Source organism: Lampris incognitus, chromosome 2 (assembly GCF_029633865.1).
Source record: "Lampris incognitus isolate fLamInc1 chromosome 2, fLamInc1.hap2, whole genome shotgun sequence".
Classification (NCBI taxonomy): Eukaryota; Metazoa; Chordata; class Actinopteri; order Lampriformes; family Lampridae; genus Lampris; species Lampris incognitus.
In genome coordinates this window covers 42688217-42755129 of record NC_079212.1, presented here as the reverse complement: position 1 = coordinate 42755129, position 66913 = coordinate 42688217, and the positions used below count along the sequence as shown (strand labels likewise).

The 66913-nt window shown below is 44.7% G+C and overlaps 3 protein-coding genes across 3 annotated transcripts; 1 reads left to right on the top strand and 2 right to left on the bottom strand.

Moving 5' to 3' along the window:
* Positions 1-6239: 6239 nt before the first annotated feature.
* On the top strand, positions 6240-15431 carry arhgef19 (Rho guanine nucleotide exchange factor (GEF) 19). Its single transcript, XM_056275016.1, has 15 exons — positions 6240-6918; positions 8036-8527; positions 8813-8945; positions 9120-9205; positions 11611-11867; positions 12579-12739; positions 12830-12982; positions 13298-13427; positions 13615-13689; positions 13785-13874; positions 13995-14158; positions 14353-14511; positions 14746-14825; positions 14910-15014; positions 15213-15431. Exons 1-15 carry the CDS (start codon positions 6240-6242, stop codon positions 15365-15367), a joined length of 2919 nt encoding a protein of 972 aa, XP_056130991.1. The 3' UTR covers positions 15368-15431.
* A 1964-nt stretch (positions 15432-17395) lies between these two features.
* On the bottom strand, positions 17396-29925 carry LOC130130057 (probable pleckstrin homology domain-containing family N member 1). Its single transcript, XM_056299791.1, has 11 exons — positions 29831-29925; positions 27838-27937; positions 22768-22914; positions 20821-20907; positions 20239-20326; positions 19995-20131; positions 19717-19863; positions 18773-18859; positions 18323-18398; positions 18135-18211; positions 17396-17866 (listed from the first exon to the last, which is right to left on the bottom strand). Exons 1-11 carry the CDS (start codon positions 29923-29925, stop codon positions 17735-17737), a joined length of 1173 nt encoding a protein of 390 aa, XP_056155766.1. The 3' UTR covers positions 17396-17734.
* A 5327-nt stretch (positions 29926-35252) lies between these two features.
* Positions 35253-52050, bottom strand: ttll10 (tubulin tyrosine ligase-like family, member 10). The gene is made up of 12 exons (XM_056302244.1): positions 51964-52050; positions 51112-51448; positions 45071-45221; positions 44646-44764; positions 43827-43947; positions 42790-42875; positions 39945-40131; positions 38785-38956; positions 37384-37524; positions 36391-36507; positions 36198-36291; positions 35253-35944 (listed from the first exon to the last, which is right to left on the bottom strand). Exons 2-12 carry the CDS (start codon positions 51440-51442, stop codon positions 35499-35501), a joined length of 1965 nt encoding a protein of 654 aa, XP_056158219.1. The 5' UTR covers positions 51443-51448; positions 51964-52050; the 3' UTR covers positions 35253-35498.
* Between the last annotated feature and the right edge of the window lie 14863 nt (positions 52051-66913).

The following is a 66913-nucleotide window of genomic DNA, read 5'->3' as shown; positions in this document are numbered from 1 at the left end:
TGCAGCCTCATCACACCGGGTCGTTTCCACGAGCCTTCCAGCGGGCCTGTTTGTGTTGTGTAAAAAGCTCCGAAACTCTTAGCGTTTACACACGAGATGGTCTGCATTTTTACAGGCTTTGAAATCAAACACTGCTGTTTGTCCGGTCCGTCCCTGCAGCCCGGCTCAGCGAGACGTGATCGGAGCGAGTCCGGAAAGTTCCTCTTTCTTTCCACACGTCTCGACTCTCCCAAGACAGACGGGTTGCAAAACACAAACGGAAACAGACGCGCCATTCAGGTGTGTGTCTGGCGGAGGGGCCGGCATGTGTCAGCGCTTTGTGCGATACAAATCCAGGTTGTCTGTCTGCGCCTTGGTGGTGTCTTGGTTGGACATGGGTAGTTGCCTGAGGCTGTAGAACAGGATTAGGAGGACCCACACCGTGTGTAAACATTTGGGTGGGTTGGAGGCCTACCCCCCCTCCACCCCACCCCACACACACCTCCTCAATAGCCTCTGGGAAGCCCACCTGTCTGCATGGGAGCACAGCAGAAGAGGGACAAAATACCCATGAACCCTCTGATCCGAATACATTCAGCCCACGAAATCGATTTTACCACACAAAAATGGTCACACGCCAGCCGTTTCGCCCCCCCCCCCCCGTTTCAGACATGACCCCACTTTGGCGTTTTGCCAGAGCATTCATGTTGGATTTGGATATGGGGGTTTATTATCAAGACCTCGCCGCCGGAACACATTACAAGCCAAGTTCTCGGGTCTCAAGTCGGGCAGAAATTTGCATTTCAAAGCTACATCAGCACCTCAGGCAGCACGCTGAACTACCCGGCTCCCCTCGTTACACTCGCAACCCTGAGAAACGTTTCCGAGCAAACTCACAGCGCAGGCCATGGTCTTCTTCACCGGTCCCAAATGCAAAACCGGCTCCAGAAAGCTAAAACCAGCTAATGGGAAACAAGGCCAATGGCAACGACCGCCATACGGGCTGTCTTTATAATATCTAACATTTCCACGGAGAATGATGGTGTGAGATTCCACATCCTCTATCTTGGTAAGGTAACAAGGACACATTGTTAGACAACATTACAAAAAAAATGTCCTCCCACAACTAAATCACAGGAAGAAACGTTTTTGGGGTTGTTGTTTTTTCCCCGGTTTTTTGTTTTGTTTTGTTTTTCTAGAGGTGAAAGTCGGTGATGTCATGTTTCCATGCGCCGCTCATCTAAGCAGACAGACAATCCTGGGCTCTTTAGTCTGCTGCTTGGCAATTAGTGGTCCGATGTGACAGAGCTGAACTGTGATCTCACACACACACATGAGCTGGTCACACCACACTGTCAGGACACTCCAGCCTGTCTGCCCAAACAGCAGGGACTCGACAGAAAGCATAAAAGCATGGATGGATGGATGGATGGATGGATGGATGGATGGATGGATGGATGGATGGATGGGTGGGTGGATGGATGGATGGGTGCATGATGAATGGATAGATAGATCTGTGGATTGATGGATGGATGATGGGTGGGTGGATGGATGGACGATAGATAGATAGATGGATGGATGGATAGATAGATGTACTATATATGGATGGATTGGATAGATGTATGATGGATGGATGGATTGGATAGATGTATGATGGATGCATGGATGGATGGATGGATGGATGGATGGATGGATGGATGGATGGATGGATAGATGGATGGATGGATGGATAGATTGGATAGATGGATGATAGATGGATGGATGGATAGATTGGATAGATGGATGATGGATGGATGGATAGATTGGATAGATGTATGATGGATGGATGGATAGATTGGATAGATGTATGGATGCATGGATGGATGGATGGATGGATAGATTGGATAGATGTATGGATGCATGGATGGATGGATGGATAGATTGGATAGATGTATGGATGCATGGATGGATAGATGTATGATGATGGATGGATGGATGGATGGATGGATGGATGGATGGATGGATGGGAAACGTGGTGCTGTTCTTGACAGGAATTTGCCAGCCTTGGTCTCTCAGAGCATGTGGAATAAGCATCACCGAGAGGATTGAACACCAGGGTTTAGAGTTTCCTCCTCCTTCTACCCTTCCAGAATATTGTGATCCCCCGCGTGACCCTTAAACCAGGGGAAAATTCCCAAAAACAGGCGTTAGCTAGCAAAGTCAACAGCGTAGGAGTGCGTCTTCCAAAGGTGTAGACCACAAAGCGGTCGTGACAATGAACACGTGTGTTGCAGCTCTCTTGGCAAACGTCAAACTTTAATTCTGCGATTTACAAAACAGCCCGGGCCGTCACTGCGCAGGATCAGGGTCGGATTCACGCTCATATTTACACGATGCAGTTCATTAAAGGACAGCTTTGAGCCTTTAAGATGAGAAAATTTTACAATTGAAAAAATAAAAGGGGGGGGCAGCTTTTATCGGCGCTGCGCCATGAAAGAGATGCCAGCGTGCTATTCATTAACTGCTGCACTCAGACACGCCGTCTTACTGCAGCCTGCAGAAATTACAGGGCAAACCCTGGCAGCGGAGTCCAAAACACCCCCAAATAACACCCTGCCCCTGACAAGGGAAATTATAAGCCTTTTGAATTGTAATTTTAATGACTGGATATAATTGTATCAGCCCGAGGAATACGCAATGCGTGTAATCGGACGCTTTTAAACTGGGTGAAAATGCGGCGAGTGGTTATTTTCGCGGAGGGAGTCTTGATCAAATCTACTGATAGCTAATTTTTTTACAGCAGGTATGTGATTAATGGGAACAGCCGGTTGATCATATTCAAAGATAAAATAATCTCAAAGAGGGGCCAATAAACAACGAACAAAGACTTCGTTGTGGGGAGGAAGTGGGGAAGTGAGCTCCGGTACAGTCTGGAGTTGCGGTGGGGCTGCACATGTGCCGCTGGAAGTGCAGAGCGGCGAGGTTTTGGCGTTGCGCAGCGTGGATCCCTGTGTGTTTATAGGGGCTCGGCATGTGTCTGTTCGATAGCCGCGTGAGCCGTTCCCACACCCTCCTGGGTATCCTGTGCTCGGGGCAGCTTGCTCCAGTCGTGCAGATAAAGGCTGCCTTTGTCTGAAACAGGGAACAGGTAAGCGTTTGTGTCTGCACCGGGGTATGTCAGGGTGTGTGTGCGTGCGCGCGCGCGCGTATGTGTGTTTGTCTGTGTGCGTGTGTTCATGCGTGCACGTTTGTGAGTTTTTGTGTGTGCACGCGCGCGTTTATATGTGCGCGCGTTTGTCTCCGTGTGGGCATGTGTGCACGCGTGCGAACATGCGCGCGCACGCGTGCATGTTTGTGTGGTTGTGTATGTGCACGCGCGCACGTGCATGCGCGCGCTTGGTTTTGTGCGTGTGTGTACAAACATTTGTGGGTTTTGAGAGAGGAGCAGAGGGAGAAGGAGAAAGACCAGGCTGCCTACACCTTTACATCTTTACACCTTTACACGGGGAGTGTCTGTGGTTGTTCAACGAGAGTGGTGCACACATACGTGTATGGATGGTTTGTGTGTGTTTATGCATTTCTGTGAACAGGTGTGTGTGTGCGTGTGTTTGTGTGTGTGTGTGTGTGTGTGTACTCGTTTTTCTAACCCAATGGGGCCCAAATGGCCCTGTGTGTGTGTGTGTGTGTGAAACATTCCATTTACCTGGTGTTTAAGTCAGAAGTTGAGGATTACCTGTTCAGGAAGCGGGAGGGACAGAATCAGACAGGGTTTCACCGGCCCTGTTTAAACAGCCTGTCAAACGGTTAAGTTAATGATGCGCTGGTAGTTTTCAGCAGACTCCTCACTGTAAATATTCAATCAGAGGAGGTGCCAGCTGACTCACACGGGCCAACAGGAAGGTGGACAAACAACTGGGGTGATAAATGAGTGTAAAGCTCATTTCAAAAGGTGAGAGTGGTGAGGATGTGCTCTCTTCCTCTGTCTGAGTAGCTTTTGTGGTATTCCGTCTGGGGCTTTCGTTTATATACATACGTGTGTGTGTGGGGGGGGGAGATAAGTACAGGGACTGAATGCCGCGTGTGGAGCACTCTTTAATTAGGCCAGGAAGACACGGCTCAGGAGACACATTACACCAGACTTGTGTATCTGTGTGCGCGCGCGCGTGCCCGAGCATATATAATGTGGATGAAGACGCATCCATCACATCTCAGTAGTTTCACTCAATAATTTCGCCAGCACAGGTGTCTGCTAGAAACAGATGTGAGTGAAGGGTCAACATGCCGGATGTTGATGGGTTCGAACATTTTACACACTAGTCGTGTTGGGATTCATTCATATACCCATTAGTTTGTCTACAAACGACCTAGAAGGTTTATGGGAACACATCTGACCTGTTCCAAGTTGATTGGTAGGGCGGGCTGCTGTGTTGTAACACGTCATCACTGTGAGCAACGACCAGTCATCCATTTCCTTATTGGTTGACGCTAGATCCAACGGGGTGTAGGCACGGAAGTAGCCGCGATTGGCTGTTGCGTCGGCCAATAGACGGCGCGGAACCTGGAGGCGCCAGCTAGTTTACAGCTGACCTTAACATTAACATGGCTTGCTAACAAGGGAAATGCAAAAAGCATTTAAACCCTAACCAACAACCGGTCACGTCTACTTCCGTGCCTACACCCCGTTGGATCTAGCAGCAACCTTCCTTATTTGAGGTATAGGTGTGTAGTGAATTCAGGGGGCAGCGGGGAACCGCCGCCGCAGCCGGGAAGCGAACCCGGGTCTGTGCTAACCAGTCAACCAAAGGGTCCGACCCGTTAGCCAACGGGCTAGCGGGTCTAGTCATCTGTGATCGTTACAGGTGGTTTGTTGCCTCTTACATTTGAAAAGCAAAAAGACCAACAACTATTGCTTTTGTAGCCGGTTATTTTCTTGCACCGGTGCGGGATTCGATACGAGGTGTACTGCACCACAAGGCGACCTCACTAACCGCTCGGCTAAAGGGTCAGACCCGTTAGCTAGGGGCTAACGTGTCTTATTAGTAGTTTACACTTAGTTTCTTGATGAAACGCTCGAGTTTTCTGACTTTGGCTCTTCCTGTTCGCTTGCAGGGAAACTTCCACCCAAAAGACAATCCAGGCTGTATTGCTGCTATGGTCCTAGACAGCCCTGCCTATGTACCGAACACATGATCAAGTCTCAGCTGCAGATCCGGGAGCCAGAGAGAAAGATCCAGTTTATGCGCCGCGCGACACTCTGGAGCACTTTCCGATAATGAACTGGCTCTAAACCAAAAGTAAACGAAACTAAGCTAAATGTTTGACCTTGAGTTTTCCAGCAGTGCGTCCTTATTTCCTTACAGTGCAGAAAGTTAAACATCAGAATACGAGGGCTCCCGGGTAGCATAGCGGTCTATTATTCCGTTGCCTACCAACACAGGGATCGCCGGTTCGAATCCCCGCGTTACCTCCGGCTTGGTCGGGGCGTCCCTACAGACACCATTGGCCGTGTCTGCGGGTGGGAAGCCGGATGTTGGTATGTGTCCTGGTCGCTGCACTAGCGCCTCCTCTGGTCAGTCAGTGCGCCTGTCAGGGGGGAGGGGGAACTGGGGGGAATAGCGTGATCCTCCCATGTGCTACGTCCCCCTGGCGAAACTCCTCACTGTCAGGTGAAAAGAAGCGGCTGGCGACGCCACACGTATCGGAGGAGGCATGTGGTAGTCTGCAGACCTCCCCGGATCGGCAGAAGGGGTGGAGCAGCGACCGGCACGGCTCAGAGGGCGGGGTGATTAGCCAGGTACAATTGGGGAGAAAAAGGGAGGTGGGGTCTGAATATGAACCTCTATCCTTTTAAAATCTCCCTTGGCTCTGTCACTGTGGCAACAAAGTTAGTCCACTAATCACACTTTGGGGCAGCCTCAGGATGTGCATAATTAATTTTGGTCTTTAGTATTATTAATGTTCTGTTTTCTCTTCACACATGAGAATGTCTGTTAAATCTGGTTTGGGACATAATTTAATTATAATCTAATCAAAGAAAATACAAGCCTGACACAAAGTGCAACATATTCAAACTGACAATGGGTGAGAAAGTGCATAGACTGTGTTGTTCATTGTTTTTAACCAGAGGTAAAATACACTGAGACAAGACTATGGACTTTTTATGATTAAACTGCTTTTTCATGTTTTACAATATCGAATACATCTTAAATTTGGGTTGTTTTGTTTGTTTGTTGTTGTTTTCCTTCTTTCAATGACTGCAGCTCCCATGCTTGCGTTCAGCCATGCTCCCTGGGTATGGATTCTCACCTCTCCCTGACTTTCAGCCCCACCTTAATGCTTTTGGCTGCCGAGGAAAAAATCCCAGCATGTGGATCCCTGGCTCAGGCGAGTCCCAGGCTCTGAGTGAGGCCCGAGACGACAGGCTCCCCCTAACATCGTGCCACCACAAGCACATTGCTGTGTGCCAGCAGGAGACATTAGCTTTTATCGAGCTACAGCCCCCAGTGACTCCTAAAATCAATGGTCTTGGCTCTCCGAGGGCGACTTTTCCTCTGGACACGCAGTGCACAATACATTCCCTCTCCCTAAACAGTTTCAGACAGACAGTGAATGAACTGAAAGAGGAAGCCAATGGGAGTAACCCTAACTTTTCCCCTGAAACAAACTTGAATTTGGACTCCAGGACATTGGTTGACGAGGACATGCCTGAAGGCCAGAATGGCATCGGGATTGATGTTTCCTCTCAGGAGCAGGCCAAGAGGCCACTTTCCGTAACAACAGTCTGTCGACCCCTCCACGCAGCCCTTAGCCTCCCCCTTACATTTCCCCTGTCCTCTCTCTACGCCGACAGAGACTCCTGGGATCGTCCGTCCTCCACCGAGAGTCCAGGGTTTCAGAGCCCGGACTCTTCCCAGCCACAGAGGAGAACATCGCAGAGTTCACTGAAGGAGAAATCAATCCGTAAGTGCAGTGTCCATTCTGATCTTCTGGTGGTAGAATTGCAAGTTGTAATAAACAGATTTAAAATCTGCGATTTCCCTGATCTGTCCTTCCACCGTGCAGCGAGAACCACAAATAAGGTGCAGCAGTAACCGTTCCCACCTTGGTAAAAATGGCATCCTGAGACCAAAGCTAACATGGGCAATCTAATGTATTACAAACTACATCAAAGGAAACACTGTTGTACTGTAATATTTACTGTAAATTAGTAGATGACCTGTCTAACAGAAGCATCGCCACATCATCATGTTTCAGTCCTTTTTCCTGTTTGAGATGACGTGTTTACTGCTGCACTAGTGTTCAAAATTTTGATGGCCGTCTGGGTAGCGTAGCGGTCTGTTCCGTTGCCTACTAACACAGGGATCGGTGGTTCGAATCCCCGTGTTACCTCTGGCTTGGTCGGGTGTCCCTACAGACACAACTGGCCGTGTCTGCGGGTGGGAATGTGGATGTGTCCTGGTCGCTGCACTAGCGCCTCCTCTGGTTGGTTGGGGCGTCTGTTCGGGGGGGAGGGGGAACTAGAGAGAATAGCGTGATCCTCCCACGCGCTAAGTCCCCCTGGTGAAACTCCTCACTGTCAGGTGAAAAGAAGCGGCTGGCGACTCCACACGTATCGGAGGAGGCATGTGGTAGTCTGGTAGTCTGCAGCCCTCCCCAGATCAGCAGAGGGGGTGAAGCAGGGCTCGGGACGGCTCGGAAGAGTGGGGTAATTGGCCGGATACAATTGGGGAGAAAAAGGGGGGAAAGGCAATGGTATATGGAAGGTATTTCCAGCCATGGTTGAAACCTGATTCCAGGGTCCTCATGGATAAAACAACTATCTATTAACGGGTCTGTGAATGTTCTCATTCATCCAGGTCATGGTTATCCAAAGGAGTTGAATCAAGTGCAACTGGACTTGGTATATATCCGTGACTTGGTATATATCTTCACGGATATATACCAAGTCCAGTTGCACTTGATTCAACTCCTTTGGATATCTATTAACAGAAAAATCCCAGATTTCAGTTGTAATTATTAAGTAGTTTCTATTAAATCAACAAAGTCCTTCCTTCCTTTCTTTCCTTTATTTTGCCAGGGCGAAAGATGCGAGTTTATTCCCCGGACAGCCTGAACAATGAATCTCTCAGCAGTCCGATTCTTGATGAGGACTGCATCTTCCCGGGACCTTTTTCATCCCTGCTGGTGGAGGACCTTGGTGGAATATCTTCCCTCGAGTTGGTAACAAGTCCTTCATCCATAGCAGGTGCTACAGGCCTGCCGAATCCCAGTCATCCTGACAATTTAAATTTGCCAGAGGAACCACTGCACATAACAGAAGACTCAATACCAGGGCTGGGAGAGGACTGTGGGAATGCAAACACTTTAAATGTCGCAGGGGGGAGCTCTTTTTCACGATCTCGAAATGGGGACCAAGAACGCCGGCGTTTCTCAGCTTCAGAGCTAATATCCAGACTGCAGCTGTCCCAGAGGAAGAGCTCCTTCACCCTGAAGTTGGGTAAATCGCTTTCTGCTCGGGTAACCTCGAGAGATCGCCAGAGCTCCTACAGCCTGAGTCCTAACCCCGACTGTGAGTAACTGCAAAGAATAGATCCTATATTGTTGTATCAATGTTTACCAAAAACCATTGGCAGCAACTGGAAGACGACCCAAACAGCTTCATCTAGTTCACAGAATATTAATCATCTGCATGCTTCAAGCATACCATGCTTAAAGTGTCCTTAAACTCAGTCGTAGTTAGCGATCCTGCAATGAAGTATGTCTGCTGGGTAATTCTCTTGTTTATGAATATTGTGTCTTGCTTCATATATGGGCCTACCAACTCCTAATCTGCCTTTTTTGTTTACTTTTGAAGATAAGTCTACCTCGAAGCATCGCAGCTCAGGCGGTTCTAGTGAGAGCGCCCCCAACAGTCCGGTAGGACCTCCTCCGTCACTGCCCAACAGTGAGAGTGGGATGCCTTTACATCGCTGGAGCACAAAGCTTGGGTGAGTAGGGACTCACTGGACGCAAATATTCAAATGCAAAACCTCTTAAAGCAAATGTTGATGTCATAAAATGCATGATATTTTTCAAAGACTTAGCTAAACTGTTTGTTTTTGTTTTGTTTTTTGTTTTTGTTCTTCTTTTTTTTTTATGCCAACAATTTCCCCCCCCAAAAGAATGCGAAAGAAATCCACAGAGGAAGACTGGGGCACTTCTCCTACTGTTCCCTGTTCAAATCGTCTGTCACGTTTTCTGCCAAATTGTAAGTTCTCCTTATTTTTGTTTGTACACACACACACACACACACACACACACACACACACACACACACACACACACACACACACACACACACACACACACACACACACACACACACACACACACACACATCTGCAGTGAATTCAAGGGGCAGCCGGGAACCGTCACGTGAACCTGGGTCTTCCGCACCACGGGCAACTACGTTAACCAGTCGAATAAAGGGTCTGACCCGTTAGTCAAGAGCTAGAGAGTCTACACATCCGTGGTTGTTACACTACCCCGCCCTCCTTCGGGAAGCGCGTCCCCGCTCTTCAGCATATCAGCTCCCTCACGCCTCTGGGCGCACACGTTTCCGATGGCTTCACGGTTTCACCATCCCTATTCTGACACCAATGTAGCGAATTTGGGGGGCAGCTGGTAACCGCCACAGCCAGGACGCGAACCCGGGTCTCCCGCACCTCGGGCGACCACATTAAGCAGACCCCCCTCAAATTGTGGGAGACCCGGGGTCACGTCCTGGCTGCACTGGTTCCTGGATGTCCCCTGAATCGCTATATATATATAGCATTTAAATTTATTTAAATTAATTGATATTACATTTAAGTTAAATAGGATTTAACTGAATCTAAATATAACATTCCTAAAGGGTAGTAGGATAAATTCTGAGTCTCATCACCAGCCAGTCAGACTAGTTTGGTCTAGTCAGAAAGGCACGAACTGAGGAAGCCTCTTGGATGAAAGGCGAAATGTCTTCACGGATATATACCAAGTCCAGTTGCACTTGATTCAACTCCTTTGGAATATTGACACTATAATTTACAATATGGTCAGATGCGGTAGTTGAAGAGGCGTTTGACCGCTCCAAATCCCAGAGATCGATTGGAAGTCAACAGTTATGTTATATCTGTGTCTTCCTCACCAAAAAAAAAAAAAAAACATGTTGAAGCTGGGTTATAGCTTACCATCCCTATGGCTCAACCAGTTAGGCTCATTTTGGCAGCGGACAAAAACGCAATGTCCTTAGTTCAAATAAAGCCTGGGAATATATCTTGTATATCAGTTGTCTTGATGCATGCTCAATAATCCAGGTAAGGAAATGACAGAAAGTTGAATCAGTTCATCTGGACACAACGTTTATTGAGAGAAACGTGTCATCACTCGTCTAAAGAGGGAACGACCATCCCAGAACTGGGGGGGGGGGGCTAAGAGTACATCTGTCACCAGCTTACAATGTTGCGATTGCAACTACAGGGCACGGTGGCCCAGTGGTTAGCACTGTTGCCTCACAGCAAGGAGGACCTGGGTTCAACTCCCAGGTCCTTTCTGTGGGGAGTTGGCATGTTCTTCCTGTGTCTGCGTGGGCTTCCTCCGGGTGCTCCAGTTTCCTTCCACCATCAAAGAGGGTTAATACTCCTGTCTGTGCCCCTGACTGAGGCAATAGGAAGAAATTACTGGAGTTGGTCCCCGGGTGCTGCACGGCAGCTGCCCACTGCTGTCCTAGCCACACAGCTAGGATGGATTAAATACAGAGATTGAATTTGATTGTATGTATATGTACAATGACAAATAAAGTGTATTCTATTCCCCAATCTTCTGTGAATAGTACACATGGCCATTGTAACTCTACTTAATGGTCACGGCAATTTGCATATGAAACGGATCGTTGGTTTTGGTGGTTATGCCGCTGTATTGTTTATAAAGGTGGGGATACCTGCAGTCAGCTGAGACTGAAGAGGTCACTTAGATGAGCAACGAAACATTTCTCTCAGTAAACGTTGTGTCCAGATGAACTGATTCAACTTTCTGTGATTGTATATCAGTTGTCAATGTTTTCCTCTCTCTACACTACTCTCCTGTCACACTCAACTTTCCTATCCTATAAGACCGAGAATTACCAAAAACATTTATGAGCCGGCTTTTGTATACTTTTAGGAGCTTGTTTTGCTGCAGCTGCTTGTTATCCACTACATCTTCGCTTCTTCTTAAAATTTGCTGCTACCTGTCTTCTTCTTCTGTTTATAGCGGCTACACTTAAAATATAAAAGGCAAAGCATCTTGTCATTTTTCCTGGGAAGGTCCCACCAGATAGTAACTTCTAAAATGGTCAGCTGCAAAAGCATTCATGTTTTGAATATCCTTAAATAAGCTATTGTTTTAAATTTGTCATAAATCTTGTAAGGATGGTTTCCTGGACACAGATTAAACCTAGTCCTGGACTAGATTGAATTTGGAGATTCTCCATACAAAACTCAGTTTAGTCCAGGACTTGTCTGGGAAACCAGCCCATCATCAACCAAGACAGTTAGAAAGCAGGTAAATCTTTGGGATTGTAGCTGTTAGGATACTTTGACTTTCTTTCCCACTCTTGACATTCCTCTCATTTGGCCCCGTTTCTTCAATCTCCAGCAATTCTGTACCAGGAATACAGTGATGTTGCCATCAACAGAGAGATCCAGAGGCAGCAAGGGAAGGAGCCAGGCACAGAGGAGGAGGGACTTAGGGAAGAAGGGTCAGATGATTCCCCCTCTCCATCTAATCTGTCTCCATCCAGCTCCTTTCGTTCTTCACGTGGCTCGGCTTTCGCCCTGTGGCAGGACATCCCTGATGTACGATGCAGCGGTCAACTTGACAATTTCAGCAACGAGGAAAGGAAGCTACAGGAGGTGAGCATGGGGGAAACTTAAAAAAATAAACAGTAAGGGCATCCGGGTGGCATAGTGGTCTATTCCGTTACCTACCAACACGGGGATCGCTGGTTCAAATCCCTGTGTTACCTCCAGCTTGGTCGGGCATCCCTACAGACACAATTGGCCATGTCTGCGGGTGGGAAGCCGGATGTGGGTATGTGTCCTGGTCGCTGCACTAGCGCCTCCTCTGGTCGGTTAGGGCGCCTGTTCGAGGGGGAGGGGGAACTACTAGGCAGATTAGCGTGATCCTCCCACGTGCTATGTCCCCCTGGTGAAACTCCTCACTGTCAGGTGAAAAGAAGCGGCTGGTGACTCCACATGTATCGGAGGAGGCAGGTGGTAGTCTGCAGCCCTCCCCGGATCGGCAGAGGAGGTGGAGCAGCGACCGGGACAGCTCAGAAGGGTGAGCTAATTGGCCAAGTACAATTGTGGACAAAAATGGGGGGGATAAACAAACAAACAAACAAACCAACAAACAAATAAATAAATAGACAGACAAACAAACAAACAGCATACTCCAGTAATTCATTTAGAGTTCTTGTATTGTTTTTATTTTTATTTTTTGCCTGACATGTTTGATTTATTGCCTCATTTTACTTTCAGATGGGCTGCCACAATGAGTACACTTTGTAGACTTTGTAGCTCTTGTAGTTGTACCTGGCGTATCATCTTTCCTCTTCAATTCAGGCAAAATTTGAGCTGGTGACCTCTGAAGCATCATACATTCGTAGCTTGGCTATCGCGGTGGACCACTTTATGTTGTCCCAGGAGCTCGGAGAGTGTCTGGGGGCTCAGGATAAGCAGTGGCTCTTTTCCAAGCTGCCTGAAGTCAAAGATGTCAGCGAGAGGTAAAGAAATATGACACTAATGGCTCCGCTACTTAATGCTTGCTTATTTTTTTTCTCTGTCACATATTGTCTTCTACTTGATTTCTCCAGATTCCTTCAGGACCTGGAGCGTCGACTGGAGGAGGACATTCTGCGATTTGACGTGTGTGACATTGTCTTGGACCACTGCCCGGCGTTGCGTAGGGTCTACTTACCCTATGTAACCAACCAGGCCTACCAGGAGCAGACATACCAACGCTTGCTGTGAGCCACTGCCTTCATAGTGTGTAGAAAACAGCACTGTTGAAGAATGCCTAACCATAGATGTGTGGGGTTTAATAACCCTGTTGGAAAATTGTGCACAATAACACAGCTGTAGTACAGGAGACATTCAAAATATTTTTTTTTCCCAGGATGTGTGAGGGTACTTGGATGTCCTGACACATATCTCCGTATTATTACTATACTCTCAGTAGCCTGGATGGTTTTGCTCAGCCGGTGTATTTCCATCTGTTCTCAGTTACTGCTCTATCTGCATTTTTTTGCCCGGCTCTAAATTGTCCTCCATTGTCCCCTCAGGCAGGAGAATCTGCGATTCCCCAGTATCCTGGCTCGCTTGGAGGAGTACCCAATCTGCCAGAGACTTCCTCTTACCTCCTTCCTAATCCTCCCATTCCAGCGGATCACACGGCTCAAGATGCTGGTAGAGGTACAAAAATGAAGTTTTACCGGTGAATTCATGTTTAGACTTGAATCAGTTATGTCTAACTGCAGTCTGTGCTGGCCAAAGACTCTTTAGTAGTTTCTTTTTCCCGGTTGACAAGGAAAAAGACAGGGCAAGAATAGGTAGTGTTTACTATATGGGACGGATTGAAAGAAGTTACTTTACTCCACAGAATATCCTGAAGAGAACTACACCTGGCTCGCGAGACGAGGACACTGCCACTAAAGCTTTTAATGAGCTTAAAAAGGTAGTCTTGACCGCTCACAATACCCATGTTGAATCCCCTTCACAGTTACCATTGTATTAAAACCCTAAAACCAACGTTGCTATATATGTTCGTAGATCATAAAAGAATGTAATTCAAGTGTGCAATCAATGAAAAGGATGGAGGAGCTTATTCACCTCAATAAGAAAATCAATTTTGAGGGCAAGGTAACTGAATGCCTTTTTTCCTTTTTTTTCTTGCTAAATATCAATTCTTCTGCCATCAGCATTATATTTTTTGCAGCGTTGCTTTCTCTGAGCTAAGCATTTGATTTCCCTGCTTCCTAGATATTCCCTCTGATCTCTCAGTCTCGCTGGCTGGTGAAGCACGGTGAGCTGCTGGAGGTGGACACTCAAACCATGAGTATTTCCGGGTCAAAGTTCAAGTTACCCACCAAGCCTGTGTACCTTCACCTGTTCAACGACTGTCTTCTATTGTCTAGAAGAAAAGAGTGAGTCATAGCGATATGAAATGACGGAAAACAATGGTGACTGATAAGAACACATTATGACATCAAGGGAGATTATTTCAGGGAGGTCACATTGCCTTTTTCCGTGGACTCGGTCATTGATATGAAACATTTGACCTGTGCTGCCGGCAGTTTACCGTGGCGCTGAAATAAGGTCATGTTCCATTCCCCTGCAGTACGTGGAAGTTCATGGTGTTTGTGCATGCCAAGATTGGAGAACTGAAAGTGAAGGACCTCAGTCAGAAGCTGCAGGGGATTTCGGGCTTCATCTTCCACCTGCAGCTGTGTGGAGGCCAGCAGCTCAAACACCAGATCCTGCTCAAAGCCCTCACCGAGTGAGTACAAGAACACCGCGCCAACAGTTTTCAGCCTGCCCAGCATTATAGATCCACCATGAATAGCTCATAATACGCAGTCGTCTTAGGACCATGAAAGAGATCAGGATGTGGTGGATGCCTTTCAACACAATTTTTCTGATTTGTCATTTGAGCTTGTATGAACTATTTGTTTAAGATATATGCTTCAGAAAAGGATGCTGTAATGGTCATTGTCATTTCTTCTGTATCAAGGAGTGAGAAGCAGAGGTGGATTACAGCTATGTTTCCATCCAACCCACTGGAGGACATTGAGCAGGCCGGCGAGAATGACGGTCAGTACAGAGATGGTGTAATTCAACAGGTGCGCCTTTTAAATCCCCAAAACTTCTGATTTATTTTTTATCATTTTGTTTTAGATCTATCTCAGGTTCAGTGTATCAAGAGTTATCAGAGCCAAGAGCATGATGAATTAACATTGGAAAAGGCTGACATTCTTCAAGCCAAGACCATTACAAGCGACGGTAAGAATCTCACACAATATTTCTGTTAGTGAGCACTTTAAACTGCGTCCAAACTTTGTGAATCTATTCTCTTGACCGTGAAAGACTTGCCTCTCAAGCTAAATTCATGTTTATTACTGGCTATGGCTATTTCAGACACTCTCAGGCCCTCTTTTATGATCATCTATTTGTTTGATAAGAGTTGTTGTGTTTCACCAGGCTGGGTTGAAGGGATCCGACTATCTGACGGGGAGCGGGGCTGGTTCCCCAAATCCTATGTGGAGGAAATCACAAGTCGCAGTGCGCGTCTCCGAAACCTCCGAGAAAATATCCGCATCAAGTGTGTCATGCAGAAACTGGAGGGGGAGCACTAAAGTTCTTTTTGTTTTTTTGTTTTTTATTTTCCCCCCTTTTTTCTCCCCAATTGTATCTGGCCAATTACCCCACTCTTCCGAGGCTTCCCGGTCACTGCTCCACCCCCTCTGCCGATCCGGGGAGGACTGCAGACTACCACATGCTTCCTCCAATACATCTGGAGTCGCTAGCCGCTTCTTTTCACCTGACAGTGAGGAGTTTCACCAGGGGGATGTAGCACGTGGGAGGATCATGTTATTCTCCCCAGTTCCCCCTCCCCCCCTAACAGGCTACCCGACCGACCAGAGGAGGCACTAGAGCAGCAACCCAGACACATACCCACATCCGGCTTCCCACCCGCAGACATGGCCAGTTGTGTCTGTAGGGATGCCCGACCAAACCGGAGGTAACACAGGGATTCGAACCGGCGATCCCCGTGTTGGTAGGCAATGGAATAGACTACTACGCCACCCGGACGCCCAACTTCCTTTTTTGACATGACTTGTCATTGGTACTGTATGAAGCTATGTGTATAGTGTCAACTACTGAATGAACATTTTAGTTGCTAATGCTTAGTATTTCTGAGCTTCTGGATGATGGTTTGGACTTTAGATGGCTGTGGGAACTTTATATATCATGCAGGTGTCAAACATGTCAATATTTCTCATCTTTTTTCTGCATTATGGTTAACAAATTGCAACAGTTTCCTTTTGCATGCCGGGTGTGAATGCGTTCAGTACTTTTTAAGAATTAGAGAGCACATTGCTGCCATCCTTGCCGTACACCTCATACATTTCTATCTTTACACTATCTTTTTTATCTTTTTTCTTTTTTATATTTTTCTTTATCTTTTATCTTTTTTCTTTTTTAAATCTTTTTTCTTTATCTTTTCTTTTTTATCGTTTCTTTATCGTTTATCTTTTTAAAATATTTTTTCTTTCTTTTTTTACTTTATCTTTTATCTTTTTATATCTTTTTTCTTTCTTTTTTTCTTCCCACTATCCATTAATCTGTTGATGAAAACTCAGTCGGTCTTTAGTCGCATAGATATTAAATGTGGCACAGCCAAATTCTTTTTTTTTAATCTGTACCCACATATTGTCACCTTTAAAAGGCATCTCTTCCTCATAAAAGGCACAATTTTATTGTATTGACTCAAGAAAAATTTGGCCAGTTCCACTTGGTGATATGATCCTTGTTATAAACACTAGTTTGGGTAGCGGGCAGGACCCAGGAGGATACGCAGAAACACAATTTGTTCAAGGGGATCACTTAACTTGCACAATTTCACATGGCACTAACCACTGTTAGGGATAGATATTTTCCATCCGATTAACTTTAGTTTGAGCTTTACCTGTAAAACTGCCCAAATGCCTTATTGTAAAATGTAAGAAAACAACTCTGGATGGAAACCCAGAAGGATTAATGACCAAGAACATGCTGTCTACATGTAAAACAACCGGTACAATCTGCATCAACATGTGAACTGCTCTATTCCAGCGGCACATGAGCTGTTCATAAACCTACGTACATCCACCCACATTGTTAGTTCTAATTTAAATGTTTGCTTTTGCAGCATATGTATTTAAACTCCTATAGCTGGATATTCTCTATGGAGACACTTGTGTAAATTTTGCATACTGTAGATGTACTTAGCTACATGTATAAAGGATAGAATATGCTCCATTTACTTTAATGATAATTTATGTGGGCAGCAAAGATTTGACAAAAAAACATGCCCTTCCACAACAGTACATTTGTTTGTCTTTGAGATGTCAGTATAAAATATCATTATGCACCTGATGTTTACTGGATTCCCACTCACAACCACAAATGTTTAACCCCTGAAATAAATGCAAATACGTTCTCTTTAATTTGTTATAAATGAGCGACAGTTAAATCTCTCTTAATGGACTAGAGCCTTTAATTTATTCTCAAAAGCTGAGTTTGTTGTTTGTTAAAAAGTTTTTCCATTATGTCCTTTAAGAAAAATGGATCAAGTGGAGAGCGAAAATATTCCATTTCTACTATTCTACATTCATTGGTCATCTTTACTTCAGGTAATTGTGATGAAGTCAGTTCTTACAACACTGGACCATATTTCTTTAGCTGGGGGTCAGGCTTGATATGAGCTGGTGGCATCTGAAGCATCACACATGAGGACGGGCAAGTAGCCCGGATCCCTTAAGGAAGAACTAAACCCACTACGTACCTTTGGATCGAAAAAAAAAAATCAAACAAGCCACACTACAGCCTTAGATGTCAGTAGATCTCCACTTCGAGGTTTAAGTAGGACTAAGTGTGTTATTTACATGTTATCTACAGGTTATAACTCAAGATGAAATAAGAGGGGTAGATTTTCCACCCTTTCACAGTCTGCTGATGAATCAACTCCATCCGTTGGTGTGGTGTTGGTCAGCTGTTATAAATGGCTCATGGGACTCCTTTCTGCTCCTCTGGCGCTTTGGCAGGACTGGTGGGGCGCCGTGACTTGCAGCCACTTGGCTGGGTTTCTCTGGCTGTACATTTAAAAAAAAGGGTAAATTTCCTTACACTTGCTTCAAGGTGTTAGATATTGTCTAGATATGATGGAAGATGGCATAAAAAAATTCTCCTCCAAAAGGTAAACGAATCAAGATAACCATATATTGCGGTATGGATTAATTCCATGACCCCTGAGGTCAAGAGAATTTACACAATTGATATGACCTTCAAATCCAGTAATGCAGAATCAGTCAGGCTGTAAATTCGTCAGATTAGTTTGTAATAAAAGCAGCGTCAGGCTACCTGTTGTAGTTGAAAGATCAGGTTCTGGTAGTCGTCTAGACAGGTGCAGCAGACCTGCAGGGGCTCCATCATGTCCCCTGAAGCACATCAGGTGTCAATCAATAAACCCACTGTATGCTTCACTCTACTTCATTTTCTTATCATACAAATGATGTGAAAACGTGTGTATGTACCACAATGTGTGTTACCTATCAGGTCAAACTCAAGTCGACCGGGCAGCGCTGATTTCTCCACGGCCTTGACGCTGTATCTGGCCAGCCTGCCCTAGAACAGAAGGAAGGAAGGAAGGAAGGAAGAAGAAGAAGAAGAAGAAAGGTGGAGCCATTTTAATAGTCAAAGCAGATGCAGTGGTTTTCACTCTAACCAGATGAAAGCAGACAGGAGGAGTCCTCCCTTTGGCCGCTGATTGAGATGTGTTTGCTTCACAATGCATAGCAGAGATCATGTTTACATTCTGGCTGGTCACTTGGTGGTGTCGAGCTGCCGGTATGAGGTTCGAGTTACAAAATGCTCAACCGCTACCATATGTCGTGTGTCAAAATAACAAGCATTGTTGAATAATGGCAGGGAAACGTGGTTATGTCACATTATTCTGAGGTATTCTCATGAATTATTCGCGTAGTCTCATGTTACACCACCTCATATCTTATATTCAGGCGCTTGTTGTCCACTGACAGCAGCAGCAGGTCGTGAGGGAAGAGTGCCAGGAGTCTCTCCTGGAGTCCCTGCAGAAACAAAACCACAATGTCAGATAACCAGGGTACCATACCACCAAAAGTGATACTTTGACTTTGATGCGTTTTCTGTTTTTCTTCACCAGGTTTAATATATCCCTGCAGAATACACCACCGCATCAGAAAAAAGACCAGTCTTGCCAATAAACTTTATCAGAATACGGCACTATTACCATTCCACATTCAAATCTGGCAGTCAGAAAGTCAGACATCCCCTCCCCCTTTTTTTCTCTCCTCAGTTGTACCTGGCCAATTACCCCACTCTTCCAAGCCATCCCGGTCGCTACTCCACCCCCTCTGCCGATCCGGGGAGGGCTGCAGACTACCACATGTCTCCTCCCATACATGTCGCCAGCCGCTCCTTTTCACCTGACAGTGAGGAGTTTCTCCAGGGGGACATAGTGCGTGGGAGGATCACGCTATTCCCCCCCAGTCCCCCCTGAACAGGCGTCCCGATTGACCAGAGGAGGTGCTAGAGCAGCGACCAGGACACATACCCACATCCGGCTTCCCACCTGCAGACACGGCCAATTGTGTCTACAGGGGCACCCGACCAAACCGGACCAAACCAAACACAGGGATTCGAACCGGAGATCCCCATGTTGGTAGGCAACAGAATAGACCTCTACGCTACCCAGAAACTCCAACCTGTTGTATTTCTAATAAGAAATGCGTACAGGGTTACCAGGTTGCTTCAACCAGCAGAGGGGTAGTGAAAGACACACTTTGGTAGAAAGTAGTAGAAGCATTGAGTGGCAGGTTCCTTGCAAACTAAAATAGAAAACAGCAAGGTATGTTATATTTTAGCACAGGTAGATTGTGCTAGAAACTATGTCAGTGAGTATTACCTGTCTTTGTGTTTTGACAATATGGACAGTGGCTATGTATCCTGGCTGTCCCATGTGCTGTATGGGGGGCCCTTCCCACTGCCATATTGGAGCTTGTTGTAGGTATTTTTTCAACTCCTCTTTTTTCCAGGGCTCATCACAAGGTAACTACAGCAGAAACATGATAGTTATTGCTCATTAGTGTGTGAAATTTCTCATGTGTCACTTTGATAGATCTGACTTGAGGGGTTTTTTTTTGTCATCAGCAGACAGATTCACATTAGTAGCGTTGCCATTACTAGATAAGGGAGAACACAGTTGGATGGGCTGAGTGGTTGTGTCATGGACTTGTATCTCCTTTCTCCGAGGTGCTCCATCCACGTCCTTAATTCAGCGGCACTCGCGCAAATCAAGATTTTGGGGTCAACCATCGGACCTGGAATGTTTACAGGATAATAGAAATCATGCTTTGCTTGTTTCGGTTTTGGCCACTAATGTCAGTTTCCACATCCATCTGGAGCGTTGTCGTTTCTGATGACTCACCGCTGATCTCAAACATATGTGGTGAATGTGGCAGGTCAGGGTCCAGTGAGGTGGCTTGGAAGGACAGTCCAGAGAGAGGGAGAATGCCCTGAGGGACAAGAGGGACATGGCTGTTAAGAAATAATAGGTTTCATTGTGCTTGGAAATATGTGATGAAACAGATCTGGAAGTCCCTGCTGACAAATGAAAACCAGTACCAATGGCAGTTGTGGATAAACTGGCCAAGTTCGAATGAGGAATTTAATGTTTGACAGGTCGTGCACTTAATCAAGTTTTTAGAGCAAGTTTTATGGAGGGCTAGAAAAAAGTGTTTTTTTAAAATTAAAATTGAATAAAAGAAAACATGTGAAACACTGATATCTGGTTTATTTTATTCACATAATTGACTTCACTTCTAGCATAAGATAGGGGAAAATAAACCTTTTGTTGTTTTTTTTGCAGTATGTAACTTTGCCTCTGTACAGCTATTAACACAGGTAACCAGGAAAAGACTGGAAGAAATAAACCCAGGATTAACACAGACATATTCTCAATCTTATCATTCAAGTGCTGTTGCACAACTTCTCATCTCCAGTGACGCACCTCATAGATAAAGTCACGGTGAGAGTGGTCCAGAGATAGCAGCAACAAATGGAAGGAGAACAACACTAGGAAGTAGTCACTCGTCTCCTGTGGGACCAAATGAAGACACGTTAGGAGGACCTGACACCAATGTCAACACAAGTTTGCATAATCCATAGACAAACACTTCTATCACAGTCATCTGCACTGCTCCAGCACCTTTTCTTGTATTGATATGATGTAAGTGTTCGGAGACTGGAGGAGGAGCTGGAGGTGGCAGAGTTGAAGATGCTGAGATTTTCATTGGGAGTGATGAAGAAGGACAGGATTAGGAACGCGTATATTAGAGAGACAGCTCAGGTTGGACGGTTTGGAGACAAAGCAAGAGAGGCAAGATTGAGATGGCTTTGACATGTGTGGAGGAGAGATGCTGGGTATATTGGGAGAAGGATGCTGAATATGGAGGTGCCAAGGAAGAGGAGAAGAGGAAGGCCAAAGAGGAGGTTTATGGATGTGGTGAGGGAGGACATGCAGGTGGCTGGTGTGACAGAGGAAGATGCAGAGGACAGGAAGAGATGGAAGTGGAAGATCCTCTGTGGCGCCCCCTAACGGGAGCAGCTGAAAGTAGTAGTAGTAGTAGCAGTAGAAGTAGTAGTGAGTGTTTGAAGTCTAAAGGCACAACACTAAAACAAAATGAAAAATGAAATTAAAACTCTGAAATTTCGATGAGTCAAGACAACATTTTCTTTTTCTTTTAGAATTTTCCCCTTTTTTCTCCCTAATTATATCCAGCCAATTAGCCCACTCTTCCGAGCCCTCCCGGTTGCTGCGCCACCCCCTCTGCCAATCTGCAGACTACCACATGCCTCCTCCGATACATGTGGAGTCGCCAGCTGCCTCTTTTCACCTGACAGTGAGTTTCACCAGGGGGATGTAGCACGCTATTCCCCCCAGTTCCCCCTCCCCCTCCCCCCTGATCAGGCGCCCCGACCGACCAGAGGAGGCGCTAGTGCAGTGACCAGGACACATACCCACATCCGGCTTCCCACCCGCAGACACGGACAATTGTGTTTATAGGGACGGCCAACCAAGTTGGAGGTAACACGAGGACTCGAACTGGCGAGCCTCGTGTTGGTAGGCAATGGAATAGACCGCTATGTTACCTGGACGCCCAAGGAAACGTTTCTATCTCACCGAAGCCATGGCAGCTATAATTCATAATATGCAATGCACACATTCAATTATACCAACTTCAAATCTTGAATTTTGAATGCTTGACAATCTTTAAAAAAACAATAACAACAGTTATTTCAAATGATGCACTACAGTCTCTGAGGAAAGGCTTCAGTCTCACATCTCTCATAGTAGCATTTTGCCGCTTGCAGCAAAATTAGTTCTGCATGTTTCATATGACAACTTTGTTGACCTTGAACTTACTACACTTTGTATTTATACCGATCCTTTTGCAGCCACCCCGATTTTGAGGAATATACGCCGCATTGTGCTATGATACGAGCATCAGCTGTGGATTTGATGCTGCTGGGAGCCTGAGCGCCATGCAAAGATGACAACTTCAGTGGTGGAATTGTCACTTTAGTGGCACATAAAATATGCTGGACACTCAGGAGCTGAATTTGGCTTTTTCAAGCAACACAAACCAAAAAACGAATATCAAGTCAAGTCAAGTAGGTTTTATTTGTCCCCAGAGGGGCAATTGCTGTGTAGCAGCGAGTTGTGTGTTTTAATTTGTGGCCACACAGCACCAGGCCAAAACTAGGAATAAAGTAATTCAAACATAACAAAAACGTTAGGTCTAAGTGATGAGTTTCAGGGCTTTGTATGGCAAAAAAAGAAAAAAAATCCACCCACGGAAGCACATGTAAATAAACCTTACACTACAAATTTCACAAATGTAGGAGAGTTGTTTTAAACGATGCTACAGTGGTGAGTGGTTTCGTGTGAGGCTACCTGTGTGTAGCTGTTGTACAGAGACACTGGGGAGGAGTAGATGATCTCTCCATACATGTGTGCAGGTTGGCCCTCCCAGTCCTGGATAGGAGGCTGGGAGAAGATCCTGTGGTGCAACTCATCTCTGCTCCGGCCCCACAGCACCACCTATGGAGAAAAAAAAACACATTACAAAGGGGACACGGTTTTTTCCCCCCTCTCTCTGTCTGTTCAACAACATGGGCTTACATTAACCATCACTTCACAAATTAAATGGCCTCTGGCCTCTCTCCACTGGCTGCCTGTGTGGTTCAGAACTTATTTTAAGGTTCTCCTGTTTGTTTGTAAAGCCCTAAATGGGCTGGCCTCCTCCTATAACGCAGACCTTTTAACCCTCTATCCCACCTCGAGGTCCCTCGGGTCGGCTGACTTGGGACTGCTGGCTATCCCACGGTCTAAACTTCAGCTCAGGGGGGACCGGGCCTTTGCGGTTGCAGCCCCCAGACTGTGGAACATTATTCCCTCCCTATCAGATCTGCCCCCTCCATCCACTCCTTTAAGTCCCGGCTCAAAACGTCCTTTTATTCTCTAGCGTTTGGACCCTCCTGATTTCTGGCTTGTGTCTTTTGTCCATGTGTTGTTTATTCATGCCTACGAGCTATGTGCCTTGTTGTTTATGTTGGTTTTTCTTGTGTTTGTGTTTTAGCTACCTGCTCTGGTGTGTACAGCACTCTGGTCATCATGGGTTGTATTTAAATGTGTTTTATAGGGGTCCGGGTGGTGTTGTGGTCTATTCTGTTGCCTACCAACACGGGGCTCGCTGGTTCAAATCCCCGTGTTACCTCCAGGGTGTCCCTACAGACACAATTGGCCGTGTCTGCGGGTGGGAAGCCGGATGTGGGTATGTGTCCTGGTCACTGCACTAGCACCTGCTCTGGTCAGTCAGGGAGCCTGTTCAGAGGGGAGGGGGAACTAGGGGGAATAGCATGATCCTCTGACGCACTACGTCCCCCTGGTGAAACTCCTCACTGTCAGGTGAAAAGAAGCGGCTGGCGACTCCACATGTATGAGAGGAGGCATGTGGTAGTCTGCAGCCCTCCCAGGTCGGCAGAGGAGGTGAAACAGCGACCGGGACAGCTCAGAAGAGTGGGGTAATTGGCTGGATACAATTGGAGCGAAAGGGGAAGGGGAAGGGGAAGGGGAAGGGGGAAGGGGGAAGGGGGAGGGGGGGTAGGAATAAAAAAAAGTGTTTTACAACTAAACTTGACTTGACTGGACTAAATACTTTGACAAGGTTGTATCACAGAAGTCAGTTTTTACTTTGTTTTATGGTTTCAGTTTTTACAGTAGAAATGTTGGCCGCCTGCATACCCCATAGCGTATTTTTGCTTGTGCCGCGTCCAGGGACGGCTGGTATAAATGCTTACAGGGCTAAGCCCTCCCTATCTTTTACATTAAAGATGAGAAAATTATTGTTAAAAAACCCTAGAACAGATTATTTAAAATGTTTGTGGAACCTAAGAGCAGCAACAGCACTAAATAGTCACATGAAAAACACAAAACACATCTAAATGGGCTAATTATTTACAGCCCAAACACAATGCCGTTCATCTTCTCGTGTTACGTGAGTGACAGGTGTCTCGGCGGCACGCCCCCTTTATTTGCTGATCATTTGGGCTAAATTCAATCAGCCCCATAGGCCGCTGACTTTTGACCAATGACAGCAGAGACCGTGCAGCCAGTGACGTGCTACTTGCGTGAGAGTGGGGAGGGGAGAAAAGTGAGCGACTGCGGCAATGGCGGCCGTGGGCGTTAGCGTGATTATTTACTTTCGCGTCCATTTTTTTCACTGTCTTTGGAGGTAAAGTAGTAAGTGACGAGACTGGGGACACATCGTCCAAACGATGTTCAAATAACACAGAAGGCCAAACGACAAAATTTGCAAGTTTTGAGTTACTTGGTTTCAAGGAAACGGCGAGTGTGGCTAAGAATTGACTCTTCTGTTCCCCATGCTAGCTTTTTGGGAGAGACGCGGCTCGGACCCCAACAAGGAATCGTGGATTTGAAACGTTTGTCCGACAAAATTAGGAAGCATGAATGCAGCACAGGTCACATTGGAAATAGCGTAAAGCTAATGTAACCTATTTTTCTGGACTTAGCCTGTTAGTGATTTTAAGTTCCTGTTATAAGCTGTTGCCACAGTATATGCCTTGAGCTCTTATTTTGAAGGCTGAAGAGAGAGCGGAAGTGCTGTACGCAGTGTCGTTGCTGTGGAGTTCTGTTTGGGGAAGAATCCAAATAAAGTGGTCCTCGTGTGAAAGTGGAACCTCTGTATTTGTTATTTTATAGTTTCATACAGTATAGGCGACATCTACAAACCCTCGGTTACACTGGTGGCAGCGGTGGGATCCGGAAGCGTGCAGATCCTCAGAAGTCTCTTCGGAGCACGGGAATAACAAAGCGCGAGGGCGCGCTTCCGGGAGAGGGTGACGACTGTAAACTGCTAATAAGACACGTTAGCCCCTAGCTAACGGGTCTGACCCTTTAGCCGAGCGGTTAGTGACGTCGCCTTGTGGTCCAGTACAGCTCGTATCGAATCCCGCACCGGGCAAGAAAATAACCGGTTATACTAGCAATGCTGGGTAAAGATAACGTCACCTGTCAACTTGATGAGGGCCGCCGCATTTCTATACAGAGACACAACGAGCCGGTAAAGAGAAACAGGCATCCATGATCACGGACTGTGTTACATGTTGTGGGGCACGTGAGCTAGCTCTGCGGGGGGTCCGACGGATCTCCGACTTCACGCCAGGGGGCGTGTTTCTGGACCTGTTGACCGCTTCTCTTTTTTTTGGATAGCCAAGTTAGCCGATCCCCTGTCATGCACACAGGTTGCCAAGTACACGTCTAAGACGAGCCAAAACGAGTTGCTTGATGGTATGTTGGCTGTTTATGGACGAAAGCTGGCTGATGAAATATGGCAGGCACCATTTGTGGCTGTGCAGGCTGATGAGGCAGCCGGTGTGGCAGATGTGTAAGCCAATGCGTGACGGTGCTCAGGGAACAATATGAGAACAATCTTCACAGCACTTTTTCCGAAACACTGAAATGAACACAAGTAGCCATCACAACCCCCATGACATCTGCAGTGTCAGAGAGGTGTTTCAGTCCACTTAAGAGGATCAAATCGTCCCTCCGAAGTGCTATGGGACAGGACGCCCTGGCTATGCTGTCTGCTGAGCGGGACTTCATCCAGAAATCCCCGGACTTCAGTGACGTGGCGATGAACCTGTTTGCATCCCAGAAAGGTCGTCGATGTGAGCTTCTCTTCAAATAAGGTAGGCCAAAGCCTGTAGGCCTCTTAAAAGACCATCAGACACGTTTCCATATCCTGTCTACACATGGCTCGTCTCTCTTCTATAATGACCTTTATTTTTGCTGGGCTTACCAAATGGTTTTATTCGGGACATGTGTGACACGATGTGTTGCAAAACAGTTCTGATAAAAACAGCTGCAGTGTTTACTGGCAGTCGTTTCAGTTGGGACACGTTTTGTTTTGCATCCTTGGGCGAGCCCTTTTCTGACATTGTAGGCTACATGCATTCAGCATTCTGTTCTAATAGAACATCATGTAGCAGAATCATGATATGCTACAATGTAGCACATCATTCCACCATTCTTGCATATGTTGTTCTTGTTAAAAATGGCATGCGCTAATGTGTACGGAGAAAAATAGTCAAATGGTGTGTGTGTGTGTGTGTGTGTGTGTGTGTGTGTGTGTGTGTGTGTGTGTGTGTGTGTGTGTGTGAGAGAGAGGAGAGAGAGAGGAGAGAGAGAGAGAGAGAGAGAGAGAGAGAGAGAGTTTTTTGGCAGCATGCCATTCTTCTCTATAGCGTTGTTGTTGAGCACTTGCTATAACAAGGTAAATAGTGTCGTTGCTCTAACTTGGTATCTCAGACGTTGTGTTGCTGTTGCTGCAGTGTGAACTATAGATGGTATACTGTATTTGTTAGCCCACCCACCCAGTATCACCACCAGCCGTCACTGGCCGTGTCACATATCGTTACATCAGTTCAGGGGAGCCAGTTGTAATGGGTGTAAAGTATCTATACCCAAAAAGGATTAGTGAATTCACAACCATGTGCTTTTTCATTCTTCTTTAAGCGGTTTTGTTGCTCATGGCCTTTACCGCTTAAAGGAAATCACGAAGGGAAATGGGGTGCGAGTCCTGAGGTGTCATCATGAAGTCATTCTCTCTGGACCACATTAAAATGTCCAATTAGAGAGCTGAACTGATAGGTTGTTTTTTTTAACCTCAAACACAAAGCAATGCTTTTGTTTTATTACTACCAGACACCGGCTGATTATTTAAGCCAAATTTAAAAAAAAAAAAAAACCACACCATGCTACAAAATGAATGTCAGACGTACTGTCGCTTGCTGTAAATTGTGACAAAAGTTGCTATAAAGAAGTGGATTAAACGGGACAACTGGCTGGCTGGAGCACTTCCTATTCTGTCATATGAAATTAATGTTGAACATTTGCAACAAACATGCATAATCATGCAGTGGTTATTTTATTTTCAAGTTGCCGTAGTTAGCAAACTTCAACAACGTGATCTTGAAAATCTTGTTTGAGAATTAAAAAAAGTTAATGTAACTGAAATTTAAAAAAAACTCTTTTTCAATGCAAGTAAAGGTTTCAGCAACAGAGAGCAGCACTGTTTCCCAAACTCCAGCCATTTCCCAAGCATGTCCCGGAATTTCCCTCTTATATAAGCTTAATTTTTCTTATAAAAGTTTGCAAAATAATAAGCAGGGAATGCATCATCTTTCACATGCATCATGGAAATTCCTGTAGTGAGTAGGCCTGTATAAAGTATGAGTCCTGTAGATATGAATAACGCCTCACAGAGGAAACTGCTGCCATTCATGTCAGCTGGCTGCTTGATTGAACATCTTGCAGCTCTCTGGCAATGTACATCTGTTTGCTGTTTGCAACTTCGTGGTGTGCATACTAGAATATGACAGTTCATTTTCCACTGAGCATCGACGTCTGATGAACACCGACATTGCATGCACTTCCACTGACCTCTGGTTCATGATGCCTGACGGAGGAGCAGCGATGTGGAGGCTCATCTCTCCCGTGTCGCGCTGATAACTGAAGTCTAGTTTCTCCAAAACTCCAAACCCTTGAAAACATGCAGTAAGATATTTCTCCATATCACATTATTGTCAGATTAATGTGTGCGTTGCATTGGTGTGGCACCGCAGTATCGGCCCCGATGCGGTGAAAGTGATAATTGACACGCGTCTTATTTGACACCTCTGTGGCTCACTGCAGGCCTCCCCAAACAAGTCATTTTCAGTGACAGAAAGAGCAAAAACAACAGCAGTGTTTTAGTCACGGGTTTCTCCGTTGACACTGAGGATCATTGGGGGTGGCATGGCTCAGGAGGTAGAGCGGGTCACCTAATAATCGGAAGATCGCTGATTCGATCCCCGGCTCCTGCGGAAAGCATATCAAAGTGTCCTTGAGCAGGAAACCGAACCCTTAACTGCCCCTGATGAGCAGGTTGGCACCTTGCATGGCAGCCTCTGCCATCAATGTGTGAATGTGTGTGTGAGTGGGTGAATGTGAGGCGTACACTATAAAGCACTTTGAGTGGTTGGTAGACTAGAAGAGCACTATATAAATGCAGACCAGTTACCATCAAACAATTGGTTTATTTCAAAACGCTTGCATCAGATGCTTCCGGTGAGCCTCTGCGTTTATGTGTTGCTGTTGTTTCCCTACTGGGCTAGTTTTCCGTTTCATCATTTAACAATTTTAAACACTGTGGAGTGGTCGGTTTTAGTTGACGTCATCACAAACCATCTCTAGTGCACCGTTACTGTTAAACAGGAGCCAGACTTAAACAGATTATACATAAGTGTGCAAAGCGTCAGACACGAATACCATTTCACCAGTGATTTGGTACTAGCACAGGCTAGATGGCGATGTTTTGCAGCCAACCAAATTTGTGTCACGGCCACATTTTGGGGAGGGGGGGAGCACTTGTTGCATCTTTGTGCAAGCAATATGATGTAGGCTTTGCTTGTGTGCACACACATATTTGCTGTGTGTGTGTGTGTGGGGGGGCATACGATATGTCATCTGTATATGACCACTGCATGGCTGACTTGCCGCTAGCTGAATATTTGTCTATTTATACTTCAGACTGTGAGGATCATTTGCTACTGTAGCGACCTGCCTCTGTTAATCCCCATGTCTCAGAACGGGTGGGTATTTGTCCTGCCCAAAATCTGTGCTAAACCCCTCACCGGACAAAGGAAAGAGGTGCAGGACTGTTGCCTCATGATAATCTCCTAATCACATCAGTGCAGCCCCGCTGATTCCCTGAATACATGTTGAGCAAATAGGACCCAATTAGTTTTCCCGCCCCGGCGGAGTGCTGGGCGCCGGTGGATGGAATTCATATGGGTGCCATCTGTCACCCAGTGCCAAGGGTGTTTTCATGTTGTCCTTGTGTTGACTTCACGAATCGGGTGATTTCTCTTTGAAAACCCATCCAAACGACAACATTTACACCTACAACACCAAGCAGCAGCCTTTTAGAGTCATTATCACAAGAAGGAACTCTGTGAACTTTCACAAACTCCTGGTAGACAAGTGCTGGAAGCAGATAATTCACCAGGATGCGGAAGAAGGGTTTAAACATTGCTCCAAACAGACTGCTGGTTGTGTTGTCATTCAAATATATAATTCCTGATCTCTGACATGTGAAATGTTGACAAAAACCACATGGGTTGGAGCTAAAGCAGTTTGTCTTTATATAGAATGCTACCACTTCCTCATAAGGCCTCATCACCGAGCGAAACCACATTATTCATCGTGCAGATGCACCAAACATCAAAACAAGTTTTGCTTTAGTGGTGATGGATTAAAATGATTTCAATTCCCATTTTGGGTCGGCAAAGGTGCCACTCAACTGCTGAATATCATACTTTTCCATGTTCACTTTTCCATTTGTTTGACTAGAACTCAGGTTGATGGTCTCAAATGTGAAACAGGTTTCTCTTACCCTGAATTGTCCCCGGAGAGCTCCAAGAGTTCAATCTCGTCGGGGCCCACCTCGTCGATCCCTGTGTGCCTCTGGGTCACACTGCAGCATCCCATGACTTTACAGAGTCCAGCCCGCGCCGCCCACCGTGCCGTCCCACACAGCCCCTGACAACACCTTCAGCCCCTAGTCCGCACACTGAGCACCATCTGCCTGGGTGCTCATCCCCACTTCTTCTAGGCCACGCAAAAAAACGTAGGAGATAGAATATAGGAGGGGGGGGGCGCTGGGATGGACCAAAAGAGGATATTCTCTTAAAGAGAAGGCAGGGAAGCCGCTAAGCTCTAGTTCCTTCTTCTTACGAACAAGTACATTTCCCAGAAGCCAAGGAGAGAGAACAATAACGAAAAGGTGCAAAGACTATAGCAGAGGAATTAGAGAGAGAAATGACAAGAAGTGCTCTTCGAGCGGGGACGAACTTGTTTCCTTCCTTCCTGTCGGTTGGCTGCATGCATATGACAGCTTAGTTTCCTCAGTTGGGGTTTTTAGGCACGAACTCAACCTGGAAACTTGCTGAGTTTTTAACTTCTTATTTTGGGGGAGTTTTTGTTTTATTAGATGTGACGGTGGGAAGTAAGAGGAAGGGGCAGGATGGAGGAAAAGGGGAAAAATGGATCCCAAGCTTCAGTCTTACCCAGGCTGTAGTGGTTCTCTGCAGGAGCCTGTCTTGTATATAGCAGCTGGTTGAGCCACTAGGGCATCAGGGGGAAACAAAAAACAAAAAAAAACAGCTCTTTAAAATACAGTAAAAATGGATTCTATGTTAACTGAAAAAAAAAGGTTGGCAGCATCCTCATGGTGATGGGATTGTTAACTGGATGGAAAGACATGCCTCTCTCATAAATTAAAATTTCCTACCATCACCAAGTTGAGTACGAGTACCTGCGTGATTTGACCGTGTGGGGGCCTGTCGAAAAAACCCCCACTGGTACATGTTAAACCAACAGTAAAACGAGATTATTCCTAATGTGGGTGCAGGTTGGGATGTATAAACATGTATCTGCTCGCATCACATGATCATATCATACGAGCCCATGTAGCTTTTTTTAACATGTATTTGCATACTTTTAAGTGAAAACATATTTTCTAAATGTCTGTATGACCATGTTAGAAATAACACAATATTAACAGCCTCTATTTTGCCGTGCTATGCAGAACTACTTTGATTTTCCGCTTGAGGATGTGGGAAAACCTTGATAATGAATGAAATCCGTTGGGGGATGGATAGCTGGGATGTATTCGAAAGAAAGAAAGCCACTTTATTTTTGTCATTGTACAGTTGTTTGGTTACAATCAAATTTGTTCTCTTCATTTAACCCATCCTATTGTATAGGAGCAGTGGGCAGCTGCAGCGCCCGGGGACCAACTCCAGTTCTTCTTTCCATTGCCTTGCTCAGGAACACAGACAGGAGTATTAACCCTGACATGCATGTCTCCACACAGAGAATGACCTGGGATGCCCCCCCCCCCAGGTTGGACAACTGCATCGTTCGAACCCAGCACCTTCTTGCTGCGGTCGCCTCACTGCAAGAAGGTCCTGGGTTGTCTAACCTGGGGTTCATCCCAGGTCGTCCGCTGTGTGGAGTTTGCATGTTCTCCCCGTGTCTGCGTGGGTTTCCTCCCACAATCTAAAGACACGCAGGTCAGGTGACTCGGCCATATTAAATTGTCTATAGGTGTGAATGTGTCGGCCCTGAGATGGACTGGCGGCCTGGCCAGGGAGTCTCCCTGCCTGCCGCCCAATGACTGCTGGGATGGGCTCCAGCGTCCCGCGACCCTACTCAGGATAAGCAGCATGGATAATGGATGGATGGATGGATGGATGGATGGATGGATGCATGCATGCATGTCTTTTTGATGGTGGGAGGAAACTGGAGTACCTGGAGGAAACCCATGCAGACATGGGGAGAACATGCAGACTCTACACAGAAAGGACCTGGGACGGCCTGGGGTTCAAACCCAGGACCCTCTTGCTGAGAGGCAACAGTGCTAACCACTGGACCACTGTGCTGCCTCTATTATAAAATCAAAAGTGGTTAAACCATTTCGGTATAAACCTTATTTACTTGCCCAATATAGACCTGCTGTAATGATTATTAACAGGTGACAAAGACATTTTGTATCATTCTATAGATATCAGTGAGGATTTTATAGTATACATGAAGAGTTAGTAGGGACACGTTCCCGCCTAAGTGTATGACTTTGACTGTAATGAAATGAAGGAATGCAGTTGTACCGAGAAGCCACAATGGTTGTAGGATGGCTCCATGTTTCAATCTTGCTGGTCAGAATTACAGCAAGTGTAGAGTGGACTTTATACTTGGGTGTAAAAAATGCTGTTTACGCATTTCTAATTTTTAGGAAAAAATTTTGAGGTAAAGATGTATATAATTTACAATTTGCACATTTCTTGGAGGGAAGAATGGTTCATTCGGGTTTCTTCAGTTTCTGTGGTGTGAGGCAGCTTGATGTGCAGAGATTGGACTGGAGGCAAGTCCCTTCTCCATACAAACTATCTAACTCTGTGTTAACATATAGGCTACCATCGTGTTTTCTGCTTATTTTAGAGTTAAGCTAAAGGAAATAGTTCATGATTTCGGTGGAAACTAACATTTATTATAGAGATGTCCCGCAGACACTCGGGTGAGTTGATGTGCTGTCTCTGATGTTTGAATAGATTACAAGTACATATAGGCACATTACAGAGGCGGCACAGAGCCCCCCACCAAGAAAGGTCATAGCACCTCCAAGAAATTTTTGAACCTCTTCACACGTTTCATTTTTTCACTGAATAAAATTAATTGTTCAACCGTGTGACATTATCTGGTCGTCACACAGTCGAACAATTTAAGTGAAGAAATTACAAAATACATAATTCATTCATTCATTTTCCAAGCCACTTATCCTGATGAGGGTCGCGGGGTGCTGGAGCCTATCCCAGTGCTCACTGGGCGGAAGGCGGGGAAACACCTTGGAGAGGTCGCCAGTCCATCGCAGACATTAATGAATTAATTGATAATATAAATTAATTGTTAATTAAATTAATTGTTCGACTTTGTGACTATCTGGTCGTCACACAGTTGAACAATTAATTGTATCGAGTGAAACAATGAAGTGTGTGAAAAAGTTACAAAATAAATTAATAAATCAATTTACAATATGAATTAATTGTAAATTAGATTAATTAAATTAATTGTTCGACTGTGTGACATTAACTGGTCATTATAGGTCATGACCAGTCTGATCCTATTAATAGATGACCGATACGGTACATTCGCTAGCACCCCCATGCATTTTAGTGATCGCGCTTAAAATAGTAGGTGTGCTTGGCTAATGGCTTTTTGGGCTTGTTTTTGATCTAAGGCGCAATCTCAATGCAGAAGTCAGTGACCAATTTTGTCCAAAATGGATCGTTTCTTGGTCTCCAAACGGCCACGTTTTGTCGATGATCAACCTGCAACAGTTGATAGCGAGTCTCCTGAAACAAGTGTAGAGACGGGAGATCAGCTAGAGCAGGAGGAGGAGAATCAGTCTGATGATGCTACAGCCAACGTTGATGCTGATGTGGAGGTTAGCCGATATCCACAGGAAGGGCCAAGACGTCCAGTTCTTAAAGGATACCGATCACACGGACGTTTGGGACTCAGCAAAGGAGTTTCAATAGAAGCTGGTTCGAGCAATATATGCTAGAATATAGCATCAATATAGCATCATGCAGGTTTTTGTTTTGCATGCAGGCATTTTTTACGACCAGGTCAGCACAGATTTCATTCGTTCCGAAACTGGTGGAAAGCTACAGCCAAGTTTAGGCTCATAACGAAAGTGCGGGGCACAAATTTTCAATGGCGGCATGGACGGAATTCAAAATGAAGCAGGAACAGTAACCTGGCATTGTTGGCCATCAACACCAGGAGGACAAAAGATTTGGACACTGGTGAAATCATCGATGCTTTTGCCAGCAGTCAAAATAACACACGCATTGTTTATTTATGAAGATGTCTAATGGTGACTGACTGTCTTATAATGGCACTGTATTACTAGGCCAGGTATTGCCATATAACTCATTGTTCTCATGCTTCACCATTATTCTTTATTTATATTCTATGTTATTCTTTATTCTCTGAGCTGTGCACTCATGGCTTACTAGGTAGCCGGCAGCACAGTTATATACCTGGAGATGTATTTTATGTTAGACGTCTAACGGTTTCTCATGGTTTTTGGGATGTTGGAGAGAAATGGCAGTCGCGTTGTGTTATATCGCATTTGTACAGTTTTGGTTTTGATCTGGATCGGGGTTTTAGACCAGCAGTGGTGCATGAGGTTTCTGTCGCTGACCCACTGTGTGTGTGTTTGTGTGTGCGCATACAGTGTGTGCGCACGCTGTTTTGACCTTGAGTCGGATTCTGTCGTACTTTTGTATTGCTCAGTGTGCATACTGGTATATCCACAGTTCTGCAGCACCCCCAATTAATAGTCAAGCTCCAACTGAGCACCCCCAATAAAAATCTGCTGGTTCCGCCAATGGCACATTATCATAAGAGTAGTATCAATTTTAAGCTGTAATGCTATTAAAGCTTGTTGTTTATCAGGAAAGTATTTCTTAAAAAGTACAGCACTGATAGGCATGAGTACAATATAAACTAATCGTCTTTATTATGGTGATAAACACAGTGTATTACTGCATTAGATATGAGCAATATTTTTTCTTTAAAATAACATGAGTGTAGGGGCATCCGGGTAGTGTAGCAGTCTATTCCATTGCCTACCAACATGAGGATGGCCGTTTCAAATCCCCATGTTACCTCCGGCTTGGTCGGGCGTCCCTACAGACACAATTGACCGTGTCTGTGGGTGGGAAGCTGGATATGGGTATGTGTCCTGGTCGCTGCACTAGCGCTTCCTCTGGTCAGTCGGGGCGCCTGTTTGGGAGGGGGGGAACTGGGGGGAATAGCGTGATTCCCCCCTGGCAAAACTCCTCACTGTCGGGTGAAAAGAAGTGGCTAGAGACTCCCACGTGTATGGGAGGAGGCATGTGGTAGTCTGCAGCCCTCCCTGGATCGGCAGAGAGGGTGGAGCAGTGATCGGGGCAGCTCGGGAAGAGTGGGGTAATTGGCCAAGTACAATTGGGGAGAAAGGAGGGGGGGGGGTCCTAAAAATTTTTTTTTTAAAAATAACATGAGTGTAAATAAAATCTAACCTAAACCCATCCCTGATGTTTTGTTATATATATATATATATATATATATATATATATATATATATATATATATATATATATATAAAAAGCATTTCTGGTCCATACCACACATCTCTTTATCATAGGTCTCTTTTCAAAGGTTTTCCTGCTCATACCCCTCTGTTTAACATAGCACAGTTGTAGTAGTTTTCCTTTTTAAAGCTGAGTGCTTTGTGTTCCCTCCAGGCCCCCGTACCTTACGCTCCCCTCCTGTTGCATGTGTCTTTGTTCACACAGGATGTGTGAAACAAGGCAGAACTGTAAGCGCTGAAAAGAGTAGCAGAGGAAATGGATGTGGTCAGGCCTGGTGCCAGGCTTTCAAGTTGCTCAATGTGGGACGGAGATGTGGTACCTGCTAGACTCAGAGAGTACCTTCCAAGTGTTTCTATGGGGTTAGGAGTCAGGTGACGGGTTTTGTGGCAAGTGCTGTGATGGTGTGTGAATGTGAAAGTGTCTGCATTGATTGCTGTGTGCTTGATGGAGATGTTTAATTGATTGAGCTGGGTCAGTTGAAATAGCATCAGGATGAGCAGAGATCCGAGCGATCTTCAAGTCATTCAGAGAGATATCGGATGGTGTTACGGTGAAGGTTTTGCCCTTCTTTCCAGAGTTTCTTGGTCTGGATTTTGCACGTTCAGGATTGTGGGCGGTTTTGGTGGCTCTCTGGTAGTCGGAGGAGGGGCTTTTTGACGTGACTCCACCTGTTCTGCTCCTGCTGCGAGGCGGGATGGAGGCGGAGGGAGAATCCTCAGCGTAAAGGAGAACAAACTCATTCTGATGATCCAACGGGAGGATCTGCCGTCCGCTGCGACACTTGCTGAAGATCTCCAGAGTTATATCTAGAGAGAAGCAGTGGCCGAGAAGATGGTGCCATCATACCATACATCGGACATCTTTAAATGAATCAAAACTGTTGTTGTGCAAATGGGCAGAATAATGCTTGGTAACGAACTACACCCCTGCAGTACAAACAATGAAATCATACCAGTGATTTTTATATGACACAACGCAAAGACCTTTAAAATCTAGCGAGCCAGTTAGTGTGTACAACAGGGTGTGATAATGAATGATGGTGATGAGTTATTTTCTCACCCAAAGACTCTACAACAGTACTGGGTACCACTTGTTTGAGGACCTTGCAGTTGGTGTGGAGAGCAGGATTACAATTCATCTCCAATAGCCACACCTTTTGGGGTTATATGGAAAAAAGTTTCCCTCAGAGAGGCAGACTGATGAGCAAACTCACACATTGGACTAAACCGGGATTTAGCAACCCTTCACCCACCTTGAATTCCATATCAACCATGAAATCACAGCCAATCAGGTCAAACAAGCCCAGCCTGCGACTCAGTTTGGATTTGACAGCAAAAAAACACTGGGTCATGATCTGCTGCATGCGCTTCTGATGCATGGGGGAGAGAGAGACAGAGAGACAGAGAGAGAGTTAAACTGAACAGCCATGTCAATGGCACAGTATAATAAATAGGTATAACTCCATAGGTAACTGTCATTATAGATATTACATGTTTCATTCTGAGTTCCACCATAAATGCTAAAAATCTATCAAATAATCGAACCTTGATGTGCTTTTGATAAAAGCATCCCCCTAGTGGTGTATGGGACATACTGTTTCAGTTGGAATATGATGGCAATATAGATTAATCCTCTCACAGGAATGTGACCAAATTAACTGTATGTGACGGAAATCGTCAACACTATTAAGGATCCAGTCCAGTGGAAATTATATTTTCCAATCTCATTGCATTTTGTTAACAGGTTTGTTAATATAAAGTTATCAATTTCAGTTTTTGTGAAAATATGGTTAAAACTCCTGGAGAAACAATCCTGCCGGTTGTCAACATAATTAAACGCTTTCAGAGAACCAACCTGCTTCTGATTGATAACTGACATCATCTAATACCCCGATTTGATTGACCAAGTAATGAACAGTCATCATCAGTCACTCTTGTCAGTTGGTCTGTTTGTCAATAGTTGCTTAGCAACATCATACAATAGCTAGCTATCAACAGAGGGTTTTGTGAACTCGGGGCCACACCCCCTCAGCCTCCTGAGAACCGGCTGTGTTCAGAAACAGGTCTGACAAATCAGATGATGCTTCTGAAGCTGAAAATATGACAACCCAAACATTAATATTCCCTAGTAAAACTTTTCTGACTGAATTAAAATAATCTGACTGGCTCTTTAATCATTATTCTTAGCCTAGTTATTATTATAATAAGTCCCCAAAGCATTAACTACTGCACACTGCAGGACTTACTGCAAAGGCACCCATAACCCAGTCCCTGGGCAGCCCCTTAGCAACCTGATATTCATCATTGACATAGGTGTTGAAGCTCTCCATGGACCACACAGTGTCCTCCTTGAGTGTTTTGTACTGCGGGTTTTTCTTCTGCATGTACTAGAGATAAACAGCAGGGGGACCAAGAGACACACGGACATGTGAGCAAAAGAGCAAAGGTGGTGAAACTGCATCCGAGATTTCATTCAGCAACCAAACAAGGCCATGCATGTTCAGGCCATTCACTGTTACTTTGAAGATAAGCATAGGGGGTGAAATGCAAGCAGGTTGTCCTTGAGCTGGTCATAAAGGGGAAATTTCCACTCCAAACTTTATGGACATACAGTTTCCTCCACTAAAGCTAGAGGCCAGAGAGCATAGAAGAATTTGCAGTTTTGGAGCACTTTGTAATCAGAAGCTGCTCCAGACTTATATTTTTGATTGTTTAAGAATTAAAAACAAGTTAGACTTCATGCTATCAAGGCATTACTGTTGGCACAGAACCCCAAAATAAAACATTTTCCTCATCTTTGGTCCTTGTTTTACAACTTCATATCTATAGTTTCTAATGAAGCATTTGAGGAGCATTACATTAAGCTGTGCAGTTAAAGGTTCCATGTGCATTAAGGAAACATAATATGACTAATAAATATCTATAGGGGTTGCTGAATGGTACTGAATTATATGACAGGCACAGAAGCAGAAAGATCCTGAGAAGGACCAGACATATCATGTTGTTTGAGTGACTGTGTTGCAGTATATAGTAGGTGTAATAAATGGCCACTATTCTTTTATCTGAAAACATTCTCTGGTCATCTGTCCATCCAACGCATACAAACCTGTAACAAGACTATGGTGCTTCTTTAAAGAACCGACAGTAAAACCTATGTGCACACTCTCAATGTTCAACTCGGTGGTGCTCGTTGATCTGTTTTACTGGCGGTGTGCAGCATAAACTGAGCATAAACTAAGCTAACCTTACCACTGAAAAATGGCTAAATTTATTTATTTTAAAATTTGATTAGAGGATAAAAGCCTTGAGATGCGCTGTCTCATTTTCAAGGGGGTCCTCAAGTTGCCGTTGCATATGCTTTCATGCACTGCTTTTGAGACATCACAACCACAAAATCCTGTTTTGACCTGGTTCAGAGGCATCACTCTAAAGATCCAGTTTCTGATCTGTTTTGCTGTGGTGTCTGTGGTCTATTTCTCTACTGACAGCCTGATTCCAAAATTATGATCCACCATTTGATATGATTGCAAACTATTGACGCCTGTGTGGAGAGACTTGAGAACGGATTTTTTATAAAAAAAATTTTTTAGCTGACATGATTCACAGCCAATCTCTAGCATTCTGACAAGCTCTGTGTAAAGATTTACCTGATTGGTCAGGTGGATGGAGAGATTGTTGGAGGTGGGGTCATAGAGGTCACAGGTCAATCGTACATAACCGTGGCGGAAGAAGACCATGTAAGGTGCAGTACAGGCGATAAGGAGGTACGAGCGCACATCAAACTTTCTCCCCTGCAGAAGCAAAGGATTCTGGATGTACCTGAGGGAATGACAAAATATTTCCATTTACGGCCACCATCCAATGCATATAAACCTGTTGCAAGACTATGTTATAGTTTTAAAGAACTACAATTAAACGTTTTTTTTGGGGGGTTGGGGTTTCCCCCCTTTTTTCTCCCCAGTTGTACTTGGCCAATTACCCCATTCTTCCGAGTCATTCCAGTCTCTGCTCCACCCCCTCTGCCGATCCGGGGGAGGGCTGCTTTTTTCACCTGACAGTGAGGAGTTTTGGCAGGGGAACGAAGTGCGTGGGAGGATCATGCTATTCCCACCAGCCCCCCCCCCCCGAACAAGCGTCCCGACTGACCAGAGGAGGCGCTAGTGCAACGACCAGGACACATACCCAAATCCGTCTTCCCAACCGCAGACACGGCCAATTATGTCTGTAGGGGCGCCTGAGCAAGCCGAAGGTAACACGGGGATTCGAACCATCAATCCCCATGTTGGTAAGCAACGGAATACACCGCCACGCCACCTGGACGCCCAGGAACTACAATTAAATTAATACACACACTTCCAATGTTAAGCTTGGTGGTGATCAGTGATTTTTATACTCAATTACTACATGTATAAAAATCTACAGTGATTTCTTGACAGAAATACAAATTTTGGAAAATAGTCCAAGAAAAGCCTTTAATGTGTGAATATGTGTATATGCTGTATAATATCTCCAAAGAATCTTATTTAAAACACTCCCTCTATTGACTATAGCTCTTATAGCATTTAGCTTTGTACATTGACCTTCTTCCAATTAGTTGTCTTTTATAATCATCTTTAAGAATTACAAACATTGATCATGGTTGTGTATAATTCTTACCATTAATATTTAAGAATATTAAAAATGGATTTAATGTTGTTACACTTAAGTAAACTTTGATATTTTTGATAGTTGAGTGTGAATGGAAGATGCAATGTATCAAATATGTTTCAAAATATAATTTGCATTCTGAGGAACTGGGCTGACCCACCATTGTACAATGTGAGCCTGAGTCTGGCGGGAATAAATATTTCTTTTCGCCTGGCTCTCTTCCATCTCCTGTAGCTTCAGTTTGAGTGTGGCAATGTCCTCCTGGGTTTTGAGGAGAAAGATCCCCTTCCCCTGGTTCAGTCCTGTGGGCTTGCAGATCCATATGTGCTTCTCTTTGTTGCCCACGCCTAGTTATCAGACAGAGAGAAGGTGGTACGGTGTTAAAAATATTTACAAAATCGCCCCGTTAAGCTGTTTTCAACACGTGATCCGGCCAACTTGTTTGGTTTGGCCTGTTACATTATGTGCTGCTCTGTCATAATCTGTTCTCTCTCATTATTCCCCGCTGCATTTTGAATTCATCTGGTAGAGATCCGGAGTGCCGGGGTGTAATTCTCTCTGTTGACTTTGTGATAACCATATGTTCATCAGTACTGTAGATTGGTGCAGAGGCTGAGGGCTGGAGCCTGTATCAGTTCACAGTAAACCAACTTCCTCTCAGCCTCCGCGATGTTGATGGAAGATGGACCGCAATTTTTTTTTTTTGTTCTTTACCGCTACATTGATTTTGGGTGAATTGGAATTCACTTGAAAGTGTGTGAGTGCTGTTACAGCGGCGGCCCAGCAGCTGCACATCATCTGTCTGTGTGTGTCTCAGCCTGCCCTCTGCTGACTGCTCTCCATGACACCAGCTGTTTCCCTGAGGATTTGATCATATGGGAGGTGAACAACATTTTCCAACGTTTACAACCCCTGAAATACACAATCTCTACAGCTAAAGTGTCCTCTCACCCCCCCTTGAGCTTTTACACTGTGTCTGCTATACCTCCAATCATACATTTACAATAACACCAACACAACAAGTTTAAGACATTTATGAAGGAAACGATATATCTTTTTAATTCGAGAACATTTGTGTTTCAAAAACGAAAGACTTACATTACTCATGTACAGAAGTATTCACCCCACCACTATTTTAGGAAGCCCTTTGGCAGCAGTTACCACCGTGAGTCTTCTCAGGTATGTCTGTTTGCATAATTACGATGTGGATTTATGGCCATTTCCTCCATGCAAATGTGTTCCTGCTCTGCCAAATTAGACACAGTCAGCGGAACGAAACCACTGACTTCTGATGAGACTGTGTCACGACCATGCTTGATGGTAGGGATGCTGTTACCTGGAAGTTCCGGTGTGGGAAGATGGTGGCATGAATTCATGTTTGCAGTGGCCTCACCCAGTACCAGTATGGGACAATGGCAGCGCAAACTTATATTTGCGGCGGCCTCACCCAGTACCGTCCATGCAGTGTCTTTGTCCATGTCTTCGTCTAAGTTTTTTGTGTTGTCATTTGACGGTGTCTACGTTTGATGGCTGGGAGAGCTGGCACTGGATTGGCTGGGAGAGCTTGGTCTGTGGGCCCAGGGACCACAGCCCTGCCTGGAGCTGCACCCGAGGAGGAAACACTGAGGGCGGTATGACAGGACACAGAAGCAGGGAAGGCTAAGCTAACTGCTAGCCCATGCAGACTGGCAGTTCTGACAGTTATCCTGGCATTCGTTCTCTTGGCCAGTGATTTTTTTTTTTCAGTTTGATATATGTGTTCTTGTAGTTTTCAGATATGTGTTTTTGTCTTTGTGTTGCACTGCTGTGGGCTGGGGGAAACTATATTTCATTTCATGTACACAAGTACATGAAATGAAATGACAAATAAGGTGTTCCTGATTCCTGGGTTGTTGCATTTGCACCAAACATCATAACAGTGCTTTTCAAGCCAAAAAGCTCAACTTTACTCTCATCAGAACACAAAGACAGGAAGAGATGGAAACAGATGATCCACTGTCATTACCCCTAATGGGAGCAGCCAAAAGTAGTAGTAGTAGTAGTAGACTCTCATCAGAACACAAAATCTACCTCCAGAAGGTCTCAGATTTTCTCACGTGGCTTCTAGCAAACTCCAGTCGTGACTTAATATTAGCTTTTCTCAGGAGTGGGCTTCCTTTATCTACTCTCTCAGCGAGGCCGAATCTGCAGAATGTGCTGAAGCGGTTGTTGATATGTGGACAGTTTCTTTGATTTCAGTCAATGAGATGTGTCAGACAGCTGCGAGTGTTGTAGCTGTTGCCTTGATCACTTCTCTGTCAAGTGTCCTTTTTATCCTGTAGCTAAATTTGGTAGGATGTCCTGATATTGGCAGTGTCTGGGTTGTGTGATATCTTTTTCTATGTTGTTATAATTGACTTTATGGTGCTCCTATGAAGGTTCAGAGCTTTGCCAATCTTTTTATAACCCGCTCCAGCTTTTTGCCTCCTAAAAACGTAATCTCAGAGTTTCCTGGTCTTCGTAACAGCAGGACTTGTCCGATCGGCTGTGTCAGTTTCAGGATCATATTTATTGTGCACTCGTGCAGTTGAACATACGTGGTCCGTTAGTAATGTACTTATTGTGCTTTCTCAAGTAAATCGAATACATTTGGTCCAATTCAAGTTGGTAATACAAACTGGGTAAGTACTTATCAGCCTCTGATAGGTATTTAACAGAGAAATATTTCTGTAGGAGTCGAGAAAAATCTCATTTTAATGTGAATTTCTTGCACAACAGACACAGCAAAACCAGTATGGGGGTGGACACATACTGAAGTCACAGTTACGGTGTTGTTAACGACAAACAACACCATAACAGAAAAATGTCTGTTCCTGCTTTTACAACCCCCCCCCCCACCGCCCCACACGCACACACACACATACACACCCTCACTTACTGTACACAAAAACAAAAATCCTGTCTAACCAGTGCCACATGGTTGTGTGTAAAAGATAATGTCAGATGTGAAGCCCAATCACTTTTACCTTGCTGCGTGGCAAAAAACGCTCGTCTCTCTTTGTTCACATCCATACGGAAGGTTTCGGGGAAAAACTCCTCCATTTTCAGCTTCCTATATGGTGAGCAACACACAGCAGGGAGGAAGTCCATGTGAGCACCCTTTGGAAGCGACATGTGTGAATATCTTTCTATACTTATAGCATAATGAAACTACACCCAGCAGTCTAAGACGCTGCTCCTCTGTTGAATCTAGTCTGGTGTTTAAATTCATGAGTACAAAAAAAAAACTGACTAAAAAGTATATTTCTTTGAAAAATTATAAAATTAATTTTTTTCCAATAGGTTCGATGAAGTTAGACATGAGGTCTCCGGTGAGGTTGGGGTCACATTTGAGTTCACGTTTAAATCTTATGCGGAGTGGTGTTTCACTTACAGTCAGAACAGGTGAATTTTAGGGTTTCAGAACATTCTGGTAATGGTGGCTGTTGATGTGACTGATCTGCGTGGGGGAAATAGGGCCGTTTTAATCAGACGTCTATGGGAAGGACATGTAATTCCACTTTTCGTTAAGGGCACGCCTTGCATGAAAGTAAATGGCATTGCTGAAGCAAAAGTAAACAGCAAACGCTTCCGTCACACAAACCTTTCCTTGCTGAACAACATCAATTTTTGTTGAGATTAGTTTGCTATTTCTATTGTCAGAAAAAGTGTTGGTTTTTTACATAATACACGTTTCTCATATTTCACTTTTTACACTTTCAATGAAGTAGATGCCCGTGACCAGAGGGACTCGACATGTGGTAAAATAAGCTTACAACAAGCCAACGCTCTTTCATCATCAAAATTTGGAGTCACCGTTCGTAAGGAGTGCAAAGGTCAGGATCAGAGCGCTTTCGCTGCGTTTCCCTGGCCGTAAAACAGACACGTGGAAGAGGAGCGTGAGGAAACGCTTTCAGATCCGGGGGTCATTGCATCACTTCAGAATACATGCAGCCCGTTTGAATAGCCAGTGTAAAGAATATGTGTATCACAGCGTATAACCTCTGAGTCGGTACCAGCTCACCTCAGCCCTCGACCGTTGTTGACTTTGTTACAGACGCGGTCATATTCTCGAAGACTGCTGAGGAGACCGATCTTAGTGGTCAGCACCTTGTTGTTGGGAATCTGGTACAGCAACTGTTCACCTGTAGACCACACAGTGAAGACAGTTTAGGGGCCTTGAGTGCTTCCCCCCCCCCTTTTTTTCTCCCCAATTGTACTTGGCCAATTACCCCACTCTTCCGAGCCGTCCTGGTCGCTGCTCCACCCCCCTCTGCCGGTCCGGGGAGGGCTGCAGACTACCACATGCCTCCTCCAATACATGTGGAGTCGCCAGCCGCTTCTTTGCACCTGACCGTGAGGAGGAGTTTCACCAGGGGGACGTAGCGCGTGGGAGGATCACGCTATTTCTGCCAGTTCTCTCCCCCCCCCCCCAAACAGGTGCCCTGACCGACCAGAGGAGGCGCCAGTGCAGCAACCAGGACACATAACCCACATCCGGCTTCCCACCCGTAGACACGGCCAATTGTGTCTGTAGGGATGCCCAACCAAGCCGGACGTAACACAGGGATTCAAACCGGCGATCCCTGTGTTGGTAGGCAACGGAATAGACCGCCACGCCACCCCCAGATCCTTTATTTATTCATTTTTTAAAACTCTGATTTGGAAAGAACTACAATTTTGTTGTTTGTTTTTTGTAAGTATTATAAGTAATACTGTGGTAATACTTGCAGTAAATGTAGTATCTAATTATAAGCACAGTGAGCTTGTGTATTACATACAGGTTAATATCTGTAGGGGTGGAATAAACGCCCGTGTTTCATGTGGCGTCTCATCACTGTACCTTCTCTGAAGTTGAGGTAGTTTGCTGGCAACTTGGTCTCACACCACTTCAGCTTGAAATCCTCCCTGCGCTTGTCATAAATCCTCCTCCATCCTCTGCTCTCACAGTAACCGCTCACACTAGTCTCAAAGGAGAGTAACAACACCTCCATTTTAGCACAGAAACAATCCGGCATATGTGGAAAAGCTCCATGTTTAGTGTCTAGGTCAACAGAGAGGCATCCAGCATGCACAAAACATAACAAAACTTCCTCTGCTCGTGAAAAAGTAAAGTTTGTTAGCGAATATTGCTGAAGTAATTACCTATCATTTTAAAATCTGAAACAGCATAAATGTGTTTTGTAGAAAAAGAATGAGAAATAACAATTGAAGCAAGTAAAAAAAAAAACCCTAACTGGAGAAGATGTGTTAAGTTTGTTCTCTCACATTCCAACTCCATTGGCTCCTCCAAAGAAATAGAAGGGCCCGGGCCCCCGGGGCTCCCCTGTCGGCCATTCCTTGTCTCTGTCATGGTATGAGTGCTCCTTCAACCCCCTGAGGTGGCAGACGCTAACGCAGTGCTCCGGCAGATGCACACCTGACATATTTTATTCATGCACACAAACAGGTGCACACACACACAGTGATGTGATACCAAACAAGCAAAGAGGCACTCACACAGTTTCACACTTGAGTACAAACAAAATCTGTGACAGACGCAACTGCACAGAAAGGGGCTCACTGACAAACTGCTGAAATCACCAGAAAGTTTATTATTGATTCCATGTCTTGTGGTGATTATTTGCTTACTGGAGCCTGGGAAAATTTATTTATCGGACTTAATTGCAAAAATAAAATAAAATGACAGATTCTTTATCATCTTTCGATTTAATGGAGGCAGTGTTGTAGTACTCGAGTCCAGGACTCGGACTCGAGTCCGACTCGAGTCCTGATTTTCATGACTCGTGACTCGACTTGGACTTGAGCACTGATGACTCGGACTTGGACTCGGACTCGCGAATTTACTGCATTCGGACTCGGAAGTTGGAGACCCGGACTCTGACTTTTTAATTGATAAAGACTGTTTTTGTTAGATTTTTTTTAAATAATAGGCCCTATTAAAATATATTGATAGCTATATTAATACTGTAAAATTATTCAATTCCGTGTAAGGGCAGGCACGTGTGTTCCACCTACATGCGGATTCACGTGGCGTGCATACCGTCATGTTCAGTAGCGCGAAGATGCCTAAAGAGACGCCCCGAATTGTGCTCTTTGCTTACACAGATTTTACAACAAATTCCAGCAAGATCACTGCTAGATGTTCGATATGTAAACGAACTATTGAGGAGAAGACCGGGACAACCTCAAACTTCAACAGACATCTGTCAAGGATGCACCCAGAAAAGTAAGTGATATGCAGTCAGTTGATGATATGGTTGGTGATCAGTTAACGTTAGCTAGCTAGCTATCTAGCTATGGTAACAATAGCCTCTGAAGTAACTCAACCACTGGTCCAAGATGTTCGGTTAGGTCGTGTGGGTATATCATATCACTAGAACCAAGTGAAATTGTATAGGTAAGTTCAGTAACGTTACTGTTAGAGTGCTAATGCAGCATTGCACAGAAAAGTCACAGTACGGTTCGCTTTCGGTACGAGCGTGCCATCGATCTCACTAATGATGAGTTGGTAAGTAACACGCAGCGTCTTCATGTTATAGGGAGATTAAAACTGATTTTTCTTATTTATCATTTAGCTAATTACCAAGTAGCATACACTTAACGGAAAAAACACACCACTCTGAACTACCATGTTAGCATTAATCTTAACTAGCAATAACAAATCCGCACATTGCAGATCTCCGCCATAAATATTCTCCAAGTGCGGAGAAGGAAGAAGTCTAGCCTATATGCATCCACAAATAATGTTGATAAAATGTACACAACTTTACAATGCAAATAAAAATAATTGTAGGCTATTACTCGCTAAATGGACTAATTGAAGAAAGCTAATGTGGATGCCGCCACTGGTTTTCTTGAGAGCTGGAGACGGTACAAGATTTGACGGATGTGGCATTTCCCCCCCCCCGATGTACCGAAAACTACCGAACCGTATCGTGATTCGTGACACCGCATAGGCTACTGTAAATATGGGGATATTTTTCTTTGCATATATGCAGCATTGGGTGTGCCAAATTCTAAAAATAGACACGCACGACCTAGCTTTTGAACAGTACTATGAACTGGCTCTGTCTTCTAACAAAATCACACCCTCCCTGACCCATACAGAATAAACATACAGACTCACGGAGGATAGAGAGTTAAAGCTCAGCTAGGTAGCATGTAACATACTTAAATCAATAATTAAATGACTGGGTTTTGCTAATTAATCCCTGTCCTGTTAGTCTCATAAATTATGTATCTTTTCTCATACTTTTCATTTATCCAGCTAGCTTATATTAGTTAATCTACTAATATGGTAATGTTAGTTATATAGATAACTAAATATGTAACTTAACTGGTTATGGTTCAAACAACTATGTGTATAATGTGTAACATTTGTATTGTTATTGCATATTGTTATAGCTATAACGTTACACATTTTTTGCTGTAAGAAAGATTACTTGAAACAGTTTGGCATCAGCAAGCTAAAGTGTGTATCCTATCTTCCCCTAGGTTCCAAGAATACTTTGCCTCCACTGCTTCAGATGTGATGCCAGCTGCTCCAGGTCAGAAGACTATCACATCATTTTTAAATGATGGACAGCAAAGGATGTACGACCTCAAACATCCACAGAAGGCTATAAGTGATGCCCTTGTAAAAGATCTAATCATGAAGTGCTGCTTGCCACTCTCCATCATTGACAACGAGGACTTCAAGCACTTCCTGCATGTCCTGGACCCTCAGTACCGGCCTATAGCAAGATCCACAATTTCCTCTGTGACCATTCCAGGAATGGTGGAAGTCAAGAAAGAACAGATAAAGAACCAGCTGGCAGAAGCATCGAGTGTTGCTGTTACCACAGACATTTGGAGTGATCGAAAGATGCAGTCATTCCTTGGAGTGACAGCACACACAGTGGCAATGGATAAAAAAAACAGGAACTCAGCCTTCAGTCATATCTTCTTTCCTGCAAAAGAGTGCATGGGAAACACTCAGGAGAGAAGATTGCAATGATGTTTGAATGCTGTGCTGAAGAATACCTGATTAAGGACAAGATCAACTTTGTCATAACTGACAATGCATCCAACATGAGAAAAGCTTTCCAGGCCAGCTTTCCCCTAGAGGATCCTTGTGATGCTGAAGCTCATGATCCCAGCACATTTGAGGAGGATGAGGAAATATGGCAAGACCTGATGCCAGAAGATCAACAGACAGTCAATGACACTTTGGCTGAGAACTGTAAGATGCAGAGACTATCATGCTTCATACATTCACTGCAGTTGGTCATAAAAGATGGTCTGAAAGACACCAGTGGGCTGTCAAGCACCCTAGCAAAGCTATCCCGTGCAGCCAACCTCCTCCACAGTGGCACCTCGTTTAAAGACTGCTTTGAAGCGTGTTTTGGTGATGCAACAATTCCAACAGCGAATGCCACACGATGGAATTCCACTCTGAAGCAGGTGAAGGCTTATGTGCATTTAGACATGCAAAAGCTGTCCAGTGTGTTGGAATCAGAGGGGCACAAAAGCCTTATCTTATCCCCGCGAGAGTATGTTCAGCTTAAAGAACTGATCGAAGTTCTTGATCCGTTCTTAGAGGCAACCAACCTAACTCAGGGTGAGACTACTGTCACCGTCAGTGTGATTGTGCCCTGTGTCCTCACTCTGCGCTGTCACCTGCAGGAAATAAGAGGAAAAGCCAGATACTGTGGGCCTCTGGTGAGAGCTCTGGAGAGCTCCTTGAAAACAAGGTTTGCAGAGGTTTTCAGTGCAGTCAAGATACCAGGATGTGAGCCAGCTGAAGGAAGAGGCCCCACCAAATTTCCTTTCATCAATGCCTACTTCATAGCATCTGTGTTGGACCCAGCATTTGGCTTCCAGTGGCTAGAACATGATGTGCAGCTGGACAGTGACATTAAAGATGTGCTGAAGACTGAGATCAAAGGTGAGAAATGTTTTGATTAATGTTAGTTAAGTGATTAACTATTTGATTGTTGTGATGTTTAAATCATTGAAGGTGTTACAATAAAGCACATAGACATGTCATTTGTCATGTAGGCCTAGTCAATAACATATTTGTAATGAGTCCCCCATGCCCCCCTCTCATTTCAGAGTATATAAAGGCAGAGGGTGACAAGCAAGCGGTATCAACAGCAGATGCAGCGGAAGCAACAGGACCAGGGGAAGGTGAACTTTCAGAGTCTCCTCCTGAGAAGCAGTTGAGAATGTTCTCCCACTATAGGAGGACTCCCTCCTCCACCGAGAAGAAGCCGTCTGGCCAGGCTCAGTTGACTGCATACCTCAACTTGATCGCTGAGCAGGACTCTGACTCAGTCCCGTGCCTCAGGTTTTGGCAGCAAAACAAATCCAAATTCCCTACCCTCTATCAGATTGCCACACAGGTATTCTCTATCCCTGCCTCCAGTGCGCCCATTGAAAGGGTATTTAGTCATGGAGACATTTTGATGAGGCCTCACCGTGCAAGGTTGAGTAGTTCCATGCTGTTAGATCTTATGTTTTTGAAATGCAACGTGTATGCTTAAAACTAGTGCCACCAGCCTTTTGTTCCTAACTATTCCTGAGAGACAATGTCTTTTGACTAGTTTTTATGAATGTATTGTATGCTGTGGAACTTACTTCTGTATACTGTTTCCACCATTTGCTAATATCATGCTATTCACAGCTATCCAGGTGTTTTGAAGCACATCCAGTGTTCAGAATGTCAAAGAAATTCAGACTTCTAAAAATGTGTGTGTGCGCGCATGCTTGCGCGTGCATGTGTGCGAGTGTGCATTTGTTTGGCTATCGTGTTACAAAGTAATTAAACTCCCTTTGAAATGGTGACAGCTGTCATTTATGTTTAATGTAGACCTTTTTTATTTGTATGTCAGATCTTTGACTGTGCCCGAGTGGATCACTGGAGCCATCTTGGAACTCGACTCAGACTCAACCTTGATGAATCGGACTCGGACTAGGGTAATAGGGACTCGACTCGGACTCAGGTAATGGGGACTCGACTCGGACTCGACTCGACTTTTCTTTGGTGACTCGGACTTGGACTTGGACTCGAACACTGGGGACTCGAGACTCGACTCGGACTCGAGGTTTAGTGACTCGACTACAACACTGAATGGAGGAATATTATATTTCAATCTGTGTTCCCAAATACATACAGAACCTGATCTTGTCAGTGTATTGAAATAAAAGATAAATATAAATGATGGCCTTGCATCTACCCTATTGTAGCCGATTTGCTTAACCTAACAGAATCTTTAAATTAACACTTTGCAAGTTGGGCACATCAGTGGCACTTGTTTGCTATGCGTGGTACTTCCTCGGTGCTTTCAATATATTGTACTGAATTGAGGGGGCAGTCGGGAACCGCTGCAGCCGGACGCGAACCCCGGGTCTCCCGCACCATGGGCAACTAAGTTAACCAGTCGACTAAAGGGTCCGACCCGTTAGCCAAGGGCTAGCGAGTCTAGTCATCCATGGTCGTTACAGTATATATTACAAGGCTGCTGCTGCATACAGTAACAAAGTATATATATTGCCTATATTGTGTATTAACCTATTCAAAACTAAAGGAGGCACATTAGCACTTGTCCTTCCTAGTGCGTGAAAGCCCTCATTTGCTACTGACAATATCGCAAGACCAGACTTTACGTTATATGTGAGAAGGCTGGTTGTACTAGACCATTTATGGCTAGAGCAGCGCAACTATTTGGTGTTTTTAATCGCCAGTGAGTGTCATTTATTCTGAATAAACTCAATAACACTTCATTAAGTAAAACAAAAGAATATGTAGTTTAGCGTAGCTTTAAAGATTGACTAAACCCTAGACCATTTTAGTGAGTTTGCTCACACCTACAGGTTAAAAACCATGTAAAGGTTAAAAACATGGCAGTCCGGTCTTGTTACTCCGTGATGTTAGCATAGCAGGATAAACACAGCTGAAGCTACCAACATTAATAATGGCTCTGTTGGATGTTGGTGTGTCAAAGAACCATCATTGACTGTACTATTGGCAGTTGTGAGTGGTGTCCGTCTGTCTTCCTATCTGTATGTCTGTCTGTATGTCTGTCTGTCAATGCTGATACCTAAATTAAAACAGAGCCATTACTAATGTTATTGTCTGCAGCTGTGTTTATCCAGCTATGCTAACATCACAGAGTACCAATACCAGCCTGCAATATTTTTAGCCTTTACATTGTTTTTAACCTGTAGCTATCAGCAAACTCACTAAAATGGTCTGGGGTTTAGTTACTATTTAAAGAGTGTACCATGACACGCCCCCCCTCCCCCCTACATACACACAAACACACCTGACTCTCCTTCTTGGCTTTCAGCCACCTGCTCACCACTCTTCTTGTCAGGGACCTTTCTCTCCTCCTCTTCCAGGAACTCTTCTGTCTCTTCCTTCTGGGACGACTCCAACCCTCCTTCTGATGTCACTTTCTGGCTGTTCCTCTGGTCATGTGACAGAGTGTCTTGTCCTCCATACTGCTCTGGGTCTTCCCGGCACACCGTCTTCCTGGGCTGGTTGTTTCCACAGACAAACTCTGACCCCTCCATGCCTTCCCCTGCCGTCTCCTCCAGGCCTTTCTCATCTGGATTGCTCCGAGGACGGCGGTCAATCCAATATTCAGACGACATCACTCACTGCCGACCCACATGTTGGAGGAAAAAATGAAACAAGATAAAAAAAGCAAGGTTCATCAGTGGGAAGAGAGGTAGACCTTTGGTGTCTTGTGACCCTGTGGTCAACGGTGGAGAACAGAGGAACCATTTTGCCTGATAGGTTTTACTCAAAAGCCACTGCAGAGTGAGAAGAAAGCACTGGTGGTGAGGTTTTGGTGTTTGTTTGTGCTGTGTTTTAAGGATTGAGCTGGTTAGTAATGCCATGTTAGTCTTCATTAAATTTGAACTTCCTCATGTATAGTGGCATGTTTGGAGCCTTGATGAGTGTATGGATAATCATCTTCTCATTGTGGAATATAATTAGTTAACCCATCAAAAAGGGTCAGGTGTTTTTTGTTTTTGTTTTTTGTCTGTCTCATTCTATTGTAGCATTAGGTTGCATTTATCAATGGCACAATAAGAAATTTGAAAAACATGCATAACGGTACACAAAAATAGCACATCTTTCAGAATCAAAATTAGTTTTGGTGTCTGACCTTCCTTGTCGCTACCTGTCGAACTGACGAGGTGTGCTCCCACATTCGCTGATGTAAAGACGCAGACAGCCAAAATCCACGAGAGATCATTCAGTCTTTTCCTTCCACCAGGTATCGTACGTTCAGCTGTGTAGTCCAAATGGTTAAAAAAAAAACTGCATGAGTCACAGACTGAAGAGGAGGAAGGAGATTAGGGAGAAGTCAGATGGTCTGTCTGCAGACAGCCCATATTGATGTGCCTGCTGCAGCCTCTCCACCAGAGCAGCGTTGCAGGAAGGCAAACTAACTGGAGCAGACCAGTGTAAACAGTCCCTGGCTGCTGGGCAATGCTTCCCTTGGCAACAGCTTCGAACTCTAGATTGAATCTTGCCGCAATACTGGCACAGGACGCACTGCTCAAGGACATGTGTCCTGTGTCCAGCCCTTCCTCCAAGTTTAGGGTCATTCAATATTAACTGCCTGTGAGCCTCCGGTGTGTGAAGTCTACAGTAATGTGAGAGCAGAGTGTCAATCAAAACAGATATGCCAGTTTTCCATGCTATATTGTCCAAACAAAACTTGTAAAACAATATCAGCGCGGTGTCAGTTACATGTTCTTCTTACCAGCCTTGTAAAAAACCCACAACCCTGTCACTGGAGTGTACTGCTCATAGCAGCGATCATCTCCCCGGTATTTAACTTTACTTCACATTGGTTTCTTGTCTCTTATCTTTCCCTCGTATCCATAATTATATTTGACCAAATAAACATTTCATCCAGAAATGGCCAGTTTGTCATCTGCGGTTATAAGAGAAATTAATGTTACATGATTTATTGTTATTGTACAATGACTCCAATAGGTGGAGAAGTAATTACTTTTACCCCAGATAAAATATGTTAATCTAGTTATTGTTTTAATATTATTATCATTATTTATTTATCCATCTAGCCATCCATTATCCAAACTGCTTACCCTGCTCTTATTTATTTATTTATTTATTATTTTTGTTATTATTATTATTTATTGATTAATTATGTATTATTTGTTAATCTATTGCACTGCCTGTTGACACCTGTGTTCTATTGGACTTGAACCTAGTTTTTTGGCACTTACTTGCATTATCGCCTCCTGACTAGATCCTTGCTTGTGTTGTATTAACTCTCAGCTGTACGTCACTTTGGATAAAAGCATCTGCTAAATGAAATTGTAAATCATAAATTATTATTTAACTATGATAAGAGTCTCGTTTCATTGCTATAGCATGCAAGTGGGTATTATAAGATTTTCTCAGCTCTTAAGATAATTTCTGTTGGATTGCTTCATTATTGCTTTATTATTGCCTCATTATGACAGAGTGCATTCGTTGGGTGTTTTGTTTGTCAATCTGTCACCATGTTGTCTGCCCCGCCCACTCAGCACCTACCTCTTTTTGAAGAATGTAATACGGGTATGATGTAAATGCGAACCGCACAGCTGTGATTTAGGGCTATACAAATAAACGTGACTTGGCTAATAAAGCTTATTGTGTGTTTACACAGTCTGGTTTCAGATCTGCAGAGTGGACCATTTGAAAACCAAATAGATTTAGCTGTCACCTTTGCCTATTGCGGGTAAAGATTGGTTTCTGAACAGCTTTTTTTTTTTTACCCCTGGGGGTCACACATCCATTAGACTACATCTTATTGCTGAGACCAGTAGCAATGTCCCAGAACAGTAATTATACACCAGCTAAAGGTGAAGTGTAGATCTGATCAGTGTTTTTTTTCAGTGGCTCTGGGAGGTCAGATCTTGTTGTTTCGGCGTCTGAAGCTGCGGTTGACCTTTCTCAGCAAAACATGTGAGAAAAGGTGCTTTATAACCCCAAATGCCCCCCCACAGTAACTCGGTCAGCGTCCCAGTCGCTGCTCCGCCTCCTCTGCCGATCTGGGGAGGGCTGCAGACTACCACATGCCTCCTCCGATACATGTGGAGTCACCAGCCGCTTCTTTTCACCTGACAGTGAGGCGTTTCACCAGGGGGACGTAGCGCGTGGGAGGATCCCGCTATTCTCTCAGTTCCCCCTCCCCCCTGAACAGGCGCCCCAACCGACCAGAGGAGGCGCTAATGCAGCGACCAGGACACGTACTCACATCCGGCTTCCCACCCGCAGACACAGCCAGTTGTCTATAGGGATGCCCGACCAAGCCAGAGGTAACACTGGGATTCGAACTGGTGATCCCGTGTTGGTACGCAGTGGAATAGACTGCCACACTACCCAGATGCCCCCACTCAGTCCTTATTTAAATATTTAGATTGGGTGGTCATGGGATGGGGATGCCTATCCAGTGGATCCAGTGGTGCAGAGTGTTTTCTTGGTGTAGCATGATGTCCTCTGCAGTAGTCTTTTTGTAAACCTAAATTGGATTTTGGGTGAGAGCTCGCTCTCCTGTATTGGTAAATGTTTACCTGTACGCCATGAGTCACTGGATCCATCCACTATAAACTGGCTGAAAAAAACAATCTAAGTAATACTGTCCATCCATAACAACTAAGAGGTGCCGTTTAGTAAAATGCTTAATCCTTGATGGAGATCATCTCAAATCAACAGTTGAGGACAATGGTGCCTCTGAGCAACTCATTATTCTAAGTTTTAAACTGTAGGTATACGTACGTTTGCATTAATAATAGCCTGCAGTCATCATCATCATTGTCATCTTCTTCTTCTTCTTCATCCGGTTTGTTCCTCCTCCTTCTCGTCTCTTCTTCTTCCTTCTTCTTCTTTCTTCTTCTTCTGGCTTGTTCCCTGTTTCGCAGGGGTCGCCACAGCAGATTTGATAGTTTCCATCAGTACCCTGTGAAGGCACAGCACCGATGGCGGTTCTTGTTAACCCGGGCCTTGACCTATCTGGTATGGTCTTGTCAATCCACATAATGATTTGGCATAATGATGTCAGATGCCCTTCCTGACATGACCACTAACCGAATAGATAATAATAATGTAATATAATGAATATATAATAAATATTATATAATATAAATATAAAAATAGATATACTATAATCGCCTGCAATGTTCAGCAAAAAATCCCTTGATAGGCTAATCTTCAGGTAGAACTGAATTTATTTTACGACACATTTGTGCCACTGAGTTCATTGTGAAATGTCATCATGGAGGAGGTTTATGTGGGAGATTACCATTGTGATGTTCTATCCATATCCAGTGCCAAGTGTGCAGTTGAGCAACATCGCATGTGTCTCCTCTAATCCACCTTGATGATTTGACTGCTGAGGACCCACCCAGACACATCCACGGTTGGCAATTATTCATAATCTCCCCTTTTCCTACCAACAGACTGATAATTGCCAGGGAGGGGTCCCTTTCAGACCGAGCACCTATACAGCTCTACAATTATTCATAGGATGATTATCAAGGATGCATACCCTCAACCCCAGTATAGCTTAAGCGGGAGTTTGTCTTTGTAAAACTCACATGAAGGTCCCTGAGTCGACCAGGTGGCAACGATGCAAAAGTTTGTTGTTTGAAATGCGAGTCAAATCGAGGCACCCCAGTTATTCGACGCAGGCAGTGCTTTGTGTTTCCCTGCTGTTGAGCCGGTGTCAGCCGCACCTTGATAAAGAGCCGCCATCTGATAGACACACTGAGCAAAGTGCTGCGTAGGAGGACAAAGAGAACAGGTTTGTTTTACAGCCCTGTCGATCCCTAGCTTCGCCATCTGCCAAGTGTGTGTGTGTGTGTGTGGTGTGTGCACGTGTGTGTGCACGTGTGTGTTTGTATGACCATCTTTCTGGCCACCATTTTGTTTGTCACTCAGGCGGTGATACTGTGTGTTTGGGAGACACGCCCAATCCCATGTCATCTCAACTACCTTTTGCACCAGGAAGAATTTAACAATTACGGTGGCACAGCCTCCAGCAATGGTGTCCCTACACAACCCATTATTTGGAGGGATTCTCGTTGTCAGGGTGTTGTAGTGGAAGCAATGGAATTAAGTTACGATGTAAAGAAAGGCCCGTTTCAATGGCGTCGCTCCCTCTCTCCCACCATTCATGATTCCCTTACAGGGTTACAGCGGTAAAGGAGGAGAGGACTGGAGAGGTGGAGGAAAGACTGTGTTCCCAGGGTCAGTATCCGGTCTTTCCCGCTCGAGCAACATGCAAAACCAAATCTGATTTCCCTCCAAAAACAGCTTATTGATGCGAGAGCAGTGCAGCACATCAACATGGTTATGTTTTAATCTACTACCTTCTTTACTTTTACTGTCGTACTTTTACTTTTTTAGTGCTTTTAGTAGTAGTAGTAGCACCAATGTAGCGAATTCAGGGGGCCGCAGCCAGGAACGCGATCCCAGGTCTCCCGCGCCACGGGCAACTGCGCTAACCAGTCAACTAAAGGGTCCGACCTGTTAGACGACCAGCTAGCGAGTCTAGTCATTCGTGGTCATTACACTACCCCCCCCCCCCTTCGGGAAGCGCGTCCCCGCACTTTAGCATATCGGCTCCCTCACGTGTCTGGGCGCATGCGCTTCCGGTGGCCTCACGGTCTCACCATCCCACTTCTGACACCGATGTAGAGAATTGGTGTCAGATGGCGATGCAACAGCAATGCAGCACATCAGCGTGTTTATGTTTTGATGAAATTAAAATTTTTGGGGATGGAGATTTGAAATTAACAGCTAGCTAGTATGTACTAGTTGTGCCGGTGTTGAATTAGCACAAAATGGCTACCAATATGCTTAATATGAGGAAAAAGCTGTGCTTGATGTGACATGTATCTCTAATGCAAGATAGGCTGGGAAAAGCTTACTATATATCCGTTCACTTCTTGTGGTTTATGCATTTACTGCCTAGCACTAAAAGCATCCCATCAGAGAATATATGAAGACAGTTGTGATGACAGTAGCTAAGTGTATTCCTTTTTTTTATATAATGCTGTCAATTGTTAACGAAATGTAAAAGAGGTCGACTTTCATCCGAAGCTATCTGAACACATTTGCTCTGTTTTCACATTATTGCGGCGCCCTGCAAGGAAGCAAATTCACTTATGTTATTTCGCCTCACATTATGGGCATTTTAGGTGCTCGGTCAAAATTGCACCGGCAACGGTTTGGAAAATCTTATGGTATTGCTCAAATTTCTGAATGTGATGCAGCGAAAGGGCCACGGTGAAAAGAGCAGCTGAAACTGAGAGAAAAGTGGGAACAAAGTGAAAGAGTACACCTCGTGGGCCCATCATGACGGGCAGCCCTTGGCAGCAGTAACCACCGGCTGGCTCGGCGTGGTGGTCCCACCCACTGAAACTATGAGAAGATGGGATGAATAGTGTATAAGAAATCTTGCTAAAAGCCTATAAAACATTTGCGCTGGCAGAAATGAGCAGCCTTGCATGGCTTCAAGATTTCCCTCAGAGAGAAGAGGTGAGTAGCGTGGTGAAGTGCAGGGATCCTGGCTCATTACTTTTTCAGAAGTCACTCAAGCAGCTCAGCTCAACTCCAGTGATAAGTTAACTCACTGCGCAGGTCTATGGACCGTAAAAAGAAGAACCCATATAAGCAGGAGACCCATATATATATATACGCTTGGGGAGAACATGCAGAGAAAACTCAGGGTAGAGCTATGTGGCAACAGTGGCAGCCGTTAGACAGTCACTAGAACAACATTTCTTTGCCTACCTTTTCTTATTAATTGCTCATGACAGCAATCTTACCTAACACGGCCTAACCTTTTATCCATACCTCTGAGTCACCACTAAAGGAATTCCCTTTTGCGTGTGTGTGTGTTTGCGTGATAGCTCCTCAACCTACGTCAGCACGCCTATATATGTGTGTGTGTGTGTGTGTGTGTGTGTGTGTGTGTGTGTGTGTGTGTGTGTGTGTGTGTGTGTTTGCGCAATAGCTCCTCAACCTACGTCAGCACACCTATATATATATATATATATATATATATATATATATATGTATATATGCAACTGCCGTTTTATTCTTGGCCCTCCACGTCCGTCGTGGAGGTGTTCCACTTCAGTGGCAAACCCCGGTAAACCTCAGCTTCCTCCTCTGCAGCCAGCGTTGGAGCAGGAATCCAGTCGGACTGCAATGAGCATGCACAGACCGGTGCAGGAATCCTTTACAAACTCTCTGTGGGTTTGGAGTGCGCTCCGCCGGTCTGATGTCACCTGAGTTCAAGATGGTTGCTCTCCCCTGGCCGTTCTTTATTGCCACTTACAGAATGACAATGCAAAAAAAAAAAAAAAATTCTAGTCATCCCCCCCCCCTCAAGTATTTTAACGGATGTCTGTGTACACCTTTTGACCATATTCCTGTGAAAGTTAATACTACTGTGAACAGGGGGCAGAGTTTAATGATTAATACGTTTGACTCTTTTCAACTTTTTGCCCAGGGCATGTTCATTTATGTGCTCTTTAACGACTACAATTTTCATTACCTACGGATAAAAGAGTTCATAATAGAGTACAATATTACTTTTGAGATGATTTGATAGGATTGATTATTATCAAGTTCTTTATTTCCTCACAGGGGGTACCTTGTCATTTCAACATGTTTGAGTTATTCTTATTTTCTAAGCATTTCTGATTGTGCATGGAAAACATTAATGGTTTTCTATTAACGCTGACTTTAGTGACTCATGCCAATTAGTCAATAGGGGAGCTTTGCAACAACTTTCTGAGGCTTATTATCAGTGACACATGCCTGACAAAGAAAAACTAGAAACTAAAATTGCAACTGACAGGGATGCTGCTTTAAGCGGTGATAACCTTGTTTTACCTGCTCCTTTCTCCAGGCTGGATGGACGCGTGTCTCCTCTGCCTGGGAGATCAGTGAGGTTTGGAGACTGTTATGGTAAATGGCCAAATGGTTTCTCTGTTTGTGTTCCTCCTGATAAAAATCAGAGCTGCGTTTAACCAGCCAATGGAACTCCTGAGCTAACGGCCCTAATGAAACACCAACAGGCCTGCTACCGCCGGTGTGTGTGGGTTCACATGGCTGTGTGTGTGAAGGGGGGGGCAGAGAGGGAAGGGGGGTTGATGAAAAGCTAGTTCTGTGCTGTGTGTCCACCCATGTGTGTCTGTATATCAATGAGCATAGACCCAGTAGTGTATGGTTCAGGTTTGGCCTACTGTACAGTATAATAAGCCGTGTGCAGGTGGGGAGAACAAGCCTTGTGTTTCTTGGCTTTTCAAGTAGGCCACGTTTGGTAGTCTGCTCAGTGCCGGTAAAGACCCGGGACACAATAAGGGTTTAGCTGTGGAGGGGAACCTCATGGGTAAATTGAGGCATTTAAAAAGGAGCTCTGTTCAGCTGTAACCTGATCCACACCTGACTGGGGCTCGGCATTCCGGCCTGGCTGCAGGGAAGAGCTCTCCGAAACACAATGATCCGAGAAACTGCAACACGGGGGGGGGGGACAAAAAAAACCCCCACGTACAGGGTTAAACTACGCTGAACATTCCCAAAAAACACATTATTAATCAGAAAGAAGAAATAAAAGGAAAGATTGTGATATTTTTTAAACTTTATTTATTGGATATTTTCATTTTACATAAAATTATGAGCAGGGCAAAATGAACATTATGAAGATTATGAGTAGTTACAGTTACAGATAATAAAGCATCCAGTCATCAGCATCATTATTACACGGTGCATGGAGCACAGCTCAGAGGTAGACTTCAGTTCTCATAACAACACAAAGATAACACGTTATTTATCCTTCAGAGGAGAAACGTTACAGTAGAAGATTTATGCACAATATAATAAAATGTTTTCCAAGTATGCTCACATGGCACACCAGATAGAAACCATCGTACAACATGACTCTATTGATGAATGAGCTGCATGGTGCGGGGTTTGCCATGCGTTATCCTGAACAGCTGCTCAGAGGAAGAAAATCCCCGGCACAAATGACCCCGAAGAACCCATAAGAACCCATTCAGTCGGCACTGTGGCTCATTGTACCATAGTCATCGTCATCACCACTGCTAAACCAGCCTCATGTGTGGCTGCTATGAATATGCCACCACATCACGGAGGGCTGCTCTTCGTCAATACACATTACATGTCAATGGAAATGTTGCTCTGCATGAGAACGAAAGAGGGAAATAGGAGATAGCGGAAGGTAATGCCATTTAATGGACGGCATTACCAGACAGTATTAGACACAGATAATTACATCTAACCATGTCTGGTAAGACGCCAATCAACGGGCTGGAAGGATGACCTCTGAACTTTTCCCCCGTGCACCGAAGAAGAAAAGAGCTGGAGAAACAGTATTGGGATGCAGCAGAAACAGGATGAAACAAGAGTTGTTTCCTGTTTTTTTTTAATGTTTGCAAATTCTCGAGTGTGTATTGGATGGCTTAACGCTAACTTGCCAAGCAAAGAGCAAGAAAGAGAGATTAAACCTAGAAGGTAGCTCGACATTTTGGAATAAACAAGCCAAGGGTAAAAACAAAGCGACCGATCTCGCTGAACTGTTTTCTGGTTGCTAATAAAAGCTAGCCTTTTTTTTGCACATCGCTACCCATTAAAACCAAACTCGACTCCAGGAGGGAGGAAAGCGGTTATAGAAATGAAGCCATTATCTACAGGTAAGGTAATGCAGCTGTAGAGGCAAACAGAGGTGTGGCTCACTATTTGCAGGCTAATTCTCCCTCCTTAAACAAATGTTGGGTTTCTGCCAGCTCCGCGTCTATTATTTAACTTCGTCTCTGGCGTCGGTTTGAAGGTTTTGCGTATTGAATTGGCACCTCTCCTGACGGGGGGATAAAGGAAGTGAAATGTTTAACACGTTGGCTGCTTGACTCGGTTCAAAAGAAGAATTCCGCCTCTCTCCCGCTTTTACACTCGTGACTCTCCCCGCGAGGCTTCCTTTCAAACATTTATCCCTTCAGACGTCTGTTTTTTTGTAGAACTGGACAGACCATCTTTTCAGGTAGATTTACAACACAGTAAAGTAATACAGCATGTGGCCTAAATGGGATATGCAAAAATCCTTGAGGATAAACGGCTGGTGAGGGTGGAAGGGGGAGGAGAGAACAATGTCGTTAGGCCTATCTTTATTGTGTTAAGTGCTCAGGTGAGGTTATGTCAGTTTCAGGATGTGCCACGCAGGTAAGGCGAGTCGGACCAATCACTGTCGCACAACACAAAAAGCGTGTGTGTGTGGGGGTGGGGGTGGATGAAGGGTAGGTGGGGGGGGGGGAACAAGGAAATGAATCCCGGCACGACCGGTGGAACCATCAACCGACCAATATTCTTTAACTTGGGTGGGGCAGGGCCGCCTTGGAAAAATGAACAATAAAAAAAGAAGAAGAGCCACAGGGAAATAAGGGAACGCAAATACAATAGCCAAGCTTTAGGGCCCAATTTTTGACTATGTCTGTAGTTTCCAAGTGGAGCAGAAATCCACTGACCATAATCTTAACATTGAGAAGCTATTTGAAACAAAACAGCTAAGGAAAGATTTTGCTGTAAACTGATGCCTGGTTTGTCGCTACTCCTCATTATTAGAGTTGTTTCCTTCCTATGTTTAACTGCTACTGTTGTAATGAGGCATTCCAAATGCCAATAAAGTTGAAGTTCAAACCATACTTTAATGTCCTAAACGCGGTTAATCCAGTTAATAATTAGATCATCGCAACAGGAGCAGAAAGCAGTGAATCACCATGACAATATAGTTTAATGATTTTCACCTGATTTAGCCCATATTGGTTATGGACTTCCTCAAACTGCCAAGACTTCCTGGTTTAATGACATCATCAAAGCCTCCGTGATGATGAAGACACCTTCACTGAAATCTTTAGACACGGCTAGTGTCACTTCTAAATGACAAAGAGACGATAATAACGCTGCTTAGGGGCCTGTTTCCTGTTTCCCAGGCTGGAGTTTGTGGGCCCCTCAGGAAACATCGTTACCAGACAGTGTTAGAACACAGTTGTACAATCCAGCACTGTCCGGTAAGATGGGTCCTGAGAGCCATCTCTGCTGGAGCCGGCCCGCACGAGCAAGGCCGCGGCCAAACAACAGGACAAGTGTCCGTTTGTGCCGACACAGATAACATCAAAAATGTTGGTTTTTTTTGGTTGCGGTTAGCGGATGGCCATCATCATCATTACCAGGCAGTATTAGAGAAATCATGATATCCAATGCTGCCTCGTAAGATGGAGATGATCATCCAAAGATAATCATGAGGAACACTTATGATATGTACTTCCAGAATGTTCACCTTGTTTTGATATGGGTGAACGCATCACGTCATCAATGCCATCTACAATACAAGAGCACAGGAAATGGCCTCCACGACAGCAGATGAACAATAAACCACACCTTTAGCTTCGCCCAGAAGCTTCTGGGACATTCCATTCTAATTATGAGACGATGGGAAACCAACCCTGGTTGATAATACTCAACAATGGGTGCATAAATATCAGATATGTATGAAATGTATACGAAATACTCAGTAGTATGTACAGACTGAAAGCCTCCATCAGCGTATTCCAGTCAACTGGTCACATTTGTAAGGTACTGTGGTGTATTATTTAACTAAAGTAGATGTTTAGTCAGGGTGGGGGAAGTTTTTTTTGTTAAAACGGAAACGTTTAATGCCAGAAATGGAACATCTGTTTAGGCAGCAAAGCTACGTGGAGCCCATCAGTCTGTAGTATCGTTGCCTTAGTTCTGGTTGGGGTTTTTCAACTTAAAACCCACTGTCACAGAAGATTGGGCCACGAAAGTTGTTAATGATTGCCCAAACCTGTTCCGACTGGTCTGAATCTACGGCGGGGCAACGTTGGGAGGGCTGCGTTTCACACAATGGATGGCAGTTTGTAATTTCAAACACATCCACTTAGCTATGCCGCCAAGCCGAAGGAAAGCCCGCGTCGGGGGAGGTGTTTATGGATCACCTCATGTACCCGGAGATGGTGAAGTTGGTTTTTAAATGCCGCAACATGCCATTCCCGACTCAAGTGCAGATGTTTAAACAGATGTTTTTGGAAACGTAAGAACTCAAAAGACATTTTCTGGCGAGCTGGATCCACTCTATGTCACCTGTCTTTGTGTTTGCTGGGTGATGAAAGGCTGAAGGAATGCCGCTCAGACTGACCTGTGCTGACGCAGTGTATGCAGAAGGTCATCCAGACTGCACCTTGTTTACTGAATAACGTGTGTCATTCACAGGTACACAGTGTGAAAACATCACACTCCCTCCCTGCATGTAGATTTTAATGCCTTATTCTCCCTAGGCAGCACTATAAATTAAATGTTTCATTACCAGCCAGTTAGATTGAGGAACTCTAACATCACCTCGTCACATTAGCGGTACATTACACATTAGCTAATGATATACAATGAAGTGTGCAAACAATGGGAAGTTCCCCTTTCCTTCCAACAGACGTCTGAATTGCTCTTATCGCTCAGATTACCGCTCTCCTTGTGTGCAGGTTCGATGATACAACATTAGTCATCCTTTCACAAAGGTGATTCATTTTCCCACAGAGAAGAAAACAACAAATCAAAAGTTGGAAAAACTCGGGTGTGTGTGTGTGTGTGTGTTCATCAAGCACTCATTAGTTTTTCCAGTCATCTCGAAAGCATGGCGAAAGACGAGAACGCCGGCCAGAGGGGCGACAGAGGACAAGTGGAAAAAGAGGGAAAGAGAGGCAAGGCAAGGGCAAGAACGGGAGGGAAAGGTTCGGGGGGAAGAAGGTGGAGAAGGAAAATGGAGAATGCACCTGTAACCTTACCGTCATGAAAGGTACCCCAAGGTAAGAATGTAACAAAACCAAAGTAAGTGAGTAAGTATGGAGGGAGGGGAGCTGAAAAAAAAGGAGAAAAAAAAAGATCTCGAATTTCCAGCCATTTGCCTGAGAATGCTCCGTCGTCCTCCCCGGTCAGTCGGGACCCATGAAATGAGAAAGCCAAGCAGACCTGCTCTCCCAGACTCTATTTAGTTAATCATCAGCATTATAAACCAGTGCTGCAGGCCCTCTGAGGAAGAAAAGAGGGGAGAGAGGAACAGGAAGAAAGAAAAAGGATTAGCCCAGAAGATTAAAGCCAGTAGAAAGAAGCTGTAACCAAGAAAATAATTGTACGTATCTCATAAAGGCACTTTCTTTTTTAACAATTTACCTGAATTAGACATCTGTCAGTCCCCCTTCCTCCACCAATCATCCTTCTGCATTTGTTCTCAACTGACTTTTACTTTTTTTGTCCAAATATTTCCTCTTCTTCAAAGTTTGTTTGTTTGTTCCTCGTTTAACTCGCGTGGTGGCGCGGAGTTTACTCCCTTTTTTAAAAAATGACGTTCTTTTCCGATGGAAGTCTTAAGCGCTTATGGCTGCCCATGCTTTTTGCCTGTTGTAAGAGAGGCGTGCTCAGGTAACCCTGCCCTGTGTGCTGGAATGTGACTCCGCTGTGAAATGAACAGCCTCATAGGTAAACCAGGCTGGACCTTAATCAATAGTAGGTGTCTTTGTGAGAAAACAATGGCGGGGAAACCCAAAACCTTGTTTAAGTGAGGACCTTATCTCAACACCCGCCTAATAGTGACCCTTCAGGCTACTGGGGAGTCGTTTGGTTACCATGGGGTTTTGGGCCACGATATTGTTTATCATTCATAAAGTACAGACACCGGGTTCGTGCTTTGCCGTGCATTATTCGGATATCCTTACCTTTTCCTTTCTGTTTTGAATATTTCAAATTAATGGATAAAATGTGCAAGAAATCTTACAATCAAAGGGAATTATACTCCTCTCGTAAAATTACCAACACCCCCAAGGGAGAGTATAAAACTACCACCACCACCCCTCCCCCAAAAGAAAAAAGTTTGATCTGTTCAAAATTATTTTCTCGGTGCAAATGATGCCAAGAAGATGGCCCTATTTTCAGTTATGATCTTAAGGAGATTTTTGATTTATGATCTGCGAAAATCAATAAATTTGCCCGTCATCATAAATTCTCACTAAAGCAAACAATCACCAAAGTATTGGAGCTTAGAATAAAAATTATGCAGAAAAAAACATTAGTAAAAGCTGTCATACATCACTACAGCATTAAATATGTAGGATGGCCATGGCCTAATCCATTAAATCAAATACTGCTTTAACTTGACCTCTCACCCCATGTCTCCTGAGAGTTACGACCCTTTTACCACAAGTCGTCGCTCATCTATTTCCAGCAATTAGCCCTGGACAAACATTATAAAATCAGCTATTCAAAAGCTGGTCCACCATTTTGTATGCTGTCCACAATCTTCAAATTTGTTTCTGTTGAAAGTCTACGCTGTACTTCCTGCCCTAGTGCCGCAGACCGGTGTAGCTTGTAATGCTCATGTGACTCGCAGCTTTGCCGGCGTATGAAAGAATCGAACAAATGTTTCCCTCTCCACCAATCACAACCCTCCACCTCGCTCTGCATTCACGGCCCTGTACAGTATGTGGTCGACATTTTCCCTCCATTTTAACGACACCTCTCCAAACTTCCGAGATAAAAAATAAAGGATCGAGAACGTCAGAGGAACATCTACGTGGACTCAAAATAGCTGACCAAGTATGCCTCCTCAAAGTGTCTTTTCTGAGACGTCAACCAAATTTTACAGTCTGTCTCAACTTGTGACCAAAACCAGGGGCAGGTAAAATGGATGGGCAGACATTTTACCTTCCGTGCACTTCCACTTCTATATCAGCGCTCCCCATATCTCATTTCAACGGGATTTATTCACCGAAGTATCTAACTTTGTGATCTAAAACGAAAAGCGAGAATAAGTTATCCTTATTATTCGAGTCCCTCCAGACATGTTAAGTAACAAGATGCCACAAAGGCTTTTCCATACAACAGGTAATGGAGAAAAACGAGTTTTGAACTCATGTATCACTGTAATAATAACATTTTAAAATGTTAACAGGCTGATTCTTTACCTGATGGAAATAAAAAACTGATAACCCTTCTCCTTTTTTTTTAGTTTATCGATTCGCACAACTATTTGCTACAATGACTTCCTGGATGTCCTCTTGTAAAGAACACTTTTATTACTGTAAAGGGAAGAATCGGCTCCGTCTCCATATACTTTGACAAGTCTGGCAGTTTGCCTTTACCTGCCCCAACTGGTCTATCCAGTTTAGGAATGAGCGTTGGCTTCTATTGTTTCCTGCTCTCTTTTTTTTTTCCATTTCAAATGGAGCTGGAATTTGATACAGATTAGTTTTGCTTCCCATCACAACTAACAACACCCTCCTATATTACCATACAGTTGCCCAGGGCTTCATACTTACATACAATTACCTTGTTCTGAAGCAACTCACTGTACATACGTTAAGTCAACGAAGAAGCGCCTTCAGGTTCTACCTATACCATCGACGAACGCCAGGTTTTGACAAAAGCCCGTATCTCTAAGATGTAGAATGAAGACAAAGAAAGTATCGCATTTGAGTTACCCAGTCCTTTCCCAGGTGTGGTCATCGAGGCAGAAACCCAAGACAAGAGGCATCATTGTATGAGGGGCTCTGACGCCCCGTTGGCTAGTGTTCCTCTTTCCTCCTCTTGCTGAAGGACAGTCGTCCTCTGTATCGCCGGTGAAGAAAGCTGTCCCTTTTAGGCAGATGCAGTCGCAGATTCACCAGGGCGGTTGAGTAATGGCCAACCCGAGAAACAAAGCCGACCCAACTGTAACGTAGGCCCTCTTTCCATTTCTTTTTTTCCAAGAGCTCTTGTCAAGTGATGTTAGCTGCTTCAGCTCCTCAAGAAGAGAGACAGAGTTTGTCAAGGGCTTGGTTTACATGTAGGCTCACCCCCCCTCCCCCCCCCCACAGGTGTAATTTTCAGGTCGCAGCCAATCTCCTTAGCCTCTGGCACTCCCAGGTGTGTCCTCCGTGCTTCCTTTGGCCAATGGCGGTCGAGGCGAAACTTTTCCCCACCCAACTCCCCCCAACTCCCACCTCACCGGTTTAACTGCCCCCACCCTC

Bases quoted from the DNA above. Each gene is read 5' to 3' on its own strand.
- arhgef19 (XM_056275016.1), top strand. From the start codon at position 6,240: ATGCTCCCTGGGTATGGATTCTCACCTCTCCCTGACTTTCAGCCCCAC. The intron at 11,868-12,578 runs GTGAGCATGGGG...TCTTCAATTCAG, and splicing joins AGGAAAGGAAGCTACAGGAG to GCAAAATTTGAGCTGGTGAC. The intron at 13,428-13,614 runs GTACAAAAATGA...TTTACTCCACAG, and splicing joins GGCTCAAGATGCTGGTAGAG to AATATCCTGAAGAGAACTAC.
- LOC130130057 (XM_056299791.1), bottom strand. From the start codon at position 29,925: ATGGGATGCTGCAGTGTGACCCAGAGGCACACAGGGATCGACGAGGTG. The intron at 18,399-18,772 runs GTGGTGTAACAT...CTTCTGTTCTAG, and splicing joins GCCTGAATATAAGATATGAG to GGCAGGCTGGCCAGATACAG. The intron at 18,212-18,322 runs GTAACACACATT...GATGTGCTTCAG, and splicing joins ACTTGAGTTTGACCTGATAG to GGGACATGATGGAGCCCCTG.
- ttll10 (XM_056302244.1), bottom strand. From the start codon at position 51,442: ATGTCGTCTGAATATTGGATTGACCGCCGTCCTCGGAGCAATCCAGAT. The intron at 45,222-51,111 runs GTGTGTTTGTGT...AAAATATGTCAG, and splicing joins AAGCCAAGAAGGAGAGTCAG to GTGTGCATCTGCCGGAGCAC. The intron at 40,132-42,789 runs GTAAAAGTGATT...TCTGATAACTAG, and splicing joins GTTTTTTGCCACGCAGCAAG to GCGTGGGCAACAAAGAGAAG.